The sequence below is a fragment of the Lissotriton helveticus genome, chromosome 9 (genome assembly GCF_964261635.1).
Source record: "Lissotriton helveticus chromosome 9, aLisHel1.1, whole genome shotgun sequence".
NCBI classification, from domain to species: domain Eukaryota; kingdom Metazoa; phylum Chordata; class Amphibia; order Caudata; family Salamandridae; genus Lissotriton; species Lissotriton helveticus.
Window position 1 is genome coordinate 942,873,944 of NC_136070.1, and position 72,089 is coordinate 942,946,032.

A 72,089-nucleotide genomic window follows, 5' to 3' on the forward strand; every position below is an offset into this window, starting at 1 on the left:
ACCTTAGTGAGCACTGCAAATAGTGTCCGTAGATTGAGGGAAGTTGCGCGGTGTGGGACGAATCAGCCTGGGTTGGTGAAATGATTAGCTCCATCAGCAATGCCAGTCTGTTGGCCAGTGCTTTGGCAGGTATTATATTATAGAGGTTAAATAGCGATAATGGGTGATATGAAGTGCATTTTCTGGGATCTTTGCCTTGTTTCAATATTATCATGAAAATTGCCTCTCGGAGTGTCAGCAGCAGTTCGCCGGTGCTTAAAGATTTGTTATATAGCGTGAGGAGCTGTGGGACGAGTAGTTCTTTAAATGTCTTATAAAAGGTACCAGTTAGCCCTCCCAGGCCTGGCACCTTGGAGGGACTTGTGTTCTGTGTTCCAGCATCAACGGTTCACTAAGAAAGTCCTGCTGCCCGTTTGACAGCCAAACCATAGCTAAGTCCTCGAGGTAGGAGGTCATCACTGTGGGATTGTAAGTGGCGCTAGAGGTGTAGAGGTTTTGATAGTATGTTTTGAATTCATGCAGGATGTTTTCACTGCCTGTGAAAGCGGCTCCAATATCTGAGCATATCCTGGCTATGTAGTTCTGCTGTCCGTTTGGGTGTAATAAGCACGCCAGTGTGCGACCAGGTCACTCCCCCTCCCCATAACGTTGTGCCCTAGCATGTTTGTCCATGTATTAAATCTTCCTATCCACAAAGTCCTGGAACTCCGTAACGAGGATATTTTGTTGGTGCGTCCTGTCCTTATCCCCCTCCCCACTGTCTGGTCTGTGTCATGAAATGCCTTCTCAGTTTTCTACACTTGAGTGTGAACATCACATAGTATGTCTGTGTGTTTGGAAATGCACACTTAGCGGATATAGGCCTTGAAGGCTTCCCACAGGGTTACTTGTGTGGATACGGATCCGGTGTTTAAATCAAAATATTCTGTAATAGAGGACTGTAGTTCATTGTGGAATACAGGCTCTAGCAGGGCTTCTCCTCCGAATCTCCAGCTGAAGGCCATGGGGCAACTTCATGGGATTCTCATTTATAACAAGACTGGGCTATAGCCAGAATGTTTTCAGGGAAGGATGGAGATCCTGCTGAGCCTTTGATGGACAAGCGATGAAAGAAACCAGTAGTCTAGTCCAGTCCAGACAGCGTGGGGGGACGAGTAGAATGTGAAACCAGGAGTGCATCGATAGTGGGTACACCAGGTGTCTAATAGTAAATATAAATCAGTAAGTTGGCTGAATGGTTCCCAGGGGCAAAGCTTGCGAACTGGCTGTGTACTGGTTGTATCTATCTGTGGGCAGTGTAACATGTTCCGGTCACCTCCCAATATCCAGTGGTCATTTCTAGGCGAGTATATAGTTCCTAGAAAAATTCAGGGTCATCAACATTGTGGAGGCCTATATATTGACTATTTGGATCCTTCGGTCTGCCAAGGTACCCTGGATATATTGATATCTGCCGTTGGGGTCAGAGTATTGAGCCGTGAGGGTAAATGGCACACTCTTGTGGATCAGTATGCAGGTGCCCCAGGAAGTACGAACTATAGTAGGAGAAGTACCTATGATTTCCCACTGATTGGCAAAAGGGGGATCAGTGCATGGAGACAGATGGGTCTCCTGCAGCAGAGTGATTTTAACATTGTGCTTAGCTAGGTAGGAGAGCAGTTGCTTCCCCTTCCGTGGGTTGTTAATGCCATGGATATTCCAGTATATAAGCGTAAGTTCTACTGTCTTCGACTTGTCATGGGGAGTGCTACCTAAGGGTATATTTTGATTCTATATCAGTTGCGTCGTAGCGAAGTGTGGTTGGAGACATGTGCAATGGCGCAAGACAATTTATAGCATAACTGCACAGGATTAACATCAATGCGTCCGCATCTCATAGGTTCGTCCTCCTTCACAGGCAGGCCTGAGATGGTTGTGTTCCTGTAAGGGCTCCAGATGCAGCCTCGGTGAATGTCCCTGGGAGGGTGGTGGCAAGATGGGCGAGGATGGGGAATGGGACCAGGGGGAGCTGGTGTGCACATTGGCGGGACCCAGCGGTCCAGGCCTCAGGCTCGGCCATGGTCACTGTCGCCCTGGGGCCTCTAAGGCTCCCTCTCCTTATCCGTGTTTTCAACCCTGGGAGTCGTCTCACTGTATCCCGCTGTCTCTCAGAGGTCCATGTAGGGTTTTCCTGGATTCTGTGACCAGTTGTGCATAGTTAACAATGGTGTTTCCTGCTGAAGACGGACTGCCTGTGCTAAAGCCTCACAAGAACGCGGCCATCTTGGTGGTGGTCGTGGCTACGCCCGTCTGAGGATATAAATTAAATATTATGTTTCATAATTTTCAAAATGCACCTCACCCATCTGAATGATTTAGATGATCAAACAGTAAGGCCTCATTCAGAGGTCCTCAGTTAGACTGCTAGGTTGTCTACTTAGTGAGTCAAACATCTCATCCTCCAGCATGGTTGAAGCTGTCTCTATTGAAAACCCTGAATTCAATACCACCTTGCCTCTCCTGCAAGCTGCAATTGTCATCACTAATGCGGTCCCCAAAATGATACCCTGCAACAGGAGGTACATTCTCTGTACCCACATTAAAAATATCCTGGCCATGTAGATATGTACATTTTGACTATTTCTGTATCAGGCAATGATAGTTCACATGGGAGAATTGAATCATAAACTGTGGTGCGCTCAATAGATGAATTCCAACTATAAACACTTGTGTTTAAAATAAATTCTACAATCACTTTATGCTTTATTCCATCATCTTTTATGCCAACACATATCTTTCCTTTATCTCTGTAAAAACTTCTTCTGAGCTAATACAAAGACCCAAATAGTAACAATATATGGTATCTCCAAAATGGAATTATAAAATATGATGTATGGTATCACTGCTCCAATTATGATCAAAGGTTATTCAGTTTAATGTTATATAGTGACATATTATAATAATGAGTGATTGGTACACCCTCAGTTTCTGTACATTTGCACATAGAGAATGGTGTTTCTAGTGCTTTTTTGTCAAAGCTTTTTCAAAATGTATGTATAAGTGGCACCACTGGGCATGGTGACATACCACCGTCTAAGATTGGGGGTCAGCTCAATGCAATTTCCAGCAATTGTATTGCTGCTCATTTGTCTTCCCCATCTTGGAGTTAGTGAATACTCCTCTGCCTGGAACAATGCCTTTGACTGCACAATAATTTACCTGAATGAAGTAAGGGCATCTATTTCTTGTTGGCTGGTGTATTACTGTCCACTGCTAAACCTGGCCCTAAGTTTTAACTTTACAGAACTGTTTCCATGGCTAAGTCACTGTACCTGGATATCTGGTAGCTGTATGACAACAGGGATGACCTCAAACCTCTTTTTAGGTATCTTGTTGCAAATTGTGGCAGTCCATAGTTCAAAATCCTATAGGATGAAAAGAGGTAAAATATGTTGCCAATGGTTTTCTTTCTCAACTTAAAATCTACACTACTACTATTCTTTTACACAAAACATAGCTATAAATATGCAGAAACAGGCTCAATTACTTCTATGTAAATGTAGATTTTAGAAAGTGCTCATCATTTCTTGGCATGAGATTTTGAAACAGTGCATCATTAGTAGAGCAAGCAGCATTTCATTTGTCAAAATCAATTAATGAAAGCTATTAAAACACCAAACATGTGCCTAAAAACTGGTTGTGTCTGTAGCTTGGCTTTTGGCTACTGTGTACATTTGAAAATAGAGACATTTCCACTGAATGAACAGAAAAGGGTTAACATTTAAATTAGCAGCACTGAAAAATCATGTCCTAAAATCTATACTACTAGAGGCTTGATGTGGGATTGTAATATTGGCAATATGGGTACATTTTCTACTGAAACTCTATGTGGCAGATCTGGGAAACACACTTTTCAACTACTGCTCTTTCCACTCAAATTTAGGAGGACATTTAAAACTGATTCTTCAATATGCAGACATTGTCCTGCTAGGCAAGACCAGTTTAGAATTGTAATTAATGTATCTGAGCTTCATTCTTCTTGGGATCTCAATAAGATAAGAATAAATTCAGATAAAATTAAGATATTAATCTTTGGCATAAAAGTAAAAAAAACAGGGATCTGACATCTGAATGGTCAATCACTGGTGAGAGCAGTTGTGTACAAGTGTTTGGGAGTCTGGTATCACGAGAGAGGTGGCCATCCTCCGCAGTTAGCAAAAATCTAACTGAAGTGACCTTTCCTAAAGCTGCCATTTTAAAAAGATTTTTAGTTATAAAGTTTTATGAAATATACAGGCAGAGAGTAGTAAGTATATAAAGGGAATAGGTGTATTCATCACTCCAAGAAATGAAAAAGAAACACATTTTGTAACCACAAAATGACACAGCAAGGACATCATAACACCCAACCCCAAATCACCCCTCCTATCCATAAGCTGGGAAATATCACACACTGTGGTTGGAGCAATGCAGGGGGCTAACCGACTCATAAATACCTATAACAGCAGCATCTTCCACTATACTAATCACTCAATTCCCAACAATTAAATTGAAGCACATTACACAGTGTTGAGTATTGGCTTATAAATGCGTAGGGGTTCCAAGACATTCTTTGGTTTTGCCACCATGGGAAGGGTGTCAGCATGGGTCACAACCCATTCCACAAGGTGTGATATCCTTTAGCTAGTCTTAAAAATGGCGTGCTTTGCAACTACCCAGTGCCATTGCCACTCGCTGCTTAGCAAGCAATATCATCGTAGAAAATTAGCTGTTCATTTTATATTGGCTATAGAAATGGTTTTTAATAACTACACATTTTAGGTGGGTCTGTTAGAAGATCTGTGCTGACTGACAGCCCATAGGCTGAAATCCTATGAAACTGGCATAGGTTTAAAAACCTGTGTTCACATTTCTTGCTCCACATTCTATAATCCACAGGGATATTATTTTGTTGAACTGTAACAAAGGTTTAAATGACAAGCAATATCTAGTCTATTGACCATAGTGGACCTTATCAAACCTATATTAAAATGAGTCTTCAAAATGATCTAACTTTACTAGAGTTTTACATTGTACAGGTAAAACAAGTTTGTTTGCTGTTCCACTAATTCCATACAAACTTGTCAATTTTGTTTTATGAAAATTTGTAAATGAAAGTAAGATACCTCATCAACAGCTTGGTAAGGAAACTCACATTACTTTAAAAGAAAATCTTCATGACTCCGTGATGGATGGTTGAGTTGATGTGCTACTTTGTAAAACCTTTGTTATGCATTGATTAAACAACATATATACTTTATAAATAACAGAAAGAAATATCTAAACTATACACCTCATCTATATTATGGTTATATTTTTGTAAAAGACTGTGAGACTGATGCACAGACACTAAGGTAGTTTTAGAATAGAAATGCAGAAGCACAAGTATGGCGTGCAGGTGTGAATTTAAAGATCTCATATACAAGTAGGAAAATGCCCAATTGTACATTTGGATACAACATTTTCTGAAATAAAGTATGATCTTATCAAAACACTTTACCCACATGTGGACTAATGGGTCAGTGAAAGTACAAAATGGAAAATTGTTGATTTTACAAGATAAATCCTGCTCATTAACCATCTTTCATACTGATCTCAATAGATACTGTAATTAGCCATTAGTTACAAACAAAGTCAGGGCTTTTCAGAAATCATATAATATCATGTGAATCACGTTATTCATAGAACAAATGGCAGAGCTTTTCAGTACTGACCTGTATCATTGAGGTTGAGAGTCTATGTCCACGGCTAGTTCTGGGTAAACAGTCAAAATGTGATGACAAGTCAAAGACATTTTTCAGAAATACCCATAACTGCAACTGAAACAAAGTAAATTGATCATCGTCTCAAGTATATGACTGTCTAAAGAGCTTATGTCTATTTTTTTGGTTGTAGGGAAGGGTGCATCAACTAAATATTTACAATAAGTTTCAAACTGAAGACTTAATTATTTTGAAGTTCAAAATGCTTCTAGAAAGTTGTCAGAATATCTATAGAATTGGGATGAGATGATATTAAAGCAGTGCATCATCAGGAAATCAAGACATATTTTTGCTTGCAAACCCATTGATTTGAAGCCATTGTAAATCAACAATACACCTAAAGAAGGTTTTCTTCTGTACCTGGGTGTATGACCACTGCTTGAGTTGGAAAATGATGACCCTTCCACCTTTCATGTTAGGCGTGAATAATGAATGAGCTGTACTGGCTGTCTCAGCCCCCAGTTTGAAATCCTATATAATAGAAATAGATTAAAAACCTGAGTTTACATATTGATGCTACACATTCCAAAATCCACACTACGGGGCAGATTTACAAACCCTTTGCGCCACTTTTGCGTCACTTGCAAATCGTAAATTTGCGGGCTTGTAAATCTGCCCCTACCTTTTTATCTGTAGACCACATAAAGTGGTTAAAATAAAAGACTGACTGCTCCAATGTATTTGATCTCATTTGACCTTATTTTAAATCTGTCTTCAAATGGGTTTTCAAAATTGCATCACCGGCTAGGAAATTTGCATTTGTTGGATTTCCGAAAGTGATTGATTTAGGATGAACGTTTTGTAGGTTACAAAAAATATAAAAACATCTACTGTGGCACATGTTCCATGAATTGGTACTGTGTTGTCCTCAAAAAAGTCAAAATGTAGAATAAATCTTTTAAACAAATTGGTATTGGAACAAACAATAATTCAGAGAATTTGAACATTCAAAAAGACTATCTGTAACATGTAAAAGTTCATGTCATACTTTAAAAAAAGTCTGAAAAATAATTGAGGGAAAACTACTTTTTCAATTTATAGGAAGAAATGTACATCGCATGTATTCTTAATTATGCAAACAATACTGTTTTTTGCACCGTATTTTAGGTTTAGAAAAGCATTGCATGAGCAAAAACATGTTGTGTTTGCATGAATTTAAAGGTGTTCAACTAGTTAAAAGGCCCAGGTGTTAGTATTTGGTCTCTGAATGATCTGGACATATGTGTGACTTTGACACCTATGGTCTACGGTACTAAAAGATGCACATTGTCAGCTCGATTCACAAAGGTAAAGTTAGACCAAACGTCTAATTTAGACCAAAAGTCTAATTTACTACATTTCAGTATTCTCGAATGTAAGTTCCCACTAGTAACGTTACTATTAGTAAACTTGCTCATAGTAAAGTTACTAGTGGTAAGTTTAGTGCTAGTAAAATTACCAGTAGTAACTTATTTTTATGAATAGTAAAGTTTGATTTTTGGTCTAACATTACCTTTTGTGAATCAGGTGTAAAGTTATACTTCAAGCATAAAGTTAGACTTCAGTTGTAAAGTTAGACTTTGGTCTAAAGTTATACTTCAGGTCTAAGTTTACCTTTGTGAATCAGGCCCTCATTGTGTAGATCCTCCTCATGCACTCGCTTGTAGGTTATCACAAATTAATTGTGCATGGGCCCGCAGATGCATGTAGGTCCAAGTGAGTTGTCTAGTCTCAGTGAGACACTACTCATGTTCAGAGAATATACATAATATTGGATGAATTGCTTACCTTAATGTTTGGCCAGTGTGTTGGTCGGACAGCAAGAGCACTTCCCGTGCTCATGCTAGGGTTCTCAGTCAACATTTTTGGGTAACTTGTGCCAAGCAACTGTTTGAAATCCTAAATAATAAAATAAAAATGAGCAAACCTTCACTTGGTTTGGAGCAAATGTAAAACCATACCAAACTTCTTTTCCTTCACATTAAATGGTATGGCAAAACAATTTTCAGACTGGAGTACTTTACATCTCTTTAAATTGATTACACTTAATTTTAAGCCTACTTCACACTTATTTTAAGCTTAATTTGTGGTCTTCCAATACATATTGAATTGCTGTCAGGTAGATAGAAATGTATATTTCCCAAATATATTTATGAAAAAGCCTTTAATCCAATTAATTCAATTGTAGTTATGTTATGTTATGTTATGTTATTTAATTTTTTATATAGCGCACGGCGACTCAAAAAGAGTATCCCGGCGCTTTTTGGTAAAGGAATGCTGCATCATAATAACATAACACGTTTAAAAGAGGGAAATAAAACAAGGAGGACCTGGAAACAGACAAAATAAGATCTACTGAGTAAACAGCCAAGTCTTAAGATCCTTTCTAAAAGCCAGTAAACTGGTTGCTCCCCGCAGAGAAAGCGGCAGGGAGTTCCACAGCTGTGGTGCAAGTAAGCCGAAAGAGCGGCCACCCACGCGGGCCTTCTTCACTCGCGGGACAACCGCCAGAAGCAGAGACTCAGACCTCAGGGAGCGAGTTGGATAATAAAAAGACATTCTCTTTTGAAGATATTTTGCTCCCACCGCATGGAGGGCTTTATAAGCCAAGGTCAGAGCCTTAAAGGCAATCCGTTTCCGAACTGGAAGCCAGTGCAAGGTCTTCAACAGCCCTGTTGCACTAGCCCGCCTATTTAAGCCAAAAATGGCTCTTGCGGCCGCGTTCTGCACCACTTGGAGCCGCTGCAGCAAGTATTCTGGTAGGCCCAGGTAGAGAATGTTGGAATAATCCAACCTGGACCCAATCAGAGCCTGTACTGTCAGCCTCCTGTGCTCCTCAGACAACAGGGGCAGAAACCTCCGCAGCATCCTGAGGACGCCAAAACAGGTGCCCGAGACCCCCAAAATCTGAGATTTTAAAGAAAGCCCATTGTCCATCTTGACCCCCAAGTTCTTGGCCATTTTGGAGGAGCAAGTCGGAGGAAACATGTCGATGGGCCACCAGACCTGCCAATTGGGCTCGGTGTCACACCCAAAAAAGAGTACCTCAGATTTCTCGGAATTGCACTTGAGGCTGTTCAGTTGGAACCAATGAAAAACAGCCCCAAGGCAATCCCGGATACTCTCCCCGTCAAAGTCTCCTCCTCTCTTACATGAGAAGAGGAGCTGGGTATCGTCAGCATAGGATACGATCCGGGCCCCAAACGACTCCGCCAACGCCGCCAGAGGGGTCATAAAGATATTAAATAGGGTCGGGCTCAGAATCGAGCCCTGAGGGACCCCGACTCCCAGAGGCGGCATCGCGGCGGAATCTGGCGAGGCCCAGATCGTTTGCCGGCGGCCAGCTAGAAAGGAGGAAAACCAGCTGAACACCGTCCCTCGTAAACCTATCTCATAAAGTCTCACGAGAAGGCCGTCATGAGGGACGGTGTCGAAAGCCGCCGACAAGTCCAACATCACCAGCATGGCTTTGCCCCCCGAGTCCAGAACACCTTTAACAGTCTCTGAAACCTCAAGGAGCGCAGTCTCTGTGCTGAGATGGGGACGAAAACCCGACTGGGTAGCATGCAGGATCTCGTTGGTCTCAAGAAAATTGGAAAGCACCACCTGCACGTGCTTTTCCAAGATCTTCGTGAGAGCCGGCAGCAAAGAAATAGGCCTATAGCTGACAGGGGCCTTCGGGTCCAGTCCTGGTTTCTTTAGTAGCGGAATCACCATAGCCTGCTTCCAGGCTGACGGGACCACGCCCTGGCTCAATGAAAGATTAAATAGCGGATTCGCCAGCGGATTGATCACCTCTGCCAATTTCGCCAAGATTTTAGCCGGGCATGGGTCCAGCGGCGAACCGGATTTAAGATTACCCATGAGGGCTAAAGAGGCAGGGGCAGAGATCGGAGGAAACACGTCCAGCGTCGGACCTGGTGAGGCTAGCGGAGACAAAATGGCCTCAGAATAGGTCGGGCCCATAGTCACTGCCGGAGGAAAAGAGTCTTGAATAAGTTGGATCTTGCTCGTAAAAAAATCAGCAAGATCCACAGCCCAGGAGTCAGAAGGCTTTTCACCCGAGGTGTTAGATCGGGGGGAGATAAATTCTCTCACAATGGAGAAGATCTCCTTACAAGAATTGGCAGCGGCCTCAATTCTTCCAGCAAGATAGGCCTTTTTTTCCAGGCGAATGTCTCGATGATACGCCTTCACCACCGATTTATAGGTCAGCTTGGCAGCAGTGTCGTATTGTACCCGCCAAGCTCTTTCGGCCACCTTGCACTGCTGCCGCGTAGCCGACAGTGCAGCGGTGAACCAAGGTGCCGAGACCCGTTTCGGCGCTAGGCGCGGTGGTACTTCAGGGGCGAGATCATTAAGCCTGTCTAAAAACCAAACTTGCAGGGCCCCCAAATCCCTCTCCAGATCGCCTGAGAGGGAGCAGGGATGATCCACAGCGGCCTGGGCCAGCATCGCTGGGGTCACTCGATGGTATGCCCTATGACCATGACCCTGCTTCTGTGGCACACCAGGCACCGGTTTAACTGTGCCTTTGATCATAAATTTAGCCAGCAGATGGTCTGACCATAGTACCGGGCTAATCTCAATCTCCTCAAGAGGAGATGACGAAAATACCTGGTCGAGAGTGTGTCCCTTGTCGTGTGTGGGCCCCTGCAGATGAGGGATCAATCCCATCGGGGTCATTGCCTCAGAAAGTTTAATCGCGGCAGGGTCCAGCGGATCATCCATCCGGAAGTTAAAATCCCCCGCCACGATACAATGTTCCGCTTTCAAGGCCAATCCTACCAACACGGAGTCGAGATCTTCAAAAAACGATCCCGGTGGACCAGGCGGCCTATAGATCAATAAGCCCTTCACTGATTGATGCGGGGACAAAGAAATGGAGAACGCAAGAGTCTCCGAGCCGCGGATATCCTCCACTGCCAGAATAGAGCAGGGTGTGCCTTCCTTCACCACTAGTGCCACTCCGCCGCCCCTTCCCGTAGCTCTATCCTTTCTAAAGACGTTATAGTCGGGCGGGATTGCAAAGGTAACATCTGGGTTAGAAAATTCACCCCACCACGTCTCAGTGAGCATAAGACATAGAGGCTTCACCGTATCTAGGAGCTCATATATGTCTTGCGCATGTCTGCAGGCCGACCTGGTGTTTAAAAGCATGCAGCAATGTCCAATACTTACGTTGTTACGGTTGGACAGCGATAACTGAGCGTGGCTAGGGCGCCAGCGACAGCCAGGGCAGATGGACTTACCCAGATGGCGACCGGGAAAAACGGTACAGCAACCAGTGGCAAAACTGTCGTAAGAGCGTAGCTCCCCTGCAGTATATTGCAACACTGGCGACCCGGACGTACCCATGCCTGATATCAGAGCCCCCCCCGCCGCCCCGAGCGCCTCCGGGACGCTGACGGGCGCAGACGGGCAGGACTCTGGCTTGACTCAGGCGCGAGTCAGGCGCCCCCGCTGCGCGTCTCCGCTGCGCGAGGGGGAGCGAGCTTTAAATAGGGCTCACCTGAGGTCCCAGTCAGCGCTAGAGCGCTGAAACAAGTGGCACACACCAATATCCACCCCCAAGATGGCGACCAGGCGCCAAAACGAAGAAGGGACAAATCCGCTCAAAACGCGGTGGGGGGCACAGTTTATATGCAGGTATGTGGGCACAGCAGCAGAGAATTAAAAACAGGGGCAAATGCAATTAATAAAGAACGAAAATACAAAAAACGGTAATTTAAAACAAAGCAGCGCTGGAGATCGCTATTCCAGCAGCATAGCGCGCGTGCGTGCTATTACCTTTACCAGGACAGAGCACAGTGCAGGCTCACCTTAAATAGGGCTCACCTGAGGTCCCAGTCAGCGCTAGAGCGCTGAAACAAGTGGCACACACCAATATCCACCCCCAAGATGGCGACCAGGCGCCAAAACGAAGAAGGGACAAATCCGCTCAAAACGCGGTGGGGGCACAGTTTATATGCAGGTATGTGGGCACAGCAGCAGAGAATTAAAAACAGGGGCAAATGCAATTAATAAAGAACGAAAATACAAAAAACTGTAATTTAAAACAAAGCAGCGCTGGAGATCGCTATTCCAGCAGCATAGCGCGCGTGCGTGCTATTACCTTTACCAGGACAGAGCACAGTGCAGGCTCACCTTAAATAGGGCTCACCTGAGGTCCCAGTCAGCGCTAGAGCGCTGAAACAAGTGGCACACACCAATATCCACCCCCAAGATGGCGACCAGGCGCCAAAACGAAGAAGGGACAAATCCGCTCAAAACGCGGTGGGGGGCACAGTTTATATGCAGGTATGTGGGCACAGCAGCAGAGAATTAAAAACAGGGGCAAATGCAATTAATAAAGAACGAAAATACAAAAAACGGTAATTTAAAACAAAGCAGCGCTGGAGATCGCTATTCCAGCAGCATAGCGCGCGTGCGTGCTATTACCTTTACCAGTTATCCATGCAGCGCTTGTTTTGTGGCAGCTTCTGTTTTTAACTACCCGTTTTGTATCTGATTTAAAAGTTTGCTTTTAGAGTTATTCCCTGGTCTTACCTGCCTGGCCTCGCATACCCCCACCTCTGCCATCACACCTGCACTGTAATTGTGGTAAATCACCGCGTTTTGCGGGTCCTTTGCCCCTGACTCGCGGCGGCCATCTTGGGTGAGTGGGTCCCAGCGCGCCAGCAAGTCCTCTCTCCATTTCGTTTGGAGACTACTTAGGTAGCCATGCTTACGCGCAGCGGCCACGCGCAGCGGGGACGCCGGACTGACGCCGGAGTTACGCCAGAGTTTAGCCCGTCTGTGCCCGTCCGGGCCCAGACGGGCTCAGGGCTGGTCGCTATGCCCGCCCCTCTGGACCCGCGTTATACTCGTATTGGGTATAGGAGGGAGGAACTTATGTCTTGGCGGTCTTCGAAACCCCCCACATGTAGATATGTCCACGAGGGTGGACAACCGTTCCTGCCCTGCGGGACATGTACTGTGGGTCGGGGTCCGACCCCTGATAAATTGGTGCTTTCTATAGCTTTGTTGAATTGTCGGTCTCTACCCAGTCATGCCACAGAAATTAACTCCCTTATTTTGGACCACAAGCTGGATGTGTTATTTTTAACAGAGACTTGGATTTCCTCCTGCTCGGGCCCCGACATGGTTAGAGCTCTCCCTTCTGGTTTTCTTATTACACATTTTGATAGGCCTGTGGGGAGGGGAGGAGGAATTGCCATCCTTTATAGGGACTCGCTAGTTTGTAAGGTTCAGGACGGAGGGATGAGCGACTGCGAGAGCTGTCAGTTCTCTCTTCGCCTGTCACCCACTGCGTCTTTGACGGGCCTTCTGATCTATCGTCCACCTGGGACCTTGGGAAATTTTCTTAACTCCTTCCTAGAATCAGCCGCGCTCCTTGCCTCTTCCACTGGTAACTTTGTAGCTTTGGGGGATCTTAACATCCACTTCGATGACCCTTCCAACTCCCTGGGAGTAGATCTGCAAGGCGATCTCAAAGCTTTTGGGATCAACTTGGCTAATTCGGGTGCTACACATGGGAAGGGCCACTTGTTGGATCCTATATTTTCAAACTCTGTTTGCCTTAAAGCACTTCCAGCGCTGGCTCTGCCTTGGACAGACCATTTTATGGTGCCTGCCCAGTGGCAGTTTGACGTCCCAGTTGCATCGGCCCCCAGGGTATACACCGTGGTAAGAGCCTGGTCCAGGCTCCCAGTGGATACCTGGGCGGTACATCTGGAGGCGTCTAGGCCTCCCCTTGGGTCCAATCCGTTAGTTGCCGATGAGAAATTAAACATCTGGCTCACCAACTCGCTTGATGCTCTCCTCCCCAAGAAGAAACAACTCACCAGGGGTAAGAGAGTGGGATCTGCGCCCTGGTACACATTGGAGCTGAGAACTTTGAGGAAGGGCTGCAAGAGGTTGGAGCGGACCTGGAGGAAAGATTGGAGCGAAACGAGCCGGAGAGAATATCGGGCGGCTCTTAGTACCTACAAATCTGCTATTCGGGTAGCTAAATCTGTGTTCTTTGAGGAGAGAATAGGCGCTGCGGCCAACTCCTCAAAAGAATCGTTTAGGGTCATCAAAGAACTCCTTAAAACTCCCGAACCTCAGGTCATTCACGATGACCCCCGTGAGAAATGCTCCGAACTTGCCTCCTTCTTTAAAACCAAAATAGATAACATCTTGGCATCTCTCCCTCGGCTAGCCGAGGAGACCCCCTCTGGTGGTAACCCAGAGTTTCAGCCCAGGGTGCGGCCAGCAGGGTTGGTTTCTTTAGGCCCTGTTACTGTGGAAGAAGTTCTCACAGTTCTGATGACCATGAAAAGTGGTTCCCCTAAAGACCCTGCACCTATGAAATATCTTAAGCAGGTAGCCCCCACCATCGGTGGCCCAGTGACGGATTTGATAAATTTATCTTTTACCCAAGGAGTGGTGCCCCCTAGTTGCAAGGGAGCGGTTGTCAAGGCTCCCTTGAAGAAGCCTAACTTGGACCCCGCTGACCTTGCCAACTTTAGGCCTATTTCCCTGCTCCCCGGCCTTAGCAAGGTGGCGGAGAAGTTGGTGAATCGTCGCCTCTCGGGCTTTCTGGAGTCCAACTCCCTTCTGGGTGACTCCCAAACGGGCTTTCGCCCCGGTCAGGGGACTGATACTGCCCTGCTGGCAGTCGTGGAGAATGCCAGGAGCATTTTGGATTCAGGGGGATCGGTGGCAGTGATCCTCCTGGACCTCAGTGCGGCATTTGACACCGTAGACCATCAGGTGCTTCTCCAACGGCTGTCGGGGGTGGGGGTCTCTGGGATGGCTCTGAAGTGGTTTGCGTCCTTTTTGGATGGCCGGACGTTTGAGGTGTGGGAAGGCCACGAGAAATCATCATCGGTCCCTCTCCAGTGTGGTGTGCCACAGGGCTCATCGTTGAGCCCTACTTTATTTAACATGTATATGGCCCCCCTGGAGAGTGTGATACTGCCCCTGGGTATCAAGATTATCAGCTATGCTGATGATACTCAGCTGGTGGTAGGGCTTCCCCAGTCGGCTTACCATCCCGACCGGCTGCACACGTGTTTGGATAAGATCTTCACGTGGATGTGTAGCTCAGCACTCAAGCTTAACGGCTCCAAAACGGAACTGATGATGCTGGGGAATTCCCCTCCCTCCTTATCTCCGAGCAGCTGGCCTAGCTGCCTGGGAGCGGCTCCCACCCCCAAACAGGAGATCAAGAGCTTGGGGGTGTGGTTGGAGCAGGACCTTTCTTTTAAGACACACGCTAAAAAGACCGCAGGCGTGTGCTTTGGTCTGCTCCGATCAGCCCGGAAGATCTTACCTCTCCTCCCAGTGGCCTCTAGGAGGTTACTCATCCAGGGGCTCATCATCTCTCGGCTGGACTTTAGTAACGCGTTGTTTCTGGGGGCTCCAGAGTCCACCCTAAATAAACTGCAGCAAGTGCAGAATGCGGCCGCTAGGCTCCTGATGGACCTTCCCATGCGTCAGTCTGCCCGACCTGCGCTGAAGGCGCTGCACTGGCTCCCTGTTAGGGAGAGGGTGAAATTCAAGGCACTTTGTATGGCCCATAAAATCTTGCAGGGGAAAGGCCCACCTATCCTACGGGACATGGTTCAATCCTATAAGGCTTCCCGTTCCCTCCGTTCAGACCATCAACATCTGCTGCAGGTCATGAGGGCAAGGAAGGTAAGAACTGGTGGCAGAAGATTTTCCATCAACGTGGCCATCTTGTGGAACTCCCTTCCTCTGCACTTGCGCTCGGAAACAAGCTTCTTACGCTTTCGCAAGCTGTTAAAAACCCACCTGTTTCCTGCTTAATTCCTGTGTCGCGTGTCATGGCGTCTCTCTCTGGATAAGCGCGGGGATGCCCAAGGGTAACCAGGCGCGGTATAAAACTCCTTAATAATAATAATAATAATAAAGTAGTGGTGTGTCACTGAACTAATTGTCAGATGTTCTAGTCATGTTCCACATGCAATTCTTTAAAAATCTATTAATATGCATATTTTAAAAAAAAATACATGTAACATACAATGTGCAAACAGAATCTACATTTCTTCGGTAATGGAGAGATTTTGACATGAGACACCATTGTATGAGAAAGAATGTGTGCCTTGTTTTGCAAACAGTTGTGTAAAAATATATTTATAAGAGAGCAACACATAGGAAAAATGTAGAATTATATGTTAAAGGGAAATCCTTAGACTTGTGGAGTAAGCTATAAATCCTGCATTTCCATGTCTTGCATTGTTGAAGTATGTGCCATCATAATTATCTCTGCCATAGTTACCTTAAGTCAACTCTGGGGGCAGATTCTCAACAACAGAATTCTTTAATGGAGAAATGTGCACTTCCTTTTCATCGGGTTATAATCTATTGCTACTGAAATCTTTTTGATGCGTGACTCTATTAGAGAAATGCTAAGATGAATAATAGGATTCAAACACAGTAACTCACTGCTCTGACCTAGACACTGTTGTTAACAAAAACTGTTACTCACTGTTGCAATGTTACAAAGGAATTCTAGGCTGCTCTGGCAGGGCTCTCTAAGAGCCTGTCAAAACAGTGCTGGAAACCACAGAGCATAGCTTCTGAAAGAAAAGGCATATTTTAGACATGTCAGAGAGGCCATGTGATTTATGGTTCATCCATTAATCCTCTTCTCCTACATAGCAAGTGAAAACAGGTTTAGATGATTTGGGGGCCATACATATTCTAAAATTGTAGATGGATAAGAGGCGAATTATAGGGTTGTTTTTCACCTCGGAGTTTTGAGTGACTCTATAGACAAGTAAAGCTTCACTCTTGATGTTTGGTTGTTTTCACTCAGAACCCCTCTGTGAAAAACACCCCCATCATTTCCTGTTACCCATCTAGAATTCTCTATATATAATGCCCTGTTGTCCCTATTTAGAGAATTTTGGTATTCTTTGATCTTTTCAAATCATTTGTCATTCAATGACCCCTATAAGTGCAGAACCTTCAGTAGATTCTAAAGCTTTTTACAATTACCACTGATGGTAACAGGTGCAAGAAGGAGCAAGCCACATGTTAAAATGATTCAATGAAAAAACCCATGCTCCCTGCCAGTCGTAAGAAGACTCAGCACCAAAAAGAAGTTCACAGAAGCATGACAGGCATTCCCATTTTTGCCTTTCCTTACACAATGTCACCCAAGTTTGCCACAAGGTGCCAGGACTGCTTGAAGAGTTGAGAACAGCTGTTGGCATGGGGTAAGGGTGTAAGAAATGTAACAAAAAACATACTCCATGTAGTCAGAGTATGCTTCTAATATCCAAGAATACTTCGAACTTCACAAGATAAATGATACACACTAGCCACCTTTCTCAGCGATATTAACAGACATACACATTTATCATCAGATGTGTTGGCCTAACGGCTAAGGCGCTCGACCTCGGACCTGGGGAACTTGGTTCGAGTCTCGGTAACGACGCCAAAAACCCCCTGTGATTCTGGGCAAATCACTTAATCTCCCCGTGCCTAAAAAAAAATGAAAGTGTGTCCTCATGTAACGTAACTGGTGCTATGTAAAGCGCTCTGATAACTGATTCGGTTCGGTTCAAGTTCGCGCTATATAAAAAAAAACCTCTAAAATATATCTAGTCACTTTCTAGAAATCAAACTAAGACAGATTTGCATATGGCTGGGTCTAATCTGAGGTGGCATGGTGGGCACAGGAAGGATGGGTTAGAATGCTACTGGAGTTAATGTCAGTGGTAAGACTCATATTAAGCATCCTCTAATCACCTTTTGTGTGTTTCATGTATCACCCTAATTGGCTGAGTGTATGTCCAGACATGGGTCTCTTGCTCACTGTCCTACTAGAACCAAGCTATGCGTGGTGTGTCGCGTCGTGTAGTAAATGTATCCCCATTGTAATGTTGTAAACTCCTTGCCTATTTCTGATTCCCATCCTGTTTAGCTCTTGGATTTGGAGACCTCTGTAGGTGAATTGATCAGGCAGTATAGGTCTGAGACCAGGCGCTTGTTGGATGACCTCGACACAAGCCAACTCTCGAAGGGGGTAAGTTGCCGCTCTGCACCAGGGTAAATAGTGGGGTGCTATGCCCAATGTCAGATCTGAGTGTAGTGCCAACGCTCCATTTCAGCAAGGGCAAATTCTGAACAGAGGGTCGCAAAGGGGAGTGGACCCTTCAAGTCGAACAGGTGGCCCACCAACCTGCATCCGGCATGTACCCATACTTGGAATGAGGGATTGTGGGTGCCTGGTTGAAAATCTGGGATCTTGACTATGGGGGTAAGTGGCGAGGGAAAGGTCATGAGACCCCTCTGTGTTGCTAAGCTGTCCCAGACTGCCAGCAAAGCCTTGGTAATGGGCAAGAGGAAGTGATCTGGACTGTGCTTCTTTATGGAGGTATGGGATGCGCCACGGTGCCTGGCCAGCCAGAGCTCGGTCCATAAACAGACATTTCTTTTCAGATTCTGCATGTGACCATTCCACTAAAACCCTTGATTAGGAGACCTGGTAATAGTGAACAAGGTTGTTGACTCCCAGGCCACCCTCATCCGGGGAGCGGTAGCTGAGGGCTCTACAGATACGAGGATGCTTATCTACCCACACGTCCATTAATTTCTTTTTAGCGAGAGAGCCTGGGGAGGATTGTCATTTTAATTGCTAGTATTAGTCCTAGCCAAGAGAGGGAGTATGACCACAACTGACACAGTTCGGATTTGATCTGGTGAGTTAGCTTTTGCTGGTTAAGCCTAATAGTGTCAGTGATGGCAGCGGCTATCTGGAGGCCTAGATATGGGATTGATACCGGGGCCCACTGTTTGGGCAAGGCCTTTTGCAAGTGTCTAACGTCTGTGGCCAGAGGGTAGGTTGAGGGCTTGCGATTTTTGGACATTTACCATAAAGCCTGATGTCTGACCAAATGACTCCAGTGCTGCTAAGAAAGCGGGCAGTGAAGCGGAGGGCTCCTCCAATGAGGCTATGACGTCATCTGGGCAAAGGCCGATGGAGTGCAATTCTCCTCTGCATTGGACACCTTTTTATCTGTGAGTTGGAATATACTTTTTGGGACATGGGTTCTATGTACAGGCTGAACAGCAGGGGCGACATGGGGCACCCCTGCCTGGTCCCTCTAGTGATATGGTTAAGGGCGGAGGAATAGCAGCTGTTGATGCCAACTACGGCTGTTGGTTGAGTGTAGCTACTAAGACTCCACTTTTGAAAGTGATCCCCTATGCCAAAAAGGGTCAAGGCTGCCTCCAAATAGGGCCATTGTACCCTGTCGAAAGCTTTCTCTGTTTCAACTGCCAAGAGCATTCTTTCTTGGGCATATCTTTGGGCTTTATCAATTATGTACAGGATCATTCTTGTATTGTCACTGCACTGCGTTGGGGATCAAATCCAGCCAGATCGGACCTATGATGCCTGGGAGGAGGGGATTAAGCCTAGCAGCAAGAATGCCTGTAAGGAGCTCAAGAGGGAGATGGGATGATAATAAGAACAGTGAGTCCTGTCTTTCCCGAGTTTGGGATTTACTACTATTGCTGCACGGAGCATTGAAGGGGGAAGTGACCCTTTGTCTCCAATTGCGTTAAAAAGCCTGGTAAGAATAGGGGCTAAACTGTCGCAGAATGTCTTATAAAAGGAGGCTGGTAATCCATCTGGCCCCTAGAACTTGGATAGCTTCAGGTGGGACATGCTAGAGATGACTTAGTCAATCCGGATTGGGTGTTTTAGCTCCGCCGCTTGCATGGACGTCAGGGTGGCAGTAGTAGACGCCTTGAGATATTCAGGGATTCCGTCTGGTGGGAGGTCTTGTGCTGTGTAAAGAGTCTGGTAATATTCCAGAAATGGTTCAACTATGTGTGCATCATCGGTCCATTTGGGTCCCACCCTGTCCAGGACCTTTGGGACCCCTGTCACTTGGTGTTGGCATCAAAGACAGCTTGCCAGGAGGCGACAAGGCCGGTTGTCCCTATGTAAAACCTATGCCGGAGCCTAAGGGCTGCGTGTTCTGCACTGTCCTCATGCAGTCAAGCTATTTGAGCTCGTGCAGTCTCAAGCTGTCTAGAGGTCCTAGGGGCCCCTGTTCTCTTATGTATATGTTCTGGCAGGACATGCTCTCCCTCTTCTCATGTCGGATTGTATTGTCCGCCAAATCTATAGCTATAAATTCTTCTCCAACCACAGCATTTAAGGCATCCCACAGAGTGGCAATTGAGATTTCGAGGGTATCGTTGATTACCAGATCGTCCTGGATTGTTGTGGTGATCTGGGTTATGACCTCAGGGTGGTAGAGCAAGAAATCTTTAAGTTTACAGGTTCTGAGGGGTGGGTTAGACCTCGGCACAGCAAGGGTCACTATCACAGCAGTGTGATCAGAAAGCAAACAGGGTTCAATCTCTGTTGATTGGACCATGGAGGTCACTTCCAGAGTGTCCAAAAAGTAGTCAAGTCAAGCATACAAGCATAAGTTTTGTGAGCATGAGAGTAGAAGGTGGAATTTTGGGAGTCAGGGTGTTAAGTTAATTTAAATCATTTATATAGCGCGCAGCTACCTCAGCGAAGAGGTGTCATGGCGCTAGTAGCAGTGTCACTGATGAGATACGGGGTTAAGGCACTGGAAAGAGAAAGGTCTTATCGGCGTTACGGAAAGACATCAAGCTGTCCAGACAACAAATCTGCGTAGGCAAGGAATTCCACAATTTACCCGCCAAACAGCGAAAAGATCGTCCACCAGATCGGAGACGCTTCACTCAGGGGACCATAGCTAGGTGTTGCCCAGCTGATCGTAGTTGGCGCATAGGAACGTAGCGTACCAGTAATATGGAAAGGATCTCAGGGGAGGAGAAGTTTAGGATTTTAAAAGTCAGGCACAGAGTTTTAAATTTGATTCTTTACGTCAAAGGCAGCCAATGAAGGCGGAAAATCGCCCCAGTTCAAGTTCTAGGGAGCCTCAGCAGGACACGAGCTGCTGCGTTCTAAACACGCTGCAGACGATTCGTTCCTGCCTTATTTGCCCCTAACAGGAGAGAATTAACATAGTCCAATCTGGACAGGATGGCCGCCTGTACTATCGTCTGGCGGGTAGAAGGATCAAGGAACCCCAACAAGGGTCTAAACCCTTGGAGTAGGCCAAAGCAAGTACCTGCTAATTTCTTGGTATGCTCCTGATAGCTAAGAGTGGCATCTAGCCAAACGCCAAGATTGTGTGTGGCTCAAGAGGTCTATCAAGCCCATGCTACCCAGCCAGGACTCTCCCGCTACCGGAGTGTCCCTGCCTGTCTGTGGCATTGTGCTGATCTGTCCAGGTTGGCATTGAATATCAGATTCAAGTCCTCCCCCAGCAGCACCATCCTTCAATGTGTACCCATGATTTTAGACACTGCTTTGCGAAGAAAGGGTTCCTGTCCTTTGCTGGGGGAGTATATGGTGCCCACTGTGAGGTTGCTAGATCCTACGTGTAGAGAGGATGCTAGAAGTCTGCCCTTAATCTCTGCCTGTTAAAGCCCCACCGTACGAGGGAATGTCTTAGAGACCAGGATCGCAACACCAGCCGTTTTAGTCGGGGGAGACAAGAAAAACTAATAGGGGAATGCCGCTGAGCGGAGTCTATGCTGATCTTTGGGTAGAAGGTGCATTTATGTGTGCCTCAGAGTTTTCTAGATAGGAGAGGATTGAGCTCTGCTTCAGCGTATTAGTTTAGGTCCTTAACATTGAGTGTGAGAATCACTAAGTGGTCAGCCATGTAATCTTCAAGTAGCTCCGTCTGTGCCAAGGAAGTGGGCCATTGAGTCAAATGTGGTACAATAGATGTGGGATGTGCAAGCATGTCTAGTCACCAGGTCCAACAAGTCCCCATAACAAAAGGACCTAATGGCCAAATTAAACAAATAACTCATATTGTTCAAGAGAAGAGCATTTTCCAGGATGGGTGTCTCCATGGAATACCAAAGGTAGGAAGGAATCTTTGTGCACTCCCCCACCTCTGAAACGCCAAAGAGGAAAAGAATGGAAGTTCATAGAGAACGAGTGTAAGTGGTAGGAGCGTTGCAGATCATGTAGCCGTCGCCCCCACTGAGTCTCCTGCTAGGGTAACCAGGACTGTCCCCCTCTCCCTAGAGATGGTGTCAGGGTCTGGTCAGAGTCCAAGTGGGGGAGATCATGGGCCCCCAGGAACGTGAGGCCCACTACTCTCACTGCCTCCTCTCCCGGTGCCGGGACCCTCCGGGGAAGAGTCCTTAAGGTTGAGTATACAGCATGCCTCGTACAGAGAGGGAAGGGATGTCCCGAGGAGTAGGACACCCCCAGCTCTCTAAGGTGGGAGGTTACCGGCCGGAAGGCATTACGCTTCTGAAGGGTAGATGCTGCTAAATCCTCATACAGGAGGGTAGACTGGCCTAGATACTGGATTGGATGTTTGTCCCTGGCAGTCCTTAGGAGTTCCTTCTTGAGTGTAAAATCATGGACGCAAGTCAGGATGTCTGGGGGAGTTCCATCCGGGCCTCTCTGAGGTCCGACCCTGTTTGCGTGGTCTATCTTGATTTCTACCTCGGGCCAGCATCCAAGATTGCTCTAAATAGTTCCGATACGAAGGCGACAATGTCCTTTCCCTCTGCCCTGGAAGCGATGCCCTGGAGACAAATGCTTCTGGTTGAGTGGCATCTGCTGGTTCCTCGCAGCTCTTAGAGGGGGCCGGGTCTCCTGTTTGTGCCCCCGATGGGCAGAGAAGCATGCCCTTCACCGTCCTGCCTCTCTTAGTTTTCCCCAAAGCCATGGCGGGGAGGCAGTAGGTCCAACCCCGCTCGCTGGTGATAGGCAAAGGACAAGCCAGGGGCTAGAGCAGACGGAGGTGTGCCTGTGGCTTTGAATTGTAGGCTGGGGGGTCCGTAGGCTGGGGGTGTCCGGAGGGACCCAGTAAGGATGCGGACCCCCGGATCGGTCACCGCATGGAGGGAGGTCAACAGGGAAGGGTGATATGCCCCCTTCCATGGTCAGTGTCTGGATGCTCAGGCCTTTCCTATTCCCCTATATGCAGGCGCGAGAGGGCAGGCCTGGTTTAGGCAACAAGGGCCAGGGGACTCAAGGGGCTGAAGTGAGGCATCTGTCTTGATGTAAGGCTTGATCCGATTATGAATTGCTGAAGCTTTTGGGGCATTCCCCAGTGCACTCATGGGCACAGGAGAGGGGCCCCTGCCGTCCACCCTGGGGCCCACTGATCAGGTCAGTATATCACTGGGGGGCCCCATCCACTAGTTCAGCAGCTGCTGTCCCCCTCTCCTCACCTCGTTGTCTGGCTTGGTCGCTCTGGGCTTGCTCTCAGGAATGACAAGCTCTGCACTCCCTGCTGCAGGCCCGATGCTCTGTCGGCCCAGCGGGCCTTTAGGTGTGCTCCTCTGGACGTGAATGGACAAGGTCCCACTCTCTGCTCTGCAGGTGATGCAGCACAAGCACAAATCCCACCTCAGGATCCTCCTCAGGGGTTGTTGCAGCCACCAGGGGCCTTGGACAGTTCTATGGTGCAGAGCGGGAGATTTCCGGGCCCCACCAAGTCCCTAGGGAAATCTTCAATGGGGCGGGTCCACACTGGTGTCTCGGCGGTAGAGTTTATGGTCCCAGCGCTCACAGTAGGTCCTCCAACTCTAGGGCCTAGTTGCAGCCGTCCGGAGACCCACACGTGGTCTTGCGCGTCTCTGCGTCCTTTTACCGGTCCAGGAGTCGGGGCAGCTGCTGCATTGGGCCGCCAGGTACCAGAGGTCAACTCGCTCACCACTGGGGAGCGGCGTCCACCTGCTCCAGGCTATTGTCAGTGGGGTTTTCCAGTGAGGATCGGAGAGGGATGAAAACGCATCTCAGCCATCCGCCATCTTGGCCATGCCCCATTTAACCTTAATTTAAACTCATTTTAACTCTTAAATTTTAAGTCTTGAAATGCATATTGAATTACTGTAAGGGACACAAAAATGTATATTTCTTGAATATATTTGTGGAAAATGGATTATTCCAGTTGAATTTGATTGCAGTGGTGTGTCACTGAACTAATTGTCAGATGTTGCAGTCATGTTCCACATACAAGTCTTTAAAAATCTACTAATATTCATTACTTTTTATTAATAAATGTAATACACAATGTGGAAATAGAATCCACATGTTTTCTGTAATGGAGAGATCTTGACATGAGTCACCATTGTGCAACAGAGTTTATGTTCTATTTTTCAAAAAGTTTGTAAATAGATTTTCATAGGAGACATATTAGGAAGAAGGAGAGTAAAGTAAAGGGAAATTCTTAGATTTGTTGAGCTGTACATCCTGCATTTCCAAATTTTGAGTTGTAGAAGGATTTTTAATTATAATGAAGGATCCTGGTTTGATGGTATTTATTTTTTTAACATTACCGTCTGTATTTATCCATATTTATTTTTTGCCCATTTTATCCGCATTTATCCAAATTTATTTTGTGTTTTGCGTATAAATGAAGTTGAAAAACTACATTTCCATATTTGTATAACTGATAGACGCACACTTATACTGTGATGTCCGTCGTGTTTTAGCTATTTAAGCTGTCAAATATTACATAACAATGCATCCAATACTAGCATATACTATAAATGTATGTTGACATATGGCGTTATTTAAAGACATTTCATCCTGTTTTTTATTAGGTCGAGCTGACCTAGCATTCAATGCGAAAGCATTGAATGCTGTCAGCAAGACAACTAATGTTACCCGTATTTGGGAATGTGGACATGAGAGGGTGCACGAGCGCAGATTTGCTCAGATTTGACCTCGTGAGCGCGCACGGCACCGTGCCCCTCTCGTGCCTTACATTCCCGTGCGCACACAGCCAGCCCCCACACCCCTGCACACAGGCACACGTACACACAGGCAGGCACACACACAGGTACAACACACGCAGGCACATACAAGCGCACCCGCCACCCCCAGCCGCCGCCCCCGCCCGCCGCCCCCGCTTACATACACACACAAACGCGCACACACACACTCCCAACCCCGCTCACCGGGCACACGCAGGGCTTCCATCACTGGGGGGGGGCGGGCACCGTCAATGTGCCCCGAGACCCCCCCTCACCGGGTCTGCTATACTCTTCCCTGTCCCACAGCCTCACAGCACTCCTCAAGTACAGTGGGCGAAGACTGCAGGCGCCGCCACTGTCACGAGCCGCAGGGAACGCCAACGTGCACGCTCACGGCGTCACGCTCCTGCCGTCTCGCGTCTCTTCTGTGCTCCAGGCCGACGTGCGCCAAATACAGGAAAACAACAGAACCTCAACTGCGTGCTCCACAGTTTTATTTATTTCATTTACACACTTGTTTAGTGTATTATGCCTACTTTTGATGATTCCCTTTTCCGATTGCTAGTAACGGGCATTCATAGACAGTGCGTCATTTAGAAGGAGCAATCACTTTGTAGTGTCTTATCGGCAGACCTGTAAGGAGAGGACGCAGACAAGGGATTCTTAAGTGTATGTTACTGTGCGCTGCTAAAGCCTGACGGTGCACACCCTGTGCAACACATTCTTGTCCACCCTGCCAACTCTAGCAGCAGAAGTGTCCATCCCGCTTCTTCCCTGAACTTTGCACTTCTGCTTGGGCGCACCCTTCTGTTAAACTCAAGATAATAAGACTCGTCTCAGTTTAGTGTTCGTGCATATGTTTTTATAGACGTTTCGCACGCATGCTCGCCACACTCCTGTACCAGATGAGCTATTGCCCTGTATTTCTTTAGAAACATCTTACTCATTGAGGTATGATCGGCACGATGAGATGTGTGTAGTACTTCACAACATTTATCGTAGAGAAATTTGTTGGTAACCGTCTTGATTACAAAGTCACCGTAGTTTGAATTTTAAATGTATTTATTATTTTGTAAATATATTTATTGGTCCAACAACGACGAAACAGGTTGCCGTATATTCACTGCAGTGGCAGAGTGGGTGAGTTTGGAGCACGCAAATCAGGCCAGGTGTCTGTGTAACATGCCGATTATTACACCTGGCAGAAACAATGTATAACTAAATCCTACAACATCGAAAGCACAGACTCCAAAGTACGTCCAATAACCGTTTTAAAATAGCAAGATCGTGGATCGGTACAATAAGGTGTGGGACAGTATATACCATTCATTCAAACCTTATTTATTTACTTATTTATTTATATCGCAAGCACCTGGCAGCATGGACAGTGGGGTGCTTTACAGAATACCTGGTAACCATATATTGAACGAAGAAGGTAGATTAACGGGGAAAACATGGTCAGCATGGGTTTAGAGAGAAAAGAGTACAAAGAGTAAGAAAGTATAGATGATCTCTGTATAGGTGGTTTTCCACCTGAAGTGGATAAGGTCCTCCGGTCTTCAAACAGGTTGTTCCAAATTCTAGGGGCCAACATGAGAGGGCCTGGTTCATAGTCTTGGATTTTTGTTTTGTTTCAGAATTTCTTTTTTTTTTTTTTTTTTTTTTTTTTATAATTTTATTTATTTTTCTTCGTTACAACATATCATTATGAGCATTACATATATCACAATTTTGTCCATTACTGTATTATTTTGCATTATTTAAACTCCAGCCTTAAAAAAAAAAAAAAAACCAACATACAAATTATACAATAAAGCTTACCAGTTCAGCTATAATAAGAAACAAACTCCAAACTCCAAAGTAAACCCAAGAAGTCAAAGAGCTGGAAACCGAAAGCAGTAATAAAGACGATACCATCAGCATATTCCCGCCCCCCTCCCCTAATTACTCCTTCTTTGCCTCTCTTTCCATTTACATATTGGCTCCCAAATTCTTCTCCCCAATCGTCTTCCACTTCTCCCCTTTCGAGCATAAATTTTTTCCTCTATATTATATGCATACAGAGTATTTGCCAGCCAGGTTTGGAAGCTCGGAGGTCTTTTATCTAACCAAGCCCTAGCTATTGTGAGCCTATAGACAGCCATTATTACAAACAGAAATTCAGCATAGTAAACCTGCTCTTCATTATTCACCCCTAGCATGATCCAAGCCGGCGTAAGGGATAACTCAATATCCAGTGATCTTGCCAAAAACCCCTCAATCTCACTAATCAATGTTCGTAATTGGGGGCATGATGCAAAAATATGTACGCTATCTGCTTCCAGCTCATTACATCTGGGACAATTGATTCCTTGATTCCCTCCCCATTTTGCGATCTTTGCTGGCGTAAAGTACAAAGAATACAATGTTTTATAATGCTGTGATTGCAGCGGGGCAGCACATAGTATCGTACAACCCAAATTCAAAGAATCATAAAACGAATTACTGTCAATTCCCAGTTTATCCTCCCATTTCTTGCTAAATTTAACTAAGTCATCCTGCTTATTTTCCACCAGTGCTGCATAAAAGGATTTGATAGAGCAGTCCCCCATCAATTTTATTTTCTCCATTATTTCTATTTTATTAAAGCCTGCTGGTCCTCCAACTTTGTTGTTCAGGAAGCTTCTAACCTGTAGATATTTGAAAAATCCCCTATTATCTAAACCATATGTATCTCTTAGCTCTGAGAATTGCTTAAAGCCATCCTGTAAGTATAGATCTCCAATTTGCGTAACCCCCCTTAAAGCCCACTCTGCCATAGTGTGATCCGCAAAGATTTCCTTAGGGAGTGACCTGTTGTTAAATAGTAAAACATACCTGTTATACCTCCCAATCTTTAGTTTCTTTAAGAATGCATTCCAGATTGTCACTGCCGCTTTTACAGTTTTGAACTTAGTCCTCTTAAAGTAACTATAGTCAATACATTTTAGAAAACAGTTCTCAGTATTTGCCCCAAGCGCGACAGCATAAACCTCTGTAGACATCTTCTGCAGCCTTACATCATCAGAGTTACCTCCAATAAGACCTTGAATGTATTGCAGCACAGTAGCCATGTAATATAAACGAAAATCTGGTGCCCCCCATCCTCCTTTTTCTCTGGGAAGTGTCATGTACCTATAGGCTCTCCGAGTTTTACCTTGGGCCCATATAAACCTATTACATATAGCCTCTATACCATTAAACAAGCTAGCTTCAATCAGCAAAGGTACAGCCCTGAACACATACAAAAATTTGGGTAAAATCATCATTTTGATTATATTTGTACATCCAACTAACGACAGGTGTAAATTGTTCATTCTTTCCAGATCTTTTTTCATTTGAACAATCACAAGATCCATATTCTTTTCCACAATTTTACTTACTTCTGCTGTCATTTGTACCCCTAAGTAGGTTGCCATATTCGTCACTCTGTCATCATTACAACTTACCCATTGATTTTTAACTATTTGTGTTTTAGTGGTATTCAAACTATATCCGGAGAACTGACCAAACCTCACAGCTTCTGCTTCAATTGCCCTAATGGCAACTGAGGGTTCTGGAGTCAAAATAGCCACGTCATCCGCGTAGGCTAATGATTTAAGCCTACATCCATTTAGCACTAATGGTGATATCTCTTGATTAATTTCCAATTTTCTTATATAGGGATCAAGGTATAGAGCAAAAAGCAGGGGAGAAGAGGGGCAGCCCTGCCTTGTACCTCTCTGGATGTTAACTGCAGCCGAGAAACCTCTATTAATTCTTATCTTGGCCGTCGGATTTATGTATAATGTCTGCAAGGCCTTTATAAATCCTGGTCCTATACCGTGCCACCTCAAAACATCCCATAAATATCTCCATGAGACCCTATCGAATGCTTTTTCAGCGTCGAGAAACACCGCTGCCATTGGGTCTTCTAGGGTATCTGCTACATCAAATGCCGTAATTACTAACCTAGTGTGGTGAGTTGTTCCCTTGCCTGGGACAAAACCATGCTGAGAGGGGATAACCAACGATTCAATTTTCCTGGATAACCTTTTGGCTAACATTTTGGAAAACACCTTAACATCGGCATTCATTAACGTGATAGGTCGGTAGGAGCCCGGGACATCTGACGGTTTGCCTTTCTTCGGAATAACAATGATGTCTGCTCCCCCCCAAGAATTTGGAACAGACTCACCCAATTGTGCTAACAGCATCAAATTATACATATCTGCTAACAGAGAGGATTGGAAGATTTTATAAAATTCAACTGGAATCTGGTCCGGGCCAGCGGCCTTCCCAGATGGCAACTCACTCAAGGCCTCAATCAGTTCTTCCACCTTGAATTTCTCTTCCAACTCTTTTCTGTCTACTTCCTCCAATTTTGACGACTCTATCTCCCCCAGGTAAGCCCTTATATCCTCTTCTCCTCCATCTCCTTCTGATTGATACAGTGTCATATAAAACTGCCTAAAAACCTCTCTGATCTGTTCTGCTTCCTTAACATTGACCCCTTGGTTGTTTTTAATCTCCTTAATGTCTGCCATCCCATCTCTTTGTCTAGATCGTACCGCTAATATGTGACCAACTCTCTCACTGAGTTCATACGCCTTCTCTTTATTAGCCATGTACTTCTCCACTGTCCTTTTTGCCAACCCATCCATAACCTCTGCTTTAAGAACGACTAACTTCAATAAGATCTGCTCGATTGGTGAATGCGCATTTATAGCCGTCATAAGTTCCTCCTCTGCCTCTCTAATTAATTCGTTATCTCTCTCTACTTTTTCCCTCTCCCTTTTCTGTGCAGTAATAGCATAGCTCTGGGTCATTCCTCTTATTCCGGCTTTACAAGCATCCCACACTATCCCTGGTGTTGAGGTACCTCTATTAATTTCCCAAAATTCCTTAATCCATTCAGACATTTTTACCCTATACGTTTGATCCTGGAGAAGCATTCTGTCAAATGTCCATTGTGTCGGCTCCATATTTCTCTTTTGCCCAAGATTTACAGTTAGCACTAGTGGGCTATGATCTGAAATGATCCTAGGTTCTCTTACTATCTTTACCCCATCTACCAAACCTCTTGTAATCAGAAAATAATCCAACCTAACTAAAATCTGGTGGGGAGCTGAAAAAAAGGTACTCCCATCTAAATTCGGATGGCAGCATAGCCATGGATCCTCTAGAGAATTATTCCTCGCCATATCCGCTAAGGCCCTATAAGTTCTCTTTTTTCTCCCCGTATATTTCCTGTTAGAATCTAGAAAACTGCTATCTGCATCATGGAAATTCAGATCACCACACAAAATAATAGGTTCTGGCCACTGTGCAAGTTCCGCATCTAAAAATTGGAAAATATCTGGGTCATCACCAGTAGACCCATACACTGAGACAAGCGTAAAAGTTTCTCCCCTAAACGTTAGTTCTGCTATGACCCATCTTCCCCACTGATCCTCCAACTTCCTTTTGACTAGTGTGTCCTGTCTTTTACCCAAGATTACCACCCCTCTTGTCTTTGTATTCTGATTGGTTTTTGCCAAAACCTTGAAGCCAAGTTGATCAAATAGATAGGCCTTAGTACCCTCAATGTGTGTTTCCTGAAGGCACACTAAGTCTGGTTTTAATGATCTTAACAAGGAAGCAGATTTTAACCTCTTATTTAACTCATTAAGCCCACATATATTTATTGAGACTACTCTACAGGTCATTATATTTCATAGATCTTCCTATTTCAAATTTCCGTTTGAACCAACAAGCTTTAATGATTATCTTTGAAATTTCCCCTATATTTTTTCCCCCCTTGAGCTCGCTTGTATACCTTACCCCATGCAACTTTTGTGTATCTTTTCTATCTCTTACTCCTTCACCTTGTTTGTGCCCAAAGCCAACGTGTTTGTCTCCCCTCCCCACCACCCACCCCTCTCCCCCCCTTACCCCCCACCCCTTAGGAGCCCCCCCCCCCTTGCAACAGGCAAATAGGCCAATCCTGGCCTATGTGTAGCCCCCTGTAGTCTGTAGAATCGCTACTCTCTCCCATCCTGGTTTCCTCACTGATAAGCCTTGCTAAATGCCTCTCTTTGACATTATCATCTTACCATCTTACGGGGTCTTTGGTGGAGTTCTCGTGGGAGACCTTGGTGGGGTTCTGGATCTAGTTCTACTCTCCTTACCATTACCAGCTTCCGTGATTTCTGCTAAATATTCTGCTGCTTTTACCTCAGAAGTAAACATTCTGGTATAACCTTTCCTAATTACTTTCAGTCTTGACGGGAACAATAGATACGCTTCTGCCCCTTGCTTTTGGAAGGGCTCTATCATCTGCCTCAGTTTCCACCTTCTTTCCACAGTAACGTGGCAGATGTCTGGCCTGGAGAAAAAGTGTTCCCGTCAGCTATCTTCCTTGAGTCAGGCCTAGCTTTATCTATTATTTCCTGCCTTGCTAAAAAATTGCCTAGAAAAACCAACATTGCTCTTGGGAGCTCCTTCTCTTGCCCTCCTCGACTTTTCTTGAACAGTGGATACCTATGTGCTCTCTGCACTTCGACATCCCAGTGCCATTTCGACTCGGGAAAGGCCTCTTCCAGAATCTTAACCACATAACCTCTGGGGTCCTGCCCCTCTCTTCCTTCCTCCAGCCCCAAAAGTCGCACATTGTTCCTCCTTTGGCGATTCTCAAAGCTTTCTAGTTTCCATTGGAGGTCTTCAACCACCTTTACTTGATCCGTTTTAAAAGATTGCCAGTCTGTCATTTCATCTTCTACCCTGCTTGTCCTTTCCTCAACTTGTGTGACTCTCCCTTCAACCTCTTCCTGTTTTCTGCTTACTTTCCTTAGTGTCGCTTGGAGTTTTTTTGTGTCTCTTTTTGCCCTTCTGCTCTCAGTTCTTGCTTCTTTCTGCATCTGTTTTAAAGTTCCAAACAGCATTTCAAGGGTTACATTTTGTGTATTCTGCCTCCCATCCTTTTCAGCTCCTTCCTGCTCGTTTTCCTTATAGGTCTCTGAGGTGGCGGCATAGTCCCATGACAATTTCTTAGTCGTGCTACTCCTTAATCCTCTGCCATTTCTTTTCTTGCCAGTGCCCAATCCTTTTCTCTTTTTCGTCGCAAATTCACTAGAACCCTTGCTAGTATCCGAATCAGAGGTGTGCTCAGTGCTCTCCTCTTCCTCTGACTCCTCTGGCTCCTGTTCGCTAGCATTTGATAAGTCTGATTCCTCATAGACCGAAAAAAACTCAGGAGAGCCTCCCCTCATACTTCTGTCTGTACTTTTAATATTTCTGCCATTGTCATGACTCAGGTGCAGCCCTTGCTCCGTTAAGCTCTGTGTGCTGCCCCAACTTGATCCTGCACCCTGTATAGGATTACTATACGGCTCTAACTCTACAGCCAGCAGAGCATCTAACATCAGCTTATTATTTTGATTCTCTAACGGGTTTGAAACATTCTCCTCGAGACTGTTGTTCTTACCGGCCTCCTTGTTCACCTTTCTGATTTCTGCAGCTTCCATGGCTTCTGCGTTATGCTCTGCACGCATTGAGCCGACTTCTGCAGTGCTCGGTGGTTGCCCAGCAACCAAACCGCCTCCAACGCCTGCGTCCTCGCGGTCCACTGATCCTGCCTCCGCGTACCCCTCCAATCCGTCTCCATGGACGCCAACAGCCGACACCGGCAGCGCTGCCCTCTCGGCCAGCGGTTTCTCCCGACGCGGATCGATTTCCTGGATCTCTATCCGTGGGTTAGCTGAGGATATTCTTGGCGAAAAAGACTCTGGTAGGGTCGCTTGCCGTTTTAGATCCTTTGCATGTGTTGTTTGTGCGCGCTGCAATGTTATCTCCCTCGCCGTTTTAGTTATTCCCGAGCGAGTCTCGGTACTTGCCTCGGATTTCTTTTCTTGTTTTTCAGTCTTCTTTGCCGCTACCTTCTTTGAGGACCGGCTAGGGAGTTCCGCTGCTTTCTTCAGAGAGGTGGTTTTCCGAACTGCCCCCTCTCTCACCGCTGTGGCTGAGGCTTTAGTCGGTCCTGTGTTTGCCGATTTCTCTCTGTCTGCTTTAGCTCTTTGAGACATCTCGTAGGGCACTTTCACGGAGCTTATCGCACTTCTCCACCAAATCAGCCAGTTTAAAACCTTCTTTGACACTTTCTTCGCTGTGAGAGCCCACAGCCAGCCAGGATTAAATATACCTATCGGAGCACGATGAACCTGGTTAACCAGACCCCACATCCCTGGATTCAGCAGTATTTCAACATCTTCGGATAGGAGAGAGTGAGAGTGCGACTACTCTCTACAGAGCTACGTCGGCCATCTTGCCTCCGCCTGTGTCCGCAACAGTCCTGTATGCTGATTTGTTTCAGAATTTCTACTATCATTTGAACTTGGTTCCTGGTATTTCTCCTACCTCTGGAGGCCTGTGTTTGTTATTCATGTAGGTGTGTGCCTTTTGGTGCAGGACCTTATGGGTGGTGCAGGCACGTTTAAAGTGAATTCCAGCATCTAAGGACCACCAATGGCAGTCTTTCAGAATTTAATTGATGTGTCTAGATTTGTTTGCACCTTTAACGAGGCAAGCAGCGATGTATAGGATGTTCCAGGGAGGGGTGAGAATAGCCTTTCAGGTGTCTGCAAGTAGATCACTGTCATTATCAAGATGAGATGATACTGGGGCATGAGCCATGGCTCTGAGCTATTCGGAGGGATGGAGTGCTTAATTTGCCTGAGGTGGTGAAGTTGGATTGGATATGTGTTTTGCAATGAAACTGCTATTGTTAAGGGTGAATCCTAAAGATTTAGCACAGAGTACTGGAGTTGGTGTGAAGCCATCTCAGTTTGGTTCTGAAACCAGTGTTCCATGTGTAGCAGAAGGAATTAGGTTGAAGAGGTGGTTAGGTAGAAGTGACAAAGTGCTCATCCATTTTGTTAGGTTTTCCATGAGCAGTTTGAGAGTGGAGATGTCTGAAGGGTTCGATAATCTAGTTACTAAAGTATATTTGGGAGTTGTTGGTGCATTGAATAGAAATTCTCTGCGTGTGAAGCATAGTACCAAGGCTTTCCATGCAGAGGTCAAATAGAAGTGATCACAAGATATATCCTTGATGTACACTGGAAAAAACAGGAAGAGAACGGGATCTGAATGTGTCAATTTTCACCAGCCATGATACGGAAGTGATCAAGGATTGGATCTATTTCAGCACTGTGCCCTTTACTTCCGTTCTTGAAAGGAGTATTTGTAGGGGGTTCTGTGGTTTATTGCATTGAATGCTGCTGACAATTAGAGCAGCACTAATACATGGGCTAAGCCATTTGAGATAAAGATGTAAGACCAGTAAGATTGTCAGACATTTAAGCATGCTCTTCTAGGATGTCTCCCTGATCTGAAGGTTGCATTATCTTCCTGGAAATGCCTATCCAGTCTTTTTCCTTGTCCGGTTGACAGAAAGAATGTTCATTTCATTTGGGTGATGAACATTGTGAATACAAATATCTTGTGTGAAGCACAACAGCACAGGGGCAGTCTTACTGATATTTGCATCATATTCTGTGGATGGGGGGACTTTTTTTCTTTATATTGTGGAAATGTTTACCTGTGCTGGTCTTTCCGTTTAGCTCCAAGATGAATGCGGTATACCTAAAACCAGTTTTTACTTGTCAGCCGTGTGTTCTTTCGGGCTGTTGAGAAGGTTGCACATACGTATCGGGTTAATCGGGTGTGCCAAATTTTCTCTGTCTTGCTGGTAATGTTAACGCATAACTTCATGTCACCAAGGAAGCAGCTACAATACTGGGTATCTGTTTAACATCTTAAAGCATTCGAGGAGATTTAGTCCTTTTTCACTTCAGTTGATCCAATTGAATTAACATATTTGAAATCAATTGTTAAGTATAAGCCCAGTATTCTAGCATTGCTTGCTTGTTGATTTGGATCCATCAAATACCCTACCTGCAATTAGCTTGGAGGCATACATCTTCCTGGGTTGAAGTAAAAGATTACAGAATAGGCACAATAGACAAGTGAGTTAAGCAATTTGTGTTGAGGGGTAGGTGGGTCAGGGCAGGTGCTAGAGACCCTCACTCTATCTATTTATCTTTTGCCCTCACTCTATCTATCTATCTTTCGCCCTCACTCTATCTATCTATCGCCCTCACTATAGCTATCTTTCACCCTCCCTCTTGCTATATTTCGCCCTCCCTCTAGCTATCTTTCGCCCTCCCTCTAGCTATCTATCGCCCTCCCTCTAGCTATCTTTCGCCCTCCCTCTAGCTATCTTTCGCCCTCCCTCTAGCTATCTTTCGCCCTCCCTCTAGCTATCTTTCGCCCTCCCTCTAGCTATCTTTCACCCTCCCTCTAGCTATCTTTCGCCCTTCCTCTAGCTATCTTTCGCCCTCACTCTATCTATCTATCTTTCGCCCTCACTCTATCTATCGCCCTCCCTCTAGCTATCTTTCGCCCTCCCTCTAGCTATCTATCGCCCTCCCTCCAGCTATCTATCGCCCTCCCTCTAACTATCTTTCGCCCTCCCTCTAGCTATCTTTCGCCCTCCCTCTAGCTATCTTTCGCCCTCCCTCTAGCTATCTTTCGCCCTCCCTCTAGCTATCTTTCGCCCTCCCTCTAGCTATCTTTCGCCCTCACTCTATCTATCTATCTTTTGCCCTCACTCTATCTATTCATCTTTCGCCCTCACTCTATCTATCTTTCGTCCTCACTCTATCTATCTTTCGCCCTCACTCTATCTATCTTTCGCCCTCACTCTATCTATCTATATTTTGTCCTCACTCTATCTATCAATCTTTCGCCCTCACTCTATCTATCTATCTTTTGCCCTCACTCTAGCTATCTTTCGCCCTCACTCTATCTATCTATCGGCCTCACTCTAGCTATTTATCGCCCTCATTCTAGCTATCTTTCGCCCTCCCTCTAGCTATCTTTCGCCCTCCCTCTATCTATCTATCTTTTGCCCTCACTCTATCTATCTATCTTTCGCCCTCACTCTATCTATCTATCGCCCTCATTCTAGCTATCTTTCGCCCTCCCTCTAGCTATCTATCGCACCACCACAGCATCACTCAGGGGTACCACAGCATCACTCAGGGGCACCTCAGCATCACTCAGGGGCACCTCAGCATCACTCAGGGGCACCACAACATCACTATGCGCTACCACAGCATCACTGAACGCCACAGCATCACTCGTCGCCACTACAACATCACTCAGCGCCACCACAGTATCAAGATCAAAGATCAAAGATCAAAAAGTACTTTATTCAGTTAAAAAGCAGTAACCATAAAAGCAACAGAAAGTCACATTTCATTTACAATTCTGAATGGTACAGCAATCAAAAGGAAGATATAAGTATAATACATAGTATTTACACTGTTACAGTTCGTTTAAACAAATTGATTTCCTATATTTAAAAACCTGTTTAAAATACGCAAATAACGAGGCAACAGTAAAAACATTGTCCATTTTTTGTAATTCTAAAAACGCTGGGCGACATCTGTGCAAATTCATTTCCTTTAGGATAGGGACGATCAATTTTTTCCGGGGCGATGTATAAAATTTACAGAAAAATAAGACATGAATGTTAGATTGTACTGATTTTTCATCGCAAGGGCATACAGGCAATTCCTTGGACCACGAGTTCATTTCAGGGAAGGTAAATATTCTAAAAACAATATTAGCTCTAAAACGTGTTAGAAAGAATCTGTCATAATTGGGCATATGTAAGCTCAGGTATGGCTGTAGTTTGTCACTTATTAAAATTAGCTGGTGAGAAATGACAGAGTTTTTCTTGGTTTCCTCAAGCTGTCTTTTATCTCTAAGGCAGTCCATACAGAGTTTTTTCAGTACTTTTCTGAGGATGTGTACCATGGAAGACGGATCCTCATAGTATTGTCAACGGTCTATTTCCTTCAGGAATGTTTTAATATAGTTTAGCCATTCGACTCCGTTTACTCTCCCCAGTTTTAAGACATCCTGTAGTATGGCACGATTTAGAACGCATTCGTTCACAGTCCAGACTCTGTGCCATAGGAGAATGGGTTGTACTTTAATTGTGTCTGTGATATATGGCAACCCCAACTCTTCATGGCAAATAAAAGTCGCTGTACTTTCTGGTAATGATAAGATGTGCCTTAAAATTTTTTTTTCAACTGTTTGGATTGCCTTTGTGTTAGAATAGCCCCAGAGTCCAGCTCCATACAATGCCACAGATACACACGTTGCATTATAAATAGTTCAAATTTCCCTGATTGGTTTCATTCCCAGTTTTCGTGTGAAACTCTTCAGTGCCATAATTGTCTTAGAAAACAGGAGCGTTCTTGCCTTCACCGCACTTGTCCAGGAACCAGTTTCGTGGAACAAGATTCCAAGGTAGGGGAAGGTGGATGTTCTTTCTAAAGGGGCGTTATTTATATACATCGATTTCATTTGTTTTTTAATGCGTGTGCCACAGTTCATAGAAAAGGTCTTACTGCAATTTATTTTTAAATCAAGGTTGAGCATGAACCGATTAAAAGATGTTATCATTTTCTGTAGGGCCATGGGGGTACGAGCCATTAAGACGGCGTCATCTGCATACAACAGTGCAGGGATGAATCTCTTTCCAATCTTAGGCACATCCCTACACTCTTGCAGCAGATGATTCTCCAGGCCATTTATGTAGATAAGGAATAAGAAGGGCGCCAGGACACACCCCTGGCGCACTCCGCGCCCTATTCCAAAGGACCTACTACATTCCCCCCCTTTGCCATAACGCACGACAGCAGTTGCTCCTGAGTATAACTCCCTTAAAAATTGAATTATCGGCTTTTCCACGCCCAGCCGTGACATCAAGTCCCATAATTTATAGTGAGACACGCAATCGAAAGCCGATGTAAGATCAACAAATATAAAATACAAACGCTCCCTTTTTATCATGGTATATTTCTGCTGGATCAGAAATAAGTTTAGACCCTGCTCTGTTGTTCCTATACCCTTTTGGAATCCAAATTGTAAATCACTGATTGCCCCAACCTCCTCTGCCCACTTTAGCAATTTAGCTAAAATCACTCTGCCGAGGATCTTTATTGATGAATCAAGTAGGGATATTGGCCTATAACAGGCACAATCTTGTCTATTTCCCTTCTTATAAATGGGTACAATAATTGATGTAAACCAGGAAGGACTCAATCCCCTCAAAAGAGCTGCATTAAAAAGTTGTACAAGTATCGGGCCCCAGAATTCACTATTTGCCTTGTACAAATCTTCTGGAATTCCGTCTGGGCCGGCCGCCTTGCTGCCCTTTGTGGCTCCCAGACTTACTCGGATCTCGGGTAATGTTACCTTCAGTTCATTTACCTCCTCTACTAATTCGCCTTCCATATTTAGGTCTATTTTTGCCACCTCATCTATGGACGTATACAGGGTGGAAAAATGCGCGACCCAATCGTCCTCATTAATAGCAATTTCCATCCGAGCTTTAGTATTTTCATATGGAAGTGGGGCGTTTACCACCCTCCAGAATGCAGATATATCTTTTGTTTGTGAGGATGTGCAAAGTTCTTCCCATACTCCTTTTTTAATGGCATTTCTTCTGTCTTTTAGGGCCTGGTTGTAACCTTTCCTTAGGTTTCTTATCTGTGTAATGTCACGTGGATCCTTATGTATTGCGTACTTGAGCTCTGTGAGGGCCTTGGTACAAGTCCTATCAAACCATCTTGTGCCTTTCTTTAGTCCTTTTTTTGACGCTAAGTTCAGATTGTCTTTGATAGTGGATGCAATGATGTTAAAATGGACTATTATACTTTCACTATCGGAATCTTCGTCTAAGCAGATTTTAAAATTATCGGCACAACTATTTACCAATTTTTTAAGAAAATCTTCCAGTACCACCTTACTCCACTTGAGCGTGTACCCGTTCTGCCTCCCTAACGTAACATCTGGGGCAACCTGTACGGGATCATTACGGCGAGGCAAAAAGAGGTTCTCAATCTCTAGTATTTGCGGTAGGTGGTCACTCATTGGTGCATCCAGAATTTTAAAACTACCTATCTTATGACCATAACCATTTGAACAAAGGCTAAAGTCTATGGTAGTGGATGCTCCCCTCCCAATAAAGGTTGGTTGAAAAGGTACTGGTTGCTGAATCATTTCATTGACAAAACCCAAATCATAATCAAACAGTAGTTCATTCAATAAGTCCCCAGTCTCTGTATGTTTAAAATGTGGTAAATTAATGTCCTGCTCCAACATTAAACCACAAATGCCTTTACATCCTTTTGTGCATAATGGACAATTAAAATCACCCCCCCCCCCCATAAAATCATTACTTCTTTTTCATTGCTGTCTAATTCACGTTGTAAATCATTGGCTAACATTTTCAGGATATTTCGTGACATATTGCCTGGAATGTTATTATAAAAGTTCATAATTACAAGGCACAGTCCAGTTTTAGTATCTATTGCTAATTTATGGTAGAAATCACACTTAGAGTAAAAACGTACCCTCTCATACCCTAAACCATTCGAGAGGTACGTAATAAAACCACCCTTCGGTCTTCCATGTGTAACACCTACTGCTGGGGTGCAGAATGTTTTATAACCATTTAAATGTATCTGATCTATAGCCCAGGTTTCTTGGAGAGCCATAATATCCATATCATTTGTAACAGTCTCCCAGGAAGGATTAGTGATTTTTGTTTTCAGTCCTGCAACGTTCCAGAACATTGAAGTACATATGTCATTGTTTCGGTCAGTACTAACATTAGTCCTGGTACCTGCTCCATTGGATTTTTTAATCTCGTTCTCCAAGATATTAGTCACATTTAATGTATCATTTATAGTTAATACGTTTTTTCCGTTTTCCTGCCTTGTACTCATGTCAGGTGGTACAACATTCCCAGCACTATCCGGTGGCTTACTTAGGGTGGATAAAAATGAGGAAGATTCTAGTGCCTGGTTGTCTAACTGTCAATCTCCTGCCTCCAAATCGCTAAACCGATTGAAGCAGGGGACGGAAAACGGAACATATTGTGGGTCCCTCCATTCAGTATGTCGAAATTGGTCTGGATAATGTGTTCCCCCCCTCCTACGTTGAATTGTAGTCCATCCATCATTTACCCCCTCCCCCCCATGTATTGTGGGCTAGATCCCGACGCATTTCGTGACCCCACCCTCCCCGAGAATGATTAGGGCCCCTCAACCAACTCCATCTATTATCCGCAGTCTGTGCTGGCATGTAAAAAAAGGAGAGTGGTCTTGCCACGATTGTTGTTCCATTATTTCTCTTGGCCCTTTGGCAGATATAATCCACTGACCTGAGGTCATCAAAAGTTACCACCACACAGTCTCCTTGTAGTCTTTTTGTAGTTTTCCCCACCCAGGGGACCCGCTGCACCATTAAAATGTTACTGGTTATATTCGGTGGAAGGGGGTGGTTAGAATTCAACCAGTGGAACACTTTATTTTTAAGTGCCCAATATGATTCTGTAACCTGGGCAGCTAATTCGGGGACTCCAGTTAAGATTACCACGTAAGGGCAATCATCTGGTGGTAAATTAATCCCTCTGCGTTTTTCCATTTTGTCTTGGGTGGGTTTCTCAACAGTGTGGATAGGGGTATTTGAGGTCACTGATTTATTTTTGTTAACCTCAGTAGATGGAGTAGGTTTAATTGGATTTTTACTTGTCACAAGGGGACATGGATTTAGCAGAGGAGTTTTAGGGGTAGATTTAGTGACTTCAGCTAAAGATTTGTTTGTTATTTGTAGCTTGTTTAAAGGAAGGGTTGGATGTGCTAATTTTTTAGTCTGAGTCGGGCGCAGGGCTTCTATATCCTTATGCATAACATTTAGTTGTGTTTCTATTGCCAGAAGCTTATTTTCCAAGGGAGACAGCAAAGATTTGATCAGGGTTTTTAATGTCAATATGAAGGGATCTTCCCTGTCTATATTAGGATCTTCCCTATCTATATTAGTGGCTGTACTATTGGGTGTGGAGCTATTATTAAAAATATCCGCCAGAGTATCATCTAGGGTAGAGTCATTAATAGTCAAAGGCATCGTTAGTAGGCCAACTACTTCTTTCCTAGTGTCCTCTCTAGAAGATCCCCTTGTTTGCTCTGTACTATTTACAGGTCCCAATTTATGTACAGGTGTCACATTTTTCTTTTTAATAATGGGATTGTTTTTAGTATGCCTATTCTTAGGGATTGCTCCCTCCCTTTTCCCTTGTAGCTCAATATTACTTTTTTCCACCTGGGGATCTATTTGCGTAGAAATCAGAATATTCCCAGATGGTGCCAAATACTGTGAGTCAGAAGAAAGAGAATCCCGGAGTTCTGGCTGGGTAATCATATTATTATGGACCTCTACAAGTATCTGCTCAGAGGTGGTCTGGTCCACAACGTTTTCAGGGCTGCGGGCCTCAGCAATGTGGCCCATAGAGGACCTCTTAGCAAATGCTAGATCCTGAGACACCCTTCTCTCCATTAGCACAATTCCCTGGTCTATCAATGTGTTTGTGCGTATGATGAAATCATCGAGGGTCCCAATCAACTTTGCCCCTCCAGCAGCAGCCTTACTTCTGGTTTCGCTAGGCATAATATAGCATGTAATAAATCAGGAATAAAGCTCCTATAGTCAGGCTAAGAATGTCATGAAGTAGAATAATAAATGGGTCGTAAATGAAAGCCTACCGGGCCAGGATACGGCAGGCAGAAAGGACAGAGTTTCGGGCCCAGCCCAGCCTCCTCCGGCCTCTGACGGCCTAAGACGGCCCGCCCTCTGCCCGGGCTCAGCCCGGCGCAGGCCCGCGCGCGATCCCGCGACGCGGGGAGTGTGCACAATTTCAAATGCCTCCGGTGGCGGGAAATGACGATGGCGGCTCCTGCCGCAATGCCCCCAGGGAGTTGTAGTTCCCCTCGCTACAGCCGCTGAGATGGTGCGCGGCGGCGAGGGAACCAGCGGCAGTGATGTCAGACTCTCCTGAGTCTCTGGCAGCGGGACCACGGGCTCCTGGATTCCTGCCCCAACAACAAGGTCAGCAAGCTTCCACCCGCTCCACCGGGAGTGCGCACAATTTCAAGCGCCTCCGGTGGCGGGAAATGACGATGGCGGCTCCTGCCGCAATGCCCCCAGGGAGTTGTCACTCTCAGACAGACTGATGTAGCTGTGATCTTTCGTGCACGCCTCAGTCCTTTAAGGTTCTAATAGCATGGTAAGTAGGAGCTATCAGATTACAGGACAATTCTTTAGGTCCTTGTAAATGGTAATTTCCCGGGTGTTATTGTGCTCTGACGAAACAAGTGAATTTTGAGGGACTTTCTGTCCAGTGACACCGAAAACGGACCACAGTATCAATCTGTGCAACCATTCAACAATAACTGGTTCAAATATTTTCTCTCAATGTTTCAAGCTTTATTACAAATGTCACAAAAAGATGTTATTATTTCACTTCTGTTCTTGGATTTTTATCACAATAAAATACACTGAACGTAATCTTCACAAAAGTTATTTACAAAAGTTTAAGCTATTGCCATTATAAATTACAATAACTTTTATTTAAGTATTAATTATTTAAAAAAATTAAAGCCATTGTTATTTGTAATATCAATACATCTAAGTCACGTAAATACAAAACATGTTGCATTACAAATGCTATAGGTGTCACATTTGCAAAAGATAAACGTATTGGCATTGTAAATGACAAAGCTATTAATTTCGCTATTTTCAAAACCAACACATAAATAAAAAAATTGTAATTTACAAGACCAATAGCTCAAACTTTCCTAATGCGAGACCTATTGCATTGCAAATGATTGTTTATCATGCTGTGCACCTCGTCAGCTGCTGTCCCTTAATTCAGGAAAGACAGCACAGAGAGTCACTTAAAAAGAGCACAATTTACTGCATTTATCCACTTTAAAAAATAAATGCAGACAGAAACCACATTGTTTTCTGTCTGTATTTATCTGTAAAAATCCGTAAAAATGGAAAACAGGGAGCCCTAATTATAATTATCCCTGCAATATTTACCTAATTTACCCTAGGTTAATTCTGGTGGTAGACTCTCAACAATTTTCCAGCTAAGGATTCATGTGAGAAGTTGGCCTGGTATATGATGTCCACTAATTAAAGTGGGCACCTTGCACCAGTCCAGACGACCCTTATGGTGATTTAAGAGGTCTCAAACAACCTTAGAAAGTTATCCATGTGGTAGCTGTGGAGAGCAGCCTTCAGACTTGAAAGAGTGAAAAGCAGCTTGTTTTACTAGAATACAATTATATAGTGTAGATTAAACGAATGAGAACCACACAAAGGGGCCGATTAGGATGGAGGATTTTCCGCCTCCTCCGGGCCGGCGGAAGCCACCTCCGGCCCGGAGGAGGCGGAAAATCCTCTGCGGAGTCACCAAAGACCCACCGCCGCATTACAATGGCTGGTGGGTCTTGGTTTCTGTCCGCTGCTTTTCCACCGCGGTCGGATTACAACCGCGGCGGAAAAGCTCTCATTTGGCTGGCAGTGTCTATCAGACACCGCCAGCCAAATTAGGATGCATTTGTAAACATGCTTTTCCGCTGCGGTTTTTCCACGGTGGAAAAGCATGTGTACTTTTGATTTGGGGGGCCCGTTGCGGGCCCCCAGGGTGTAGGCGGGTGGGGGGTGCACATGGGGGGTACCTATGGTACCCCCCAGTATTTACATGCACAAAGCGGCAGGCACCGCGCGGTGCCTGCCGCTTTGTGCATGTAAATGTTAAACATGTACTTTTAACATTGCGGCGGGTGCTGCTTGAAGCAGCACCCGCCGCAATGTTAAATATCCAGAATGTGACCGCCAGGGTGGCGGTCACATCCTAATTTGCACGGAGGGACCGCCGCAGCCCATGCGGACAGTCCCTCCACCTCTGGGATGGCGGACGGACGCAAGTCCGTCCGCCATCCTAATCGGCCCCAAAGTATTTATGAAAACATGAATCTATTATATAATACTATCTAGTTTGATCCAGTATCTCCTACACGGAGATATACACAAAGCACACAATACTATTGCAAAGAAATCAATGTAAATAGCACTAATAAACAGTGGGCCCCAGAGGGGGACCAAACCATATACTAAGAAAGTGGAATAAGAACCACGACTCAAGTCAGGACAATGTTGAGAAGACATAGAATTGCTGGGAGCTCAAGGAACTACCCGCGGAGTCCATGTGCTGTGTAGGAACACGACCGCGTGCTCGGTCCAAGTCTATGTGCAAGTCGCGGTTGGAGTTTTAATGATAAGGGACCCTTCCCAGTGGGCTTGTAAGAAATCCCATGGAAGACAGAAGGAGGGAGATCCACCCAACCCGTGCATACTGAAGAACCCAAGTTAACTATCCCAGGGAAGCCGGGTGCATAGGGGCGAAGTGACCTTTGGAAACCACCGTCGAACTCAGTGGAGGACTTCGAGAAAGTGCCACTGCTGAAAGGGAGAAGAATGTCCGGTGGAATCCAAATGTGGATTCTAGATGAAGAGTACCTGTAAGCAGAGTGGACATAGTCTGGGTCACTTAGAAGTGACCAGGGGCTCAGGATACGTATGCCCACTGATGTCGGGTGCTTCAGGATAGTTAGATGGTGCTCTTGACACCGCGGCTGCGGGGACCAGGCGACATTGAGGACAACCAGGAGCTGGGTGCAAGCGGTCCCACAAAGCATGGCGGGTGCTGAGGGATAGGTGTCCAGCAGGAGCACCAACAAGCCTTGGCAACAACAACCTACACAGGAAGTCAAGAAAGCGTACGGTTCGGACCAGCATGGTCTAGGAGACATAGAATTTGCAGTTTCACAAAACAGCAAGCCACAGAACACTTGGTGCAAGATGAATAAAGATCTTTGTAGAGAAAGTCGCCAGAGGTGGGGCTACTCAGAGCCCAATTCACTTGTCATGGAATTGCCAACAAGCTCATGAACTTGCAAATACATGGGATGCACAGGGGTTCAGGTATTGCAGCCCCAACAAGGGATACTAGCCTCAACCTCAGTGAGAGGGCAGATCAAGCCTCGAGGGACATGGAAACCCACCTCCTTTGGTGCTGGAACCTGCAGAGTCCATAGGAGCTCAGAATTGGCAGACTGGTCAGTAGTGTTGAGGTGCCTGCGAATGCAGAGGAATGACTCCTTTAATCCAAGGGTATTATCTTCAGTTGTCTTTGATACTCCACAGGTCCGGCACGGATCCTGTATGTTGCACAGGCACAGAAGATGCAGCAGGTTGAGAGGGAGACAGAGACAGGCCCAAACGAAGTCTAGAAAAGTCCAGAGTGCCCAGACGGTTGAAATGCAGTGGCTTCAGGTCTGAATCTTGTCCACAATGAATCAACGGTCATACAGCCAGGTAAGCCCTTAAGTACCCTAAGACAAGGGTTGGGAAGATTCAGGGGAGGGTCTGGACAGGGGGGAGGTTACACCCATGTCCTTCGTCCATTTTCGCGCCAGAGCGGGAGCCAACAGCTTGTTGAACTGGACTATACACAGGTACACCAAATGTGCCCCTTGTGCAGACTTTCAGTCACTGGGAAGCTCACCCACCCAGCCCTATTACACTAAATCCTGTCTAGGAGTTTGTCACACCTCCCTGTGATAGGATGCCTATTGTTCTGCCTTCCCCTTCTAGAGCTTGGCACAGCAGCAGGAGGGCAGGAATGTGTCTCAGGTCGGCAGCATCCATTTTGTGCTGTGCGGGACTAGAAGGCTAGTAGCAGGAACATTGAGAGCTTCACAGATTGCTCTACCGATGGGTGGAATCATGCCTCCCACACCGATTACCAGTATGAGAGTATGATTCCAACATGTTTGACACCAAACACAATACGGTTTGTGGCAGCCAATTTAGAGATGGTTATCATGCAGTCGCATAATTCCCCTCTAAATTCGTCATTGACTGCTTCACTGACAACCCGGGAGAATAGACTCCGTAGGCTGCAGTGGTGTTCTGCTTATACAGGGGCACCCTCTTACTTAGAACCAAGCACCCTGCCTTCAGGATTGTAAAGTCCTGCTATAGGGGTGACTTATAGGTTTTAAGTGCAGTGACCCTTAGATATAGTAAACCTGTATCTTTAATAAGTGGAGCACACTTACTGGCAGCCACCCCTCTCATGAAGGTATCTACAGTGAGAAGGATGTCAGATTCTGAGACTATCGCATTCCCTGGTAAATGGTGGTATGGCAGGTTTCTTGCAAATGGAAAAGTGGAATCCCACAAGTGGAACTTACCTAAAGTTAGGTGCCTCAGTCTTCCCGGTGTCTCGGCAAGGGTTAGCCCTGTGAGCACCGATTGTCAATATGAAGCCGGGAGACGGCCCCATACTCAGTAAGTAGTTTGCGTGCCAAGCTTGGACATGGAGCGTACTGCGTCCAAGGATGCTTGGGATTTGCACTCCGGGGGGGGGGGGGGAATGGAAATAAACCACTCAGTGCCTGTGGTGTGAAGGAGAGGTGGCGGGCTCACAGTGGACAAAGCGCAGAGTAAAATCAATGGCTGTGTCCCAAAAGGTATAAACTGAAAAAATAACAACTTCCAACAGTAAAATGTTGTAAAGAACAGGAGAAAGGCATTGTATCCTTACACCTGACTAATCAGGCAGTGTGACTCAATGCTATCAGGTATGTCCTAGGACAAAGTCAGGTGATCATAGGTAGCCTTATAGCCCGAGCGAGCATCCCTCGTTGGCAGGTCCATGGTCTACAATTAAAATAGATAGGTTGAAGCTGTGTAAAGTCAGAGGCACTCGCTCATGTCGTAGTGTTGTGGTCTTCACGAGTCAGATACTAGGAATGGGCACGCATATTGGCGTCCAGGGGAGCATAGCCCAGATCTACTGTGTCTAAGGTCCCTATGGAAAATACCATCAATTGACTTCTTGGCATCATGCTGGGAGGCGAACTGGTCTGTCAACTTCCCAGGCTTGTCCAGGGTACATATCGTCACTTAACCTTTGCTTGTCGCTTTCGAGCCTATAGACCCAGCGTTGTTCACTATGAAAGAGAACTGACTCTAAAGTACCTATACTGGTTGCATAGTTGGGCTTGTCAAATACCAGCCAGGTGATATCGTTCTTAGAGTGGGCATGCTGTAAAAAATGTCAAGTCAGTTTTGTATTGTTTCTCTTACACCGCAAAGAGCTGCGGTGCTCAATGATCCTTGTGCGGACCTTGCGAGTAGTCATCCCAATGTAATGTAATCTGCATGGGCATCTCAATAAGTATATTACCCCCTCTGTGTTGCAATTTGTATGCCTGGGAAGTTCCCATAGTGTCCGTAAGCCTAAATCAATCTGTGTAGTTGTTATAGTGTATGGGTATGCTGAGCATGACCCACATGGAAAGTGTCTCCTTACCAGTGGTAGGGACCACAGTGTGTTCTGTACTAACTGTGGTTGTTCGGTACGTGGTCTGGTGTGGACTACCATATCTTTGATGTTCCTACTGCGTTTGAGTACAAAGAGTGGTCTATTCATGTATTTAGTACAGGCCAGTTTCTTGTCACAATCCTCTTCACTGTGTTCGTCAAGTGACTGTCGGTCCCTACACAGACAGACCTGTCATCACGTTGTTTGATGTGCCTACCTAGGAGGGCCTCTCTATTATTATTTCTGGCACGCTTAGGTGCTCGGTTGATTCATTTTTTTGGGTATGGTCTCCGGGATAGGTTAGTACTAAGTGTAGTCGTATGTTCTTTGAATTTTCATATTTCGGTGCAGTTTCTCCTTAGTCTCAGAAATTGCCCTACTGGCAGATTATCCCTTAATGCACAATAGTGAAAGCTATTATAGCTCAGAAGGGAGTTCCTACCCATGGGCTTGGGCTTGGTGTAGAGTTCTGAATGAATACCACCGTCTTTGAGGTATAGCAAGAGATCCAGGAATGGTAGGGAGTCTTTGCTGTGTTCGCAGATAAATCTGAGATTGGTGTTCCTGGTGTTCACCCACCCTGAGAAAGCATGCAGTGTCTCTGTGTCACCTTCCCAGATCACCAAGATTTCATCTATATACCTCTTCCAAATGTTCAGGTTCTCTTTGCATCGATTGGATGGAGGGTAGATGCAAGACGTTTCAAAATTGTGCATGTATAGATTTGCTATGCTCGGGGCACAAATACTCCCCATCGAAGTACCATTAGTCTGCTAATACAGATATTCTTTGTACTGAAAAAAATCATATTTCATTGCTATTGTTGCACACTCCAATATGAATAAGGTATGTGTCATGTCTTCTCGTGTTCTAGAGCTAAGAAGATATGCAGTGGTCTTCAGTGTGTCACCTTGCGGTATATTCGTGTATAGAGTCTCTACATCGTAGGAGACAAGTAAATGTTTAGTTGGATCGAAAGTAATGCCTGTCAATCTGTTCAGGACATTCTTTGTATCCTGGAGGTAGGATGGCATTTCTGACACACAAGGTCGCAGGAACCAATCCACGAATTGTGATAGGGGCTCGAAAATGGAGCCAATTAACTTTGGGCGAAGTACTACGCTGCGCTCCCGTAGTTTGCGAAGTTTGCGCTACTTTGCACTAAGCGAATTGCAAGTAGCACAGTGCTAACATGCGTAGCGGTCATTTTTTGCTTGTTTGCAGTCTTCAACGTAAAGTTGACGACCTCTAGCAAGCAAAATGATATCCCGGCTAGACTTTTTCCTCATTCGCCATCAGCAACATCAAGTTGGCAATCACGAGCGTGGAAAATAACCCTCCCTGCAACATTCTCAACGCAGGGAGGTCAGGTTTCTCATTGCGAGTGGTCGCGTATGCTTGAGACCGCTCACGATGAGAAACTACCAGTCCAAGTTGAGAAAGCTGCAGCTCGAGTAGAAATCTACTCGAGCGGCAGAAAACGACCGCTTGCACTGTGCAATAGTGCAGACAAGCATCCTGCACTCAGCAGTCAGTGCGAACAGCATTTTGCACAGTACACTACGCAGTTCGCATACCTACGCGTAGCTCGCGTAGTGATATTTGTGATATTTGTGGGGTATTTCTAGAGCGCGACGTTCGCTCCGGAGGGAGCATCTTGGCGCTGGGGATCCCAGATGAACCATTCCAGGGGGAGTTAGATGGAAGCTTTGGCGGAAGCGTCAGAGAGATTAAAAATCCATGTCTTTAGCAGCTTTCTAAAGGGTTTTTCCTGGGTTTGTTGTCTGAGAGTTTTAGGCAATTTGTTCCAAGCTTTAGTTGCAAGGAAACTGAGGGTCTTCCCACCCTTCGTTTTCAGATTGTATTTGGACGGAAGGATGAGGTTGTCGTGGGTTGAACGAAGATGACGGCTGGGCACGTAATGGGGAAAACGTTTGGTGAGGTATGTAGGACCCGTTCTGTTGTAGGCGCGAAAGGCTATAATCAGGATTTTGAAGAGAATCCTCTTGTGAAGGGGGAGCCAGTGAAGTGAGCGGAGTGATGCAGAGATAGAGGATCTACGTGGTAGGCCTGCACTTCGCGTAGCTACGGGTAGCACCACTTCGCGAACTAAGCCCAGGGTTAGAGCCGATCGCCGACACTATTGGTGGTCTAGTTGATTTCTGAATCTTCAGGAGTATGTTGAAATATGGAACCTTGGGATGAGTGGGTTGTAAGAACTCAGATTCACTCCTAGTGATCCAGCCTGCTTCATATCCTCTCTCTATCAGAGTCTTGATGGTTTTCTGTAGTCCCTGAGTTGGGTCATTTTGTAAATGTTGATACTACCCGTGATCACTCAGTTGGCGGAGACGTTCCTGATGGTAATCTGTGCTGTTCATGATCTGGCTATAGTCTTAAGAGGGGTCAAGGTCTCATGGCTAAGATTGACTATTATGATGTATGACTCATCGAGGGCAGTGGATCCTTGGACATTGCTCCTCTTCACTTGTTGTTCAATCGCAGGGTTCCACTGTATATGTGGTCTCTCCTAGTATATTTGGTCTGGCTGTGTTGCCCTGGTTCCTTGTCTTCTTCTACCGCTTTTGCCTCGGCCCTGTGGATACTCTGCCAGGAAGAAAGACTGCTGTGCTGCTGAAGGACTGCCACTCTGCTGTACTGCCGCTTTGAAAGAACTAATGCCCTGCTGTGCTGCATTCTTGCCTGGCTGAGTTGGACTGGATCTGCGTCTCTTGAGCTCAGAAGCCAGAGTGACTCCATTGGCTAGATGGCTGTCCTCCTGATCTAAATCCTCATGGACATAACAGGCTTCCAACAACGTTCCCTCTGCACCTGGACTCATCTATGAGTCTATCCTACCAAGTGGTGCCACCCCAGACCCGGACCCTCAGAAGTGCACCTAAAGTGCATCCATGAGCAGCCTTGTAGCAGATCCAAACCAATACAGGAATTCGCACACCAGCCTCGACGCTTCTTGGAATTTACACATTGCTTCGGCTGCATGGCGCATCTTTGACTTGGATCAGCACAATGCTCTGTAACCTGGATTTCAGGTACTCTGTCAGTAAACCTAACTGGATCCCTGTAGCCATCCCACGTGTCATTGCAGATGGCCTGAACTTGTGACTTTGTCCTGGTCTGGCGTGACCAGATACGCACAGTTGGCTCTTTGCGCTGGTTGGTGCTATTTTGACCTAAAACTTAAAACATTGAATAGACTCCAGTTCTACTAATTGGATGCTTGTCATTTTGGTCTTGATTATTTATTAAACTGAGCTCTATTTTTCTAACCTGGTGTGGGAACTTTTTGTGTTTTTTTCATTGCCTTACTGTTTGAAGTGTTGCACAAATACTTTACACACTGCCATCATGTTAAGCCTGACTGCTCTGTGCCCATCTACTAGAGGATTAAGCACAGACTAATTGGGTGGTTGCCTATGCCTATGCCTTTCCCTGACAAGGAATGTGGCTGCTGCTTGACCAGGGCTCACTCCCAATCAACCAGTAACCCATTTTCTAATACTGCATGACACCCAAACAGTGCCAGAAAGCCAACACTTAGCCCGTTGCCCCAGAGATAGCACGGCCCACCACTCAGAACAGCTGCAACCAGGATCTTTTCCGCGGTGCTCCCAAATCAAGGCAGCCAAGCCTGTGACTGTATGGGAGCAGTTAGAACCTGACATGACCTGCCACCATACCAGAGACCAGCATCCGGCCCAGACATGTGGGAATTGGATTAAACAAAGATCTTCTCCCCCATGCAAAATAATTTCATCCGGAGATCAGCTTTCAGGGTAGACTGTCGAGCCTGATGCATACAGCCCTCCCAAAGCTACACATAATGGTCAAACCTAAGCTGACCTAGTTCCACCCTCCAAAGACAGTTTGGAGAACTAAACTACACAGTAATGCAAGGGGGGGTCCCCTGAGCCATCGCAAAGCCATACTTGTAAAACATTCTGACCGATTTGAAAGGATACTACCACTGATACAGGAAACCAAGACCTCACCTCACATACTTAAGGGGGAACATATATATACACAAGTCTATTGAGATCCAGGGCACTACTGGCCACTAAGACTCACCAAAGGAGGATGGCCCGCATCCGCTGGCACAAATACGTAGGTAGGGCCATATCAACCCTCTCATACTCGCCACTGACCCCCATATGGCCCCTACCACACCAACAGACAGTCACAAAGCGCCACAATGTGACACCATGGAAATAAGCTGGCTCACTTCTATGTGGAGGGAACGCTGCATACTTTCCAGGAGCAATGGGACCATGGCACACGTATCCCACAGCAGAACATGGAAGATCATTAATGCATTGTTCACTGCCCAACTAGTGCAACATCGTAAAATGGACGCTGGGGTTGGGGAGCGCTGGGCAACAGACACGCCTATCTATCTCACTGACTAGCATTGTGAGTGTGCATCACAATAGGTTAAGGAGGTGTCATGAAACCCAAGGTTCCGCTACACACAATTTAATTACCTGCACCAAACGTATCTTTACACCACAACATATCAAACACATGTTTACAAAGGCCTCGGTGCTCTGCACAAGGGGCAACTCGCCATTTGTGCGATATTTCCATATGGTGTGGGACTGTCTGGTAGTACAATGTGCTCAGACTAATATAGGGAGAACCTTCTTGACCCTAGTAGAGCGCATGGTATTGGTTACACCAGAAACATACATGCTAGGCATTAGAACTAAAGTGAAAGGGGATTAATTCTTCCATAAATTCCTCGACCTGTCCTTTGTGTTGTTTAAAAGATAAATTGTGATTTCTTGGATGCCCTGTGCAGCTCCTGGTACAAAGAGCTGGCTCAAGGCTTTACTTAGCTGAGCAAAGGCAGAGACAAAAATCATGATAAAGTTTTGAATTTATGGAGGCGAGGGACATGGGATAACATTATGGGATATTTACATTTGAATCTGTAGGCAAAGACCGACATGTGTCCTCCTTGACCCTGCGTGCCCATAAAATCACAATAGGATACTTGCACTAGGACATACCCCACACTCTCTGACACACTTCCTATGTTACACTATCCAGTTGAAGATCATCACCCCCTTGAGTGCACCCCATGGGCATGCCCCATTCGGCAGGTTATGTACATACATAACAGTGGTCATCCCAGACATCCTGTGGTATAGGGCCCCATCACTTGCAGTCATACACCTAGCATACCCCAGCAGGAATAAGGTGAAGATTTAGGCTGTACAGTACCCTGCGCATGACCTGTTTTAGCAAATAAGATGGCGACAACTTCGGATAAGACCTTCATGTTTATATTTGAGCTAGTACAAGACTTGAGCAATGTGTGTGCTCAGCAAGTGGACTTACCCACCTGGTAATGGGTTCAAGTGTGCGCAGTGGTGATTATCATGTTACAGACGTGCCACTGCAATACTGCTGAGACTCCACAGTATATGTTGTTTCGGCGGACAGCACCTCACGTGTTATTTCTTGTTTTTGTGCTTAAAACTCAATAAAGAAATGGCAAAAGGAGGAGTAGCTTAGAACCAGTTCTGCCACTCAACTTACCTCGAGAGGCCAATGCACATTCTCGGCTAGAGTTATTGACCGTACCCTCCAAATGACAATTGCCTAGCTTCTTGGCAGGTGTGTTGTCAAAAACAGGCCTCTCAGCAGGGATTAGCCATCCGGAAGAAACCATGTAGCTTTGGCACATCAAAGGGCAGCTTTAATTCTGACAAGTCAGAATGCTCCCCTTTCATGACCCTCCTAGACCTTTTGGTACCAAGCCTAGAGGGAGGGAGAAGCAGGTTTGATCCTGACAAAGGGGAGGAGATTCCATCTAACCAGACAAGTGATGGTAGAGAGAGCCAAAGACCTTCCTGGTGGAAGCAGGGCTCAGTTGTGTTAAATTTTGGGCTCCAGAAAGTACTACAGTAATTCCAATGGGAAGGACTACAAAAGGAGTTTGGCATAGGGTAAGAGAGTAGATGTGATTTGGTAGGGAACATTCTCTAAGCACTGTCTAGTGCACATGGGTAAGACTAGCACCTCACCATTACCTCCTCTGAATATGCCTTGACTTGGCAACATTCACATCTGGAGAAGGCCTTCCTTGAAGAAAGCAGCCTCCTGACGTTTTCCTAGGTGTGTAGGAGGACATTAGTTCCCCTATGCTGAAGGACTACCATCCTTCTAATTTACAAATTTTGATAAACATAACTTGTACCTAATTACTAGTAGTTTGTGTACCTCAGTTTTTGGCTTCGGTTTAGGTAAGGCAGTGAATGCACTCCCAACTCTCACAATCGGGGAATCAGTCAGCATGTTTTTGCCTCTCGAATCAGCCCTCTGTTTGACATCCTGTAAAACAGAAAAAAGGTCAATACACGTCCCACCAGTTAGCGTTCCCATAGTTCTAGCAGTAGTTCACATGTAAGGGTGGGCCTTTCATATGGGACAGCATTAGACCAAATATGTGAGGGTGTTAGGTCAATGTAGTGTCAATCTGGTCCCTACATAGTGAAGGCAGATTGAAACCATACCCCACACATGTGGGGTATGATTTTTATCAGAAGTGTGGGACCGTGGGATGGTTAGACATCTTTTATTCGCCTTTAGGTCTGGAGTTTTTTTGTGACAGAGAATTGAAGAAATTGTGATTTTTGTTGCATATCTTTTGGAGATTGGAAAGGATTTTGGGTATTACAGTTTGATGGGATTCATTCAAGCCATATCCTATTGGATGACTCTGGAGCTCTAGTTTTCCGACATGTCCAGGGTTGGCAGGAGTTCCTGGTTGTCAGCCAGCTCCGCTCCCCCAAAGAATGGCATGGTGACTAGTGCCTGGATCTTTGCTCAAATCAATGAAAAAATCCACAGAATACAGATATGGGTCAAGCCTTGGAAGGAACGTGTTCTTGTGTGAGACAAATTGTGGGGAATAACCCTGTTTTTGAGAAACAAATTGCCGAAAATCTGACAAACATCATCTACAGCTGTAAACCTCGTCAGCCGATCAGGATGAAGGAAATCTGGCACCCACTGATAAAACTGTGAATAGAAATATGCATAAATATTAAAAAGTTGCTTTTATGTTATATTTTCATACAGCTCCAGGGTAAAACTTATTATGAAAAACCAGGTGCTCTTAACCACCATTTCATTTTCATTTGATTTCAAAATATCACAAGTGCATGGCACCCAAGTTATTGCCCGTGGGCACACCAAACTCATGGAAAATCTGATATTAATGGTACTCCACACTCAAGAGACCCCGGGTCTATAGTTGTAGGACAGTCCTTCACACAGATAGGCTCCTGCATGAGGGATATTCTCCTGCAAGCCCACACCTGTAAAAAAACACGATTTAGATACACATAGGCTGTAACTAATACGAAGCTCTTTCTGTACCTTAGTTTTGGACTTCTGTTTTGGTAAGGTAGTGTATGCAATCCCAACCCTCACATTAGGGGAATCAGTCATGAGGTTTTCAATGCTGGTGTCTCCGCACTGTTTAAAACTCTATAAAACAGAAAAAAGGTCAGTAGCAGCTTGTACAAAGTTTCAAAACAACCATCTATTTTTCATTACACTCCAGCATATGGTTACGATTAAAGCAGATTTCGTTAATCAGAATTTAGTTGATCTGATTACAGCAAAATTCAATCCCTATCTACAAATGTAAATCAACACAGGCTACACACTATGAGCCTGTTTAACAAGGCGATTACGTAACAGATGTGGCCCTTTTTTGATGCACTGGCAGCGCTATGGGCCTGCTCATATTTACAAGGCCATGTAAAGTCACCCTGAATGACTTTTCATGGCCTTGTAAATATGGGCCCCATTCACGCATTATTCTGAATGAAAGGAGCGTTCCATGGTGTTGCTTACGGTGTTCCCACCCAACATCCATCGAACCTGACACATTTCCAGATTCAACGTTTTGTTAAGCTAGGAATGCATCAGAATCCTATGCCTCCCCAGGGGGAGGCCTGGACAATAGGTTTCCTGTCACAGGGATGTATAACCACCTCCCCAGACAGACTTTAGTGTATTCGGGCTGGGCTGGTGCACTCAGTGAATGCTTTTCAGACAGTGCTGGGGGCACACTTGGTGTCCCTGTGCATACCCCAGTTCTAACGGGTTGCAGGGGCACTCAGCCCCTGCTCTGGCGCAAAACGGGACAAAGGGGAAGGGTTGTTACCACCCCCACCCTGGGTCCTCCCATAGGTGGGACCCTAGAGTAAGTACAACCCCTAAACTTAGTATAAGTATAGGAACCCAGTCATTAGGTGTTTAGATCATCCTGGAGGAAACTCTGCAACATATATCCTGGAACTTCGACATTCTATTTCGACTAGAAGACGGAAGGATCTCCCTTGGGGTCAAGGAGTGACTACCCTGTTCAATCAGGCACCAAAGAAGCATCTTGCCGGTCTGCATTTCCAAGGCTCCCGCTGGATCCTGAAGGATTTACGGCACAGGACGCAGACTTACAGACATCTCTGAGGCCACACGAGATCACAGCAAAGCTGAGACCTGTAGCCATCACGAGAGACGTGGGACCGGAACTCCTGGACATCGTGCACATTTGCTAGTGCCCCTACTTCCCGAGTTTTCCCGAAGTTGTGCATTAGGCTACTCGTAGTCCAACCCTGAGTACCATCTGCACCAAAGATTGTGGGCCGACACTCCATGAGTGTTCAGTGGACCCGCTTCTAGCATATTTGCTTGAGGCCCCTTCGCCATCCCTTGTCCGTCAACTGGTGGGTCCCCACGAAGGTAACTCTTTTGTTTCTTGGGCTTCTCTGGTTGCTCCAGACGTGCCCTGACTCCCATCCAAAGGCATCTTCTTATTGCCTGCCTGGTCACTGGCAAGTGACCCAGACTCTGTCCCCTCTGCTTTCAGGTTCTTCAGATCTCCGATCCACCCTTGGATCCATCTGGACACTTTCCACTTGGCCGCCTGCAGCACTTTTCCGCAGCTCGCCATAGAAAACTAAGACGAACCCAACACGAAAAAACACCTATGCACCCGGCTTCCCTGGGTGAGATAACATGAGTACTTCAGTGTTCCCGTGGGTCTTGACTCTCGAGCTATCTAGTTCTCAAGCGGTTTGCTCCAAGTTCACTTCTAAGCGTCCCTAATCTTTAAAATTCTAATTGCAACTTTCCGTATAGAAGTCAATGGTGATTCGGGACTGTGTTTAGACACTGCACGTGTCCCTCGTGGGTCTCCAGCGTCACTACCTTGGGTGACTCCTGGTTGCCCCAGCGGTTCTACAGGCCCTAGGCATTGTCTCTATGACTGTAGTGGTACTTAAACCACTTTCTTAGTATATGGTTTGTGACGCCCCTAGGGCTAAATGTATACTGTGCTAATTTACTGTGTGCTAAATAAGTTTACTGTGTGTACTTTTGCCTCTAGCCTCATAAAGAGACTAGATGGATGTGTTTAGATTAAATACATATATTTTATATATATATAACCTGCTGTGGTTCTCCTTTCATTTGTAGTGTTGGGAAAGTGCACCGTTTTTTTGAACGATTTGTATTATTTCCGTGCTCCTAGGTGTCACCCTCTACTCTCGGGTGCTTGGTATATAATCTTGGTATGCAGAACTTGTGATTTTAGCTCTGTCTCCTAGGGCATCAGGTTATGCTGGTTATCCTGCATTTGGTCATTCACGAGATTATAGACTGGTAAAACAAGCTGTTTTACATTCCTTCAAGACTTAGCCTGAAGGCTGCTCTCCACAGCTACCACTAGGATAGCTTTCTATATAGGTTGTCTTTAAACCTATCATCAATAAGGGTTGTTGGGGGGGGGGGGCTAGGCTAAGCACGCAATGGCGGCGGACGTGCCCGGGTAGAGCTCCGAGCTGAGCTCCCCTACCAAAGGGCATTTATCCGAGATAATTGCTAAAAATCTGGCCCTACCTATCACCGGAGCTGTGTGAGGCCGACCTCCGTGCCCCTGTCAAGGTTGGAGCCGAGCGGAGATCCCTAGCCGCTCCTGCGGCGGCGTTGAGTGAGCGCCCCCCTGGCAGGCTCTCCCGGCTGGCGTGGGTTTCGACGCAAGCCCGGGGCCATGCTGTGACCGCGAGGCCCGGCCGCTGCTGTTCGTGGTGCTAGGCCTGCGGGCTGCAGAGCTGGATCTGTCCCGAGAATCATCAGCGGAGCTGCATCGGGACAATAGCTGGACCCCTGCCTCTTGTGGGGTGTCGCGGGGGCTGCTAACCGCTACGGAAATGGCGAGATAGGACAAACCCCCTCGGTGGGCCCACCAGGTCGGCGTCCAGGTCGGCGCGGGGCCAGGGCTGGCCACACCCGCGAGGCCTGACCGGGTGGGACCTGCGGGGTGGGGCCTGGCAGCTGCAGCAAGTCTTCACGGACCCTACCCCCTGCGGACGCTGGTGCTGCGCGGGGGGCCCTGCTGGATCGGCCGTCCCTGAGGAGGGCTACGACCCCTGCCACCTGCCTGATCTGTAGCGGGAGCTGCTGTGCACTTGGCTGACTCCTTTGGCTGGCGTGGGGGCCTGCCTAGCCTGTGAGCGGCGCCCAAGGGTCCCCCCTGCTGGAGACCATACCCAGGGGCTTTCGTGCTGGACAGTGAGACGAGCGGCGGCAGAATAATCATGAGGTGACCGGCTTCCCAGGCTCTGAGCTGGAGATACCCTCCATTGGTGCGTGGAATCCTTTATATACATTGGCTGGCTGCCCCTCTGGCCTCAGGGTGGACATCTACGCGGGGCCTGAGGTGGGAAATGAGCGGCATCATCTGCCCTGTTGGGTCCCCAGACCTGACCGCCTCGTCGCTGGAGAACCCCCCTTCTGGAGGGAGCTGAGGGAGCTGTGTGAGGTGCCGGGGAGGCACGCGGTCGTCTTGGTTGGCCTTGGGGTGCTCACTGAGGTAATAGGGGCCACCCGGATGACTGGCTGGATGTGCAGGGCTGCTGGCGGCGGCCAGGGGACTGTGGCTCTCCCATCGGACCTGCAGACCGGGGAGGGGTTTGCTGCCTGGGCACGCCGGAGGGTACTGTCTACACGAGGGGAAGACACCTTACTCCTCCTCCTTACTTCTACCGAGCGGTGAACACTCTCCTTGGTGTGCGGTGTGGCCACCCACTTGACTTAGTGGAGCTTTTGCCCCGCGCCCCCCTCGACGACCTGGGGGGGCTCCCCGCGTGCACCCGAGCACCACACCACATCACGCTGCCCATGTCTGGGGGACCCAAGATGAGGGCCTGTGCTAGAGGCACACAGGTGAAGGGGAAGATGGCGAAATCTACAGATCACGACCAGACCACCTCCAAATTAGACACGATGGTGGCGGCGATGGAGCGACTAGAGGAATCATTGCAACTGACCCGCACATCTTTGGAAACGAAAATTGATAGCGTTGCCATTGACCTCAAGCACCTGAGGGCTGACCACAAGAAGCTATCGGAACGCACGGCTGCCCTAGAGGCCACTGAGATGATGTCACGCCCAAGGTCGCGCAGACGGATAAGCATGTCCAAGACCTCCTCAACCGAGTGGAATTCCTGGAGGACCACGCGGAGGATGCGGAAGGGAGAGCGAGGAGGAACAACGTCTGCATCATAGGCCTGCCGGAGCGATGGGAAGGTAGGGAACCGGAGGTGCACATGGAGCGCTGGCTCACAGACCTACTTCCCGAGGGCACCCTCTCTCAGCATTTCGTAGTGGAGCGGGCCCACCGGGTCCCGACTCGGCCCCCTCCTACAGGCTCCAACCCAAGACCCATGCTTATTCGTGTCTTGAACTACCGGGACCTCAACGCCATACTGCGAGAGACTAGGAAACTGTCTGACGTCAGGGTTGACAACGCCAAGATCATGTTATTCCCTGATTACACTGTTCAAATACAACGTCAGCGGCACTCTTTCCTGGCAGTGAAACAGCGACTCCGCAGCCTAGCCCTGAAATACTCTCTTCTCTTTCCGGCTCGCCTACGTGTGGTAGCCCAGGACAAGACCCATTTCTTCAATACTCCTGAGGCGGTTGAGGCTTGGCTGGACTCAGGCATAAAAACAGAGCCCGGCGCAACGCCATCTGCGTCGACCATGCGGCGCGCCCGGGGGCCCCCCGCATGGCCGACGGGCCGAATACGCGCGGAGTCAGAGGTGGGCCCCCAGCCGAGCTCATGCACAGTGAACAGCAGGAAGCCCTTCGGATGGTGGCGGAAATCAGCGGTTCATGTCCATGTCACGGACACTTGTTACCTAGGCCGAACTCACTCTGACCATAACCCCCACACCCTAGACCTGGCCTGGGAACGCCCGCATCCTCCGGTGCCTACTTGGAGGCTCCAGCCAGACATGTTGCTGGATGCCCCGTTCAGAGAGGCGCTCTCAACCTGCCTCCTACAATATTTTGAAGAAAATAACCACACTGCCTCCACCCCGCAATTGGAATGGGATGCATTTAAAGTCGTCACGAGAGGCCACTGGGCATGCAGGCGGGAATGTGGAAGCAGATAGAGGGAGAGCTGACGCGGGTCGGATCTGACCTGTTGACTGGGGAACAGGAGGCTGTGGAGGGAGACGACGGGACCCTGATAGAAGCCAGGGAGCAACACACACTGTTGCTTGACAGGCTGAAAAATGTAAATTATGCTGCCCACTCAGCACGCACTCATCACTTTGGGGACAAGCGTGGTAGATTCTGTGGGAATTTTTGGTTGGGTGGGCGTTATTGGAGCAGGAGGGGGAATCGAACCCTGACTTGCAGTGCACTTCCGACCGACACCGCCATTTTGGTAGACGTTGCGGTCTAGTTGATTTTATCTTGCCCTCACGCTGCCCTACTTAACGGGGACGTTGCGCGATCGCGCTAGACCCAGAAAGCAACAGACTCGCGACTTACTCACCACATTCTGCTGAAACTTGCTTCTTTGCCTGAATCTTTTATAAATTGAGAAACTGCTTTTAAAATTGAAGACATATATCTTTGTGTTTGATTCTGTGGGAATTTTTGGTTGGGTGGGCGTTATTGGAGCAGGAGGGGGAATCGAACCCTGACTTGCAGTGCACTTCCGACCGACACCGCCATTTTGGTAGACGGTGCGGTCTAGTTGTTTTTATCTTGCCCTCACGCTGCCCTACTTAACAGGGACGTTGCGCAAGCGCGCTAGACCCTGACACCTTTCCCCTCAGGTTCCTGAGTGCTGTTTTTTCCGCCCTGTGGGCGGTGCTAGAGGTAGTTCTTCGGGCTCAAATGCAACACGTCATGCGGGAGCGCAGCGGACGCGCCGAAGGCGCGCCAAAGGCAAGCCCGTCTGCGCCCATCCGGAACCAGGGGCCAGCCATAATGCCAGGTTTATTACCTATTCCGCCGCATCGCTACAAGGTCTGCACACAAGCAGTCTGTTCCCTACCAGCGACACATTAGATCTACTGTCAAAATTCGATATACCCACAAAAAGAACCTCCTTTCCTGAACTGTTAAACTGTACAGTATCTACTTGTACTTGATTGCACCAGGACAGGTTAGGTATTACTCTAAGACAACCCTAACCTTTTGCTGCTGACTGAGACATGGCTCATGGAGGACTCGAGCTCTGACATGCTGGCGGCCATACCTAATAACTACTACATTATACATGCAGACCGTCCTTCTGACAAAGTCGGGGGAGGCGTGGCAGCTATCATTCATAAGGATCTTAGGTTCTGTCCCTTGCCTAGCCTTTCCCTTAAAGACACTGATAATTTGGTGATAAAACTAGAATCCGCCTATGACTCTTTTGTCTGTGTACTCCTCTATAGGCCCCCTAACAAGACCCCTCTTTCCCACTGGAACTTAGTGAACAGATAGCTAAACTTGCTACTGATCATGCAAAGGTAATACTTGTGGGAGATTTTAATTACTCGTATAAAGACCCTGAGGAGGGACCACACTCGGCTGAAATGACGGACTTGCTTATGAAATTGAACTTCACCCAGCAAGTCCTGTGCCCTACCCATCGGAAGGGACACATCTTAGACCATGTCTGGACGAATGGGATAGGGATTTCGACTCCGACCGTTACACCTTGTATTTGGTCTGATCACCATCTACTGAAATTTACCTTAAGGCTTCCATTAGCTGAGAAACCTAGCTCCACTGTTGGTGGTTTTGCTAGGAAATGGAACTCCATTAACAAGGAAGATCTCCTCCGTTCCTTAGCCGACACGGTCCCTTTGGCTGGGCCGAATATAGAGATGATGGAAACTAACATCTCGAATTGGCTCATGAATGCCAGTAATAAACACGCCCCTCTTACTAGATTAAAAACCACTCGACGCGCCGATGCTACAAGATGGTTCTCCACTGAACTCAAAAATCAGAAGTTGCTGCTCCGTAAATTGGAGAGACAATGGCGCTTGAAGTACTGTCAGGAAAAAAGACTGATCTATACAACTGCTAGGAAAGAGTATAAAAAAAAACATTCTTGTGGCTAAAGCCGCTCACTTTTCTACTCGTATCATTAACTAAAATAATAACTCCAAAGAGATTTTTAATATTGTCAATGAACTCTCTAATCCAGAGAGGATACTATTGAAGGCAGTCCCATCTCAGGAACTATGTGACTCCCTTAATGACTATTTCATTGACAAAATTACCACTATTAAAAATAATATTCCTAAGCTTTCTTGCGTATTTAGTTCTGCTGATCAGTTCAAAAAGAATCATTCATTAAGTCAATTCCCCACTATTGACTTGGAAACTTTTCAAAATCTCTTACTGAAGGTCAAATCAGGAGCTCCATCTGACTGTTGTCCCCCGCATATACTTAAAGACTGTCTTGTTGCCTTCCCTGGCCCCGTATTGGCTCTAATGAATGAGTCTCTTACCTCGGGGAAAGTTCCCTCTGCTTTTAAAAAGGCTATAGTTGTCCCTTTATTAAAGAAACTCGGAGCAGACTCCACATTGCTATCTAACTGCCGTCCGATTTCTCTGCTTCCATTCCTCGCAAAGTTGCTGGAGACTTATGTTGCCAATTGTCTCTCTGACTTTTTGGAGGAATCTAAATATCTAGATTCCCATGAGGCAGGTTTTCGGCCGGCTCATTCGACTGAAACAGTCATTGTGACGGTACTAGATACTCTCCGAGACCATGCTGATAGGGGTTCCCCCCGGGCATTTGTACTCTTAGATCTTTCCGCCGCTTTTGACACGGTCGACCATGCTATTTTGGTCGACCGTGTCGAACTTGCGGGTGTCCGGGGGGCGGCCGCTTGCTGGTTCGCTTCCTTTCTGAAGGATAGGTCTCAGGCGGTCCGTCAAGGGCCCTATCTCGCCTCCCCTCAGAAAATCTCATGCGGGGTCCCGAAGGGTTCGGCACTGTCACCCCACCTATTTAACATCTATATTTCCCCTCTGATTCGTTCCTTGAAGGAGAGAAATGTGATAGTCCTCAACTATGCAGATGATCTGCAATTGGTCTTTGAGATAGATGGCTCTAACCGCTCAGTGGCGGATTTTCAGGGAACACTGCTGTATATACAGCAGTGGATGGACAGCAATCATTTGAAACTGAACCCGGGTAAGACAGAGCTTGTCCTGACCGGGGACAGCTGTAAATTTTGGGGTCCACATCATTGGCCCGTGGAGCTGGGTCCACCTCCTTCCCCTTCCAGATCAGCTAAAACACTGGGAGTCTCCCTTGATATGGAACTCACATTGAAATCCCAGGTGGGCAATGTGATCTCGAAGTGCTTTCTCCAGATGCGTAAGATCAGGAAAATTCACCGGTTCTTCACCCAGGATGCTCTGATCCGGATCATAGCTGCCGCTGTTACATCCCATCTGGATTATGCAAATTCTGTATATCTGGGTATGCCACTCTATGTGTTTAAGCGTCTGCAGTTAGAACAAAACCAGGCAGCTCGGCTGGTCATGCGACAACCTAGATGGCAACCAATTAGTCCTGTGCTTGAGAAACTACATTGGCTTCGGATCTCTCAGCGATGTGCTTTCAAAACAGGCTGCCTTGTGTTCAAGGCGCCGCATGCTAAAAGTCCTGCATTCATCAACAATCTATGACCCAGATATGTTCCCAATCAGACCATTCGCTCAGCCCATCTCTCCCTGTTATCTGTACCTAAGTTCAAACGTGTGCGTCAGGGAGGCTGCCGCTTTGCGGTCCTGGCGCGAAAACCCTGGAACTCCTTCCCTTTGACAATCCGGTCTTGTACTGACACTATGCAGTTTAGGAAGCTCCTTAAGACCTGGCTGTTCAGTCAAGCATATAGCTTGGTATAGTGGACAGCTTGCTGTCTGATCAGTCTGTCCTCAGTATTCTCTGTTTTCTGGTCAGCGCCATGAAGCCACCCGGTGTAAGTGCGCTTAATAAATAACCCCTAACATTAACATTAACATTACTATCGTGGTTAATCAGGCGTGATACCCAGACCACCCCGATAACGTCCGTTTATACAACACAGGGCGTTGCTGTATACACACAAAGGGCTATTCACAAAGCCTTCACGACACACTATGAGGGCCTTTACTGCTCTCGTATGCGGGTCTCCGCCACCGACATCTTGGCATATCTATTTGCCTTACCCCTGCCAGAGATCAATGACGTGCAGCGCGACGACCTGAGTGCGCCGCTCACGTCAGAGGAACTCCGAACAGCCATTTTTACTCTCTCTAATGGGAAATCCCTGGGACCTGACGGGCTACCCGCGAAGTTTTATAAAGCCTACTCTATTATCCTAATCCCCGAACTACTGCGCATGTTCAAAGCCGCAATGCTGATTCTGCTCTTCTGCCCACACTGAACGAGGCGAACCTAATATCTCTTCTAAAGCCGGGCAGAGACGAGACCAATATGGGTTCGTACAGACCTCTGGCCCTCCTCAACACAGATTATAAGATCCTGGCATCCACATTGGCCCAGCGGTTGGCGCCCCTGGTGCCTGCTCTTGTCCATGCCGACCAAAACGGTTTTGTACCAACTCGCAGCACATCGTACAACATCAGACGTCTGTTTCGAATACAGAGCCTAGCCACGCCCGATGGCCTCATTCGGGGTGCTTGATACTCGATCTCGAGAAGGCATTTGACTCTGTGGAATGGACCTACCTAGTGTTGAAGCTGTGGAAATATAAACTTGGGCGACGACTTTCTCCAGAAGGTGGAAATCCTGTATCAGAGACCCACGGTACGAGTTCGCACGGGCAGGCTGCTTTCTGACCCGATACGGCTATGCAGAGGTACCAGACAGGGGTGCCCCCTCTCCCCCTAATTTTCGCCCTCGTGATGGAACCCTTAGCGGTGAGACTCCGAGCCTCCGGTGTAGAAGGGGCATCCCCTTGGCCTACGGGGTTCATGTGTACGCTGACGACCTGCTACTTTACATCAGAGACCTGACCTGCTTCCCACCTGTACTGACCGACATATTTCGTGCATTCGGAGAGATGTCAGGTCTTAAGGTATACTGGGCAAAGTCAGGTGTGTATTCCTTTGACGCTGCGACGCCGGAAAGTGCCAGCACGGTACTGGGCGAACGACTTGCCTGGTACCCAACCACTTTTTGCAATCTGGGGATATACATGTATCGAGACCCCACCGATGTCTTGGAAGGCAATTTAATAAGGGCAATCTCATCGCTCACGGCACAGGTCGCCTTCTGGAACTCTCTCCCATTGAACGTCGAATCACTCTGACAAAAATGATAGTGATGCCAAAATTACTGTATTTCTACGCCAACCTGCCAATTTATGTCTCTACTCGTATATTTCGTGAGTTGGAGACTCTGGTTAGAAGGCTGATATGGAATTTGGGGCGGCCCAGGGTTGCGCTAAAGACGCTGTATGCACCGGCGGAAAACGGAGGACTGGCTGTCCCTAATCAGGAGCTCTACTACCTAGCTGTGCAGCTTCAATGGGTGACCTCCTGGCTGAGAGGGAAAATCTAGGAGACACTGCCACAGACACGGTGGTCATGACGACTGCACAAGTGCACACACTTTTTCACCCACTGGCTACAATCCACTGTCCCGATCAGCTGCACCTGGTGGTGGCACGGAAGTGCTATGTGCGAAGTCCGAAACTCACGAGCCTTACCAAGCCATATGCTCCAGTTCTTCCGTTGCTGGGGACGCCCTGGGAAGACGGGGCACTCACGGAAGCGGCACTAAGCAGCTGGGCACGGGCTGAATTAGACACGCTGGGGGACCTGTTTACAGAAGGTGCTCTAATTCCATTCGAGGCTCTGGCCGCAGACACGGGGCTACCTGCGGGACAATTCCTGACGCACGCAACACTCATACACATACTGACACAGGCCTGGGGTAACCTTATGGAAGAATTGCCGACCCACCTGCTAATCCAATATTTGCATGTGATGGGAAATGGATCACACGTGGTGCACTGGCTCGCACAGGCCTTACACACACACACACACACAATTTTCCCCACAGCGGTTACAGGATAAATGGGCTGAGGACAGGGGACGGGACTGGACCGACAAAGAATGGGCGATGATAATTGCCAAGGCACTCAACATTCCGCGTAATTCTCGCTTCAAAACCATCCAATACTTCATAATACACTGGGCATACTTATCCCCAGACAAGATAAACTGCTATTTTGGACTCACCACATCGGCATGCCCTAGGTGTGGACTACTAGATGCAGGTTTCTTACACATGCTTTGGGCTTACCCTTCTATACACGACTACTGGAAGGCGATATTGACCTCCCTCACGGCGGGGGCGGGAGGAGGTTTACCACACACGTGGGAGGCCTGTCTACTGGGCCTTTATAAGCGGACAAAGCAGACGAAGGTCCCGGCTAGATTTTTGGACCTTGGGTTAATAACAGCGGAAAGACTTATTACTAAGCGCTGGAAGAACGGCGAGCCTCCTCGGGCGATACACTGGCGTAACTCCTTTGATAATTGGGCGAGAACGTAGTGTTGCACAGGGAAGAAACAGCGGGTTTCACAAGTACCCTATAGCCCGGGCCTGGGATGATATTCTGACTGCTTGCCACCGGGAGTGTCTGCAAGGAGGTATTATTTAGACACACTCCCCTTAGATCGCTGCCCAGATGATACTGCCGGGGCCGGAGGCAGCTAGGCGCGACAAACTCATGCTTACGCCCCCATGAGTGGGCAGACTCTGCCTACTCACACCCAATGGACATGCCTGCAAAGTGCTGATAGATGTGACCTCCGCGGTCCTGGGGGGAAGCCATGGCCGCCCCCCCTCAGGCCCCCCCCTGCGCTTCCCCCCCTCCCCCTTCCCCCCCTCTCCCTCTGCTCGCGCCCCGGGGTCAAGAACTGCATTGGAGCCCACCCCCCTTCTCCCACTGTAACGACTCCAAGCCGTTCTGGACGATTTACTTGGCTGACAGAGTAACATGCACATCCACCCTTGCCCGTGCTACTTCCCATCTGATTTGATTTCACAAAATCAATCAATCAATCATAGAATTTGTAAAGCGCACTACTTACCCGTGAGGGTCTCAAGGCGTGAGGTTCCGTGAGAATCATAACGATGTTTTGGACATGCTCGGATATGGACGAGTTTAGTATCTATGAACCGTAAATGACGAGTTTAGTGGGTGTGCGCGCTTTCGCTATACTACTTGGAAGGGTTCGTCTTATTCGAGGGTTTCTTCATCCGAACCCTCGGGTTCCATTTTAGATACGGCATCCATTTTGTTTTCTTGCCCTCACGTAGTCGGCGAACAGGCAAATGTCCGCTTCATGACCCTGGGTTCCCAAGCCTTACAGGAGATGCATATTCCTTTTATGCGTCTTTTATGACGAGGGGGATGAAAGACCAAAGGCAGATGGCTCCGCTCAAGGGTAATCTTGCCGCGCTGGTCTATTGTTTCAGCCTCGCATCTGCTAGGCTCGAACACTTTGTTCTGTGATCACGCTTCCGATATTCCCCCCACACTCTTTTCAAACTGTTGTCTATCTTCCTTGCATCTGTTTCTGTCTTCTCCTTTCGCTCGTTTACAACTAGAGTGGAATGTGCCTTATGACGAGATAATGTGCTTTTACAGTTGGGAACCGGTAGTGTTACTGTAATCATGTTCCGGGTTTCTGAAAACATGAATGAAGTCCTTTTGAAGTTTACTGTGGGAACTGAGTTGTAACCTTTTGTTCGATATATTGTGCAATGACGAAAATGTGTATAAAAGGAGCGATTCACATTTGCAATTTGAAGCAGACTCTCAAAACCTACACTTTGTTTTACTTCTAGCGATCTCTGTATCCCTGCAGTAATAAACGCTGATCTTTGACGCCAAAGGAAGTGTCCCGTGTCTCTGTCATTCGTACGCCAGAACAGGTAACCCACGAAGGTTTCAGGTGTTGTCCCCTGGCACCGCTGGGCCTTAGTTAGCCCAGTCCTTCAGTTGGTGCCCAACGTAGGGCGACATCAGCGGTACCGGTCCACAGATTGACGATCGTGAGGAACTTCGTGTGAAATCTCCGAGGGAAGGTGCACCCCGCTTCATCGATCCTGTTGTCGAAATAAGTGGTCTCCTAACGGCTGCGACGGACTGATGCCCTGACTGTCGACCTGTTTTTTGGCGCCTGGCGTAGTCCTTTGTACGGCGAGACGATAGACGGGCCTTCCTGGTGACGCCATTGTGCTCTCAGTTAAGTATTTGTGGGTCGCTCCCAGCATCCTTGGTTGTTGTTGAAGCTCAGTTGTTTTGTATGGTTCCATTACATTTCTGGTTCTTAGTTGTTGGTCCTTAGTTGTTATTTGACAGTTGCAATTGCCAAAACCGAGGGTTTTGTATTTTTTTCACGGATATTGTACTCCGATAACCCTTGAAGTTTGATACTTGGTTAGTGTGCACGATGCCTAGCCGTAGTGGTTTTCTTGGTTTCTTTAAATGTTGCGACATGGATTCCCGGTTGGAGGACTCGTGTCCGATACCTCCAGTTGGAACTCCGACACATGAGCTCTATAGTCGACATGGTGTGGGCCCTATAATATATAATGAATGCTGGATCCGCTATACGAAACACGATGGTGTCCTTAGTTGGCCGCCTCATGGAAGTTTTGAAAATAATATTTTAGATAATCTTGAAGCGAAATTGTTTAAAAAGAAAGCTAGGCCAGCTATGTTCGATTCCTTTCGGTTATGGCGCAAAGAGGCCAGGCAGAAAGAAATCAAACAGCTTAAGAAAAATAAAAGAGAGGGTGTCCATATGATGATGCAAGGTGCAGAACAATACCAGCGAGATAAGGCAGATAAAGAAAAGGAAGTTTCTACTAGACTGCATAATATGATGGTGGATAAGTGTTATCCGGTTTTACCGTCAAGTCTTGATAAAAAGGAAGACGACTCGAAAGAGGATCCTTTGTTATCGTATTTATTGAAATCGCCACCTCCTTATGCACAGGGTGCTACAGCCCCTGTAGTTCCTCCTGTTCTTCCCCCTGTTGTTTTGCCGGCTGCTGGTCAGCCTGTTGTTGGTCCTGTTTTTGTCCCTCTACCTGCTCCTCTTCCTCCTGCTCCTTTGCCTGTACCTTCTCAGTCTATTGTTCCTGCTACCCCGACTATTTTGGCTACCCCCGCTGTTCCTACGGTTGCCTCTAATGTTGTTGCTCCTGTTCTCCTTTCCCTCTTCTCCTTCCGTTCGTAATCGTATCCCTAACTCTGTTGCTACCATCTATTCCCCACTTTCCGGATCATTAATTCAATCCGATGCCTCTGACACTCCCCAGAGACAGAGTCAAACCCCTGGTGGAAGGGAGAGTGCGACACTAGTGACTATGGCACATAGGTGGATTAGACACCCTGCTAAATACACCTCGCGCATAGTTTTTGATACATTTTCTCAGTTTAATGAGCCCACGCAGAGATTTGTGTTTGAAGAAATGTGTAACTCTTTGAGAGAAGAGTGGGATAATGATGAGTTAGATAATGTACCGCCCGATATGACTGAACTTCAGAGTCAATTTTCGAACGGTATGATCGTTGGTGGAAATGTACGACGTGCATTAGAGCGATTGTTAGCCTTTAGGTCCACAGTGCCTTCTCGAGTGTCACTTGCTGATGACTCCGATACTAAAAAAACGAACTCCGGTCAGTATCCTATGAGAGAGGTTCCGCCAGTATGGATGCCAGGTGATCCTGCTGCTAATCCTGTGGTTCCGCCATACTTCCAAAGGGTTTGGATACACCTCCCATGGAAGCGATCAGAAGTCTTGCAGGTGAAGCAGTCTTTGCCTGATCCACGCAAGAATCCGGCAGGTTATTATAAGGAGTTATCCCAACTGGTGGATGCTTCTATTATGAACCTTGCAGACATCGACATGATGTTTGGTAATGTCGTACCGCAACCGATTTGGGCGAAAATCCGCCAAGAGAATCATTTAGCTGAATTAGGCGGTGATTGGGCTACACTACAAGCGGCTGATGGACGACAAATTGGTGGGGCTAAGCCCGAGCAGTTAATTACGGATCTGCCCCAAAGAATCATTACGCTCATGAAAATACTTATGCCAGCGATGAGGGTGAATTAGGACAAATTGTCGGCTTGCAAGCAAAAGAAAGACGAGAGTGTCTCAGATTTCTTTACTAGATTTGAGGAGGCATTTGTCGATCATAGTGGTCAGGACATGAGCACTGAGGGTGGCCAGCGGTTGTTTGTTGATATGTTTGTGTTAAATTTGTTGCCTGAGCTATGCAACAAATTGAAAAATTCAGAAAGTGCATGGGCTGTTTCAACCACTGCTCAAATATTAGCGACGGCTCAATACTACAAGAATAGGGAAAAAGAGGAAAGTGATCGTTCAGATAGGAAAACGAAGGAGCTTAAAACAAAGGTTTTGTTGCAGCAAGCGTATCCTCCGCGTTTGAATCAACATGATTCGCAACAGCAGTATCGACCACAAGCGCAGTCTTCTAGGATGCAGTCACGCTCTGACTCCTCCGCATTTAGATCTATGCTTGGGTATAACCAGTGTGCATATTGTAGGGGAGAGGGTCATTTGAAATATAATTGTTCCGCTTTGAGTGACCGACTTAATGGTGTTTCGGCCCGAGGGGGCCGTGGTGGTCCCCAACAGGCATCTCGAGGTAGAGGTCGTGGCACCTCTCAAAATCAGACTGAGCGCTCTACTACTTCATCGGACGCAAATAATTGTTTTGACCAGCGAAATGTGAAGTCCGATAGATCAGCACAGTACCATGTGGACGATTATTACACTGAACATGAGATTGTTGCAGACGACCGTTACTAGGATAGCCACCGACAAAGAGAGGGAGTAGTGTCAGTTCCGGTTGATCAGAGAGGGCCTTACGTCGCAGTTGCCACATCTGGCGTAGTTGAGCCTTTTCTGTTGGACACTGGTGCAGCAAAAAGTTCCATCATGCATTCAAAACTCCCTGGCGCACCTTTGTCTGGCTTAACGAATGTTTCCATCGGATTCTCTGGCGCCCCTGTTAGCAATCCTGTCTCTAGCCCTTTGCCCCTTACGATTGGTCCTCGTGAGCTAGAGGCTCCATTGATTCTATCTACTGGTTGTGGTGAGAATCTCTTGGGTCTGGATTTGTTAAAACGGTTATATGCGACTTTGTACTGCTCTCCTGCGGGAGTGGAGCTTACATTAGGTCAGAGAGTAATCTCTCCTATGTACTTGGCAATCGATAAGCTCCCACCGGTACTGAGTTCCCTTCCTGCGTCGTTGTGGGCCACGGGCCCCAATGATGTAGGCTTACTGGATATTCCACCTTATGTGGTCCATTTGAAACCCAATGTGCGATTACCACGTATACCTCAGTATCGTATCTCTCTTGATGGTGAGCGAGCGCTATTAGCGATCATTTATGATCTGATCGAAAAGGATGTCATTGAAGAAACTCGAGGTAATGTGTGTAATAGTCCTGTGTTACCCATCTTAAAACGAACCGATCCATCTAAACCTCCTGTGTACCGTTTTGTAATTGATTTGAGAGAAGTGAATAAAATCGTGATCCCACAGTTTCCTGTGGTGCCTGACATCATGGCCTTACTGACCCTGATCCCAGCTTCTGCCTCATGGTTCACGGTGATCGACCTAAAGAATGCTTTCTTTAGTATTCCGATCGCTGAGGAAAGCAGAGATCTATTCGGATTCTCATTAGGAGGTCGCAGTTTTAGGTTTAAACGCGCACCACAGGGCTACTGTGAGAGTCCATCGATCTACAGTCAAGCCCTTAAAAGTCAACTTGATGCATTTGTGTTACCGACGGGTGCGGCTTTGATTCAGTACGTTGAGGACCTGTTGGTAGCTGCTGATACCGAAATTATTTGCAGAACTACTACAGTATCGTTGTTGCGGCATTTATGTGACTTACATCACAAGGTGTCACCTTCTAAGCTGCAATATTGTTGTCAAGAAGTAACCTATTTAGGTCACTTATTGTCAAAAGAAGGGAGAAGGCTGACCCCAGAAAGAATCGCAGCGATTGCTCGAATGACTGTGCCAAAAACTCAGAGAGATGTACGTGCCTTTCTAGGTATTACATTTGAACAAAAAAGGGGGGTTTGGCCCAGGGGGACAGGGGGGGGTAGGGCCTAAATATCAAGAAAAAAGTTTTACCCACACCTCCTATAGTTTGGATCAAATTTGTGATCACAAGGAAAGAGATAAACACCAGTTACTATGCTTATCTTGGCAATGACTTATGCCTCTTTACTCTTTTTATTTTTTACAGAAAGATACTTTTTTTGTCCGAAAGGTGGACACACTATCAACTAAACAAACATCTCACATTAGTAAAAAAAAATGAACAATAAATAAATTATATTGTGCTGTACATGACTCAAGGCACTTATTTACAAAACATTTTACATATACAGTGAAACACCAATACATTCGTGAAACCTATTACATAACATTCAGTGTGTCAAAAACAATTTATCTACACATCAACTCAATATCAAAAGTCAATATCAAAAACACAGTCAAAAAAGTCAATATCAGGGGGCGTGGCTTGGAGGGCGTCGATGGCGGTCGCAGCTTAGAGGAGCTCCCGCCGGCCCACACCTTATCCGACTGATATCCTGGCCCCCGAGCCCCGCAAACTACCCTACCTGTGCTGGCAGTGTTCCGGGTGACACCGAGTGCTGTCCGGTGTGCCGCCCCGCTTCCTCAGCTGCTCCGGCGACCCACACTTGCTGGTGACGAG